This window comes from Pleurodeles waltl, chromosome 6 (assembly GCF_031143425.1).
Source record: "Pleurodeles waltl isolate 20211129_DDA chromosome 6, aPleWal1.hap1.20221129, whole genome shotgun sequence".
NCBI classification, from domain to species: Eukaryota; Metazoa; Chordata; class Amphibia; order Caudata; family Salamandridae; genus Pleurodeles; species Pleurodeles waltl.
In genome coordinates this window covers 161599704-161671792 of record NC_090445.1, presented here as the reverse complement: position 1 = coordinate 161671792, position 72089 = coordinate 161599704, and positions in this window count along the sequence as shown.

Sequence of the window (72089 nt, the reverse complement as noted above, 5' to 3'; positions counted from 1 at the left end):
ATACTTCAAAATCACAGAGGATCATCTCAATCCCAGGATGTGGACCCATGGCACATCACGAAAAGGAGTTTTACATGCTACAATCAGGGAAATTGCATTTATGTGATTCTGCAGCCGTGGCATTTTCTGCATAGTTATAGACTTGCTGCATTTTCCTCATAACTCATCATCTGCTGTGTAATCTGCAGATTACCTTTTTTTTCTAGATCAATGTTACTAAAAACATGGCAACGTAGTGGAAAACCCTTTGCAAAAGTTGACTGGTCACCTTCCTGTTGCTTACTGGTGTGTTTAGTAGTCAAACTTGATCTTAAGAGTTGAAACCTTTTGCCCAAATTGTGTTAACGTGTGTAAAAAAAAAGACAAAATAATGACGTAATAGTCACAAAATGTCCTGCATGATTTGCCTTTTCTTGCCACGTAATGTGGTCCTCCCCTGCTGCATAATTCCAGTGGTCCTGGCTAGGTTGATGCCAGAGAATGCTCGTAGATTGCTCTGTGACCTAAACATGGCCCAAGAGGTCTATCACTCATCATTTCCGTGTTCTGAATTTCTACCTTGTACAAATTCAGCCCCTTCTAGCAAGCCTAGAAAATGTGACAGGGTAGTTACGTGGCATCGCCGATGAGCCTCCACCCTACTAAGCTCTCAGACCTCAGCAGTAACTTTTCCTTAGTAACCTAGCAAGATCACACAGGTAGGAGCGCACAACCGCGTGAATATGACCAGAACAAGGAGTACGAGGGAGAAGAGGCACACGCCCCACCTGCTTGTGTCCAAAATAAACAACTTGATTCAAAACACAAGGATGGCCTTGAAGAGAATGCAGCCTGTCGCAAGCTCCTCTGTGCCCACGTATATGTGATTCACGGAAGCCACGGGAAGAGATGGGCCAGCACCGAGCAGCTCGCAGCTGCCAGTCAGTGTCACATTTGCTATTCCGGCTCTGGCTCCCGAAGAGTTTAGCCTGGTTTAATCCAAACCTGGAAGACAACATGCTGGCAATTTAAATTGCTGGGGCGGGTTTGGTCCTCCTCCAATTATATGCAAATTCATATGTCACAGGGGATCCAGCTGCATCTCGTTGCCAAAGGCAACATGCACCAAACACTGCTAAATTATAGAAAATGCAACATATACAGCACCAAGCTGGGTGGTCAGGTTATGTGTTTTACAACGCAGTGAATCACAGGCCAGATTATGCTGTGCTTTTTTCCTTTTTTCTTTTTCAGGAATCTTTTTATTGTCATTTCAATTATACCATAACAGTTTGATTCTATTGTAATATTGACACAGTAGACAAGTACAGCTGTTATACATTGCACAGACTTGTGAGTCTTTCCAACAATGATTAGTAGATATACAACGATCACAAAGAGGACAATGAGTTATTTATCCGAATTCGTACATCGCAGCGTAATATCAATGAAATCTATCTAAACCTGCATATAAGCATTTCACATGTAAATTAGATGGACTTCTGGGTCGAAACACAGGGCATCAGTCATCTTATCGCTCCTTTGCCTGTCCGTTTAACTGTACAGGCAATTACGCATTTGTATATAAATGCTAATCCTGGAATAATAATGAATAAAGAACAGTAACAGTCTTAAACAATGGAGTACCTTATCTTTAAATATGCGATGGTAGTATTGCTGTGCCTACACGCGTGTGGAATTCCCTCAATGTTGTGGGGGTGCATTTGTGTGCTTTGAGCCGTGTTTGAAATCCTGGTGCTTAGTGTCTTCCTTGTCCCAATTTAATTGTTTGGCATTAGAGGGCAAACGTGTCAGCAACCCTTTCATGGTGCCACCAGTGTTCAATAGTCGCTAGGCCACCTTAAATGCTAGGCTATCCCCGCCAGGTCGGGATCAGTTTCTGGGGTTTGTAAGAGTGACAACATTGCTTCCCAGCTACCTGAAAGAGGGTATTTGCGCAGACCCAGTACATCCTCCCGCCTCAGCGCCACTCCCTCGGCTCCCGCCCAGGTCAAAAATGATTGTTTCCAGGCCGATACAGTTGACGCCTCGGCAGCCCTCCATCTGCGGGTTATCAGCCTTTTGGCTGTTATAAATCCCAGATCCAAGAATCAGGCGATAGCTCTGTGACGCGGTCCTATAGGAAATAAACCCAGCACGCAGGTGTAAGGAAATGCCTCCTTGGCATGGTTACCCCCTGACTTTTTGCCTTTGCTGATGCCAAGTTATGATTTGAAAGTGTGCTGAGGCCTGCTAACCAGGCCCCAGCACCAGTGTTCTTTCCCTAACCTGTACCTTTGTTTCCACAATTGGCTCACTCTGGCATCCAGGTAAGTCCCTTGTAACTGGTACCCCTGGTACCAAGGGCCCTGATGCCAGGGAAGGTCTCTAAGGGCTGCAGCATGTCTTATGCCACCCTGGAGTCCCCTCACTCAGCACAGATACACTGCTTGCCAGCTTGTGTGTGCTGGTGGGGAGAAAACGACTAAGTCGACATGGCACTTCCCTCAGGGTGCCATGCCAACCTCACACTGCCTATGGCATAGATAAGTCACCCCTCTAGCAGGCCTTACAGCCCTAAGGCAGGGTGCACTATACCATAGGTGAGGGCATAGGTGCATGAGCACTATGCCCCTACAGTGTCTAAGCAAAACCTTAGACATTGTAAGTGCAGGGTAGCCATAAGAGTATATGGTCTGGGAGTCTGTCAAAAATGAACTCCACAGCTCCATAATGGCTACACTGAAAACTGGGAAGTTTGGTATCAAACTTCTCAGCACAATAAATGCACACTGATGCCAGTGTACATTTTATTGTGAAATACACCCCAGAGGGCATCTTAGAGATGCCCCCTGAAAACATACCCGACTTCCAGTGTGGGCTGACTAGTTTTACCAGCCTGCCACACACCAGACATGTTGCTGGCCACATGGGGAGGGTGCCTTTGTCACTCTGTGGCTAGTAACAAAGCCTGTACTGGGTGGAGGTGCTTCTCACCTCCCCCTGCAGGAACTGTAACACCGGGCGTGAGCCTCAAAGGCTCACCCCCTTTGTTACAGCGCCCCAGGGCACTCCAGCTAGTGGAGATGCCCGCCCCCTCCGGCCACGGCCCCACTTTTGGCGGCAAGGCCGGAGGAGATAATGAGAAAAACAAGGAGGAGTCACTGGCCAGTCAGGACAGCCCCTAAGGTGTCCTGAGCTGAGGTGACTCTGACTTTTAGAAATCCTCCATCTTGCAGATGGAGGATTCCCCCAATAGGATTAGAGATGTGCCCCCCTCCTCTCAGGGAGGAGGCACAAAGAGGGTGTAGACACCCTCAGGGCTAGTAGCCATTGGCTCCTAACACCCAGACCTAAACACCCCCCTAAATTGAGTATTTAGGGGCTCCCAGAACCTAGCAAGATAGATTCCTGCAACCTAAGACGAAGAAGGACTGCTGACCTGAAAGCCCTGCAGAGAAGACGGAGACACCAACTGCTTTGGCCCCAGCCCTACTGGCCTGTCTCCCCACTTCAAGCAAAACTGCAACAGTGACACGTCCCCCAGGGTCCAGCGCCCTTTGAAGCCTCAGAGGACTACCCTGCATCTAAAAGGACCAAGAACTCCAGAGGACAGCGGCCCTGTTCCAAAGAAACTGCAACTTTGCAACAAAGAAGCAACTTTTAAAGACCACAAGTTTCCCGCCGGAAGCGTGAGACTTTGCACTCTGCACCGACGCCCCCGGCTCGACTTGCGGAGAAACAACACTACAGGGAGAACTCCCCGGCGACTGCGACCCTGTGAGTAGCCAGAGTTGACCCCCCGAACCCCCCCAGCGACGCCTGCAGATGGAATCCAGAGGCTCCCCCTGACCGCGACTGCCTGCTTCTAAGAACCCAACGCCTGGTAAAGACACTGCACCCGCAGCCCCCAGGACCTGAAGGATCCGACCTCCAGTGCAGAAGCGACCCCCAGGTGGCCCTCTTCCTTGCCCAGGTGGTGGCTACCCCGAGGAACCCCTCCCTTGCCTGCCTGCATCGTTGAAGATACCTCCGGGTCTCCCATTGAAACCTATTGCGAACCCCACGCCTGTTTGCACACTGCGCCCCCGTGCCGCTGAGGGTGTACTTTCTGTGCTGACTTGTGTCCCCCCCGGTGCCTTACAAAACCCCCCTGGTCTGCCCTCCGAAGTCCCAGGTACTTACCTGCTGGCAGACTGGAACCGGGGCACCCCCTTCTCCATTGAAGTCTATGCTTTTTGGGCACCACTTTGACCTCTGCACCTGACCGGCCCTGAGCTGCTGGTGTGGTAACTTTGGGGTTGCCCTGAACCCCCAATGGTGGGCTACCTTGGACCCAACTTTGAACCCTGTAGGTGGTTTACTTACCTGCAAAACTAACAAACACTTACCTCCCCCAGGAACTGTTGAAAATTGCACTGTGTCTAGTTTTAAAATAGCTTATTGCCATTTTTGGGAAAACTGTACATGCTATTTTGCTAATTCAAAGTTCCTAAAGTACCTAAGTGAAATACCTTTCATTTGAAGTATTACTTGTAAATCTTGAACCTGTGGTTCTTAAAATAAACTAAGAAAATATATTTTTCTATATAAAAACCTATTGGCCTGGAATTGTCTTTGAGTGTGTGTTCCTCATTTATTGCCTGTGGGTGTACAACAAATGCTTAACACTACCCTCTGATAAGCCTACTGCTCGACCACACTACCACAAAATAGAGCATTGGAATGATCTCTTTTTGCCACTATCTTACCTCTAAGGGGAACCCTTGGACTCTGTGCATGCTATTTCTTACTTTGAAATAGTACATACAGAGCCAACTTCCTACAGCAGGTCTCCCATGTGGGTGGTAGTGTGCACTCTGTGCATGCTGATAAACAAGCGACTACAGCTCCCCAATAGTTGGGCAAGGAAGGGCAGGACCATAGCATGTGTAAGATATCTGCATCTAACTGCTTACAAAGGGGACAGGCTTCATCACAGCGAAGGAAGTATCTGTTAATACGAGCTGGCGTAAGGTATGCCCTATGAATAATGTAGAATTGTATGATTCTAAATCTGGCATTGCGGGGAATAGTGGTGTGGCTGGAGAGGACAGACCTCCATTGCAGATCCGTGAAGGATGTGTCCGACTCTCTCTCCCAGGCAGTACGCAGTGTACCATGCTCCTGCATCAGGTGAGTTCGGAGTGCTTCAGTGAACCACCTGATCAGATGTCTGCCCCGTCCCATAACCTGTATATATTGTATTAATAAATGAGTTGGGGGGTAGTCGTTAGGTCTCTCCACCTGCTCGATTAAGATCGCAGTAGTGAATTATACAGCAGAAACTGTCCCACCCGGAGGCCCGCGTCAGCGACCAGGGTGGAAAACATAATCAATTTACCATCACTGTACAGATCACCCAGTGTGTGCAGATCTGCAGCGTGCGAAGCCCGGAGCTCAGCCTCGGACATGGCCCCAGAGCCACAAGGTGTGCCCAATATCGCCAAGGCCGGGGCCAACAGGACTATCCCCTTCGTGACCTGCAGGGACCTGCGGTAACAGCGGTGGGCCACCTTGAGCAGGAGCTCCTCCGGGGGCGCCGAGAGCGTGAGTGGGTGGAACAGGTGAGTCAATCGCATAAGAGACCAGGGCCCTGTGGTAGTTGCTGTGTCGGGGAGATATAGTCCCGCCAACCATCTGGACACCCACTGGAGCTGGGAGGCCAAGTAATAATGCTCCAGGTTGGTTGATGAAAGACCGCCGTGCTCTAAAGGCAAATAAAGTTTCTTAAGCGCAACTCTGCAGCGCCCATTATTCCAGATGAATTTGCGTAGTTGAGGTTCCAGTTCCCTAAAGAAACTGACCGGTATGTAGTATGGCAGGTTGGAGAAATAGTATAATAGTCGTGGTAACACAATCATCTTCAAGAGGGCAATTCTACCTGCTAAAGAGAGCGGCAGCGTTTGCCAAAAGGACATCTGGGATCTAATAGACTTCACCGCCTTACCAAGATTTCCGTCAAACAAATCCTCTTTTTGGTGATAGATGCGAATGCCTAAATATCGGAATGTATGTGGCTGCCAGGGAACCTCCACACCAGAGAGGTGCAACCTTGGGTTGGGGAGTTTGGGGTCAAAGGGAAAGAAGCATGACTTTGCCCAGTTAACCCGTAATCCGGAGAGCGTGGCAAAGTGTTGCAGTATTGTCCCGACTGCTGAGGGGACATGCGTGATATACCTGAAATACAGTAAGAGGTCATCCGCATACAATGATATTGTGTGAAGGCCGTCTCCCAGCGCAACGCTCCAGTGGCGACCTCGGCCACGTAGCACCGCCGCCAGGGGCTCCACGGCAAGGGCAAACAGCAAGGGAGAGAGGGGGCAGCCATGTCTCGTGCTCCTGCGCACCTCAACTGGTTCCGAGATATTCCCACCCGTCCTGGCCCGGACCTTGGGGTCAGTGTATAGCAGCCTAACCATACGGAGGAAGCGAGGTCTCAGGCCAAACCGTCACACGATTTAAAAATATATGGCCATTCCAAGGAATCAAAGGCCTTTTCCAGGTCAAGGACCAGGCATCCTGCCAACAGCCAGTCCTGTTTCGAATAGTGCATGACCCGGAACAGCCGCCTAATATGAGAGGTATCGCATGCAGGCACAAATCCGGTCTGGTCGGCATGTACAAGGTCCGGCACCATGGGCGCCAACCGCATCGCCAATGTCTTGGCCAGTACTTGATAATCTGTGTTAAGCATTGCTAATGGTCGATAGGAGCCAAGCTCCAGTGGGCCTTTGCCCGCTTTGGGGAGTGACACCAATAGTGTCTCGTTCTGCGATGCCGACAGAGATCCTCTCTGCACTGACTCCTCATATATGCAGAGGAGATGAGGTGCAAGAATAGAGTAAAAGGTCTTATAAAAATCGTCTGGAAGACCATCTGGGCCAGGAGTTTTGCCTGCAGATAGATCATGTATACTAGCCTGGATTTCGGAGAGCTCTAAAGGTTCCTCCAGTGTGTCCAGCTGGGCCTCGGTCAGGTGGGGCAGTGTAATTGATGAGAAGAATTCTGCACAGGTCTGCCAACTCGACAAGACAGCCGAGCTATAGAAGGCCCTATAGTGCTGTGTAAGCGCGGAGTGTATCTCTGAGGGTGTATGGAGCACGGTTCCAGACGCCGAGCGAATCTCCACAATCAGGCCATGGTCTCGTTCGGGTCTGGTCAGCAAGGATAAGAGTTTGCCCGATTTGTCAGCAGAGGTATGGGTGCGCGCCGAATGGGCGGCATAATTTAAACAGCGTAACTGCTCTAAAAGAGATAGATGCTCAGCCCGAGCTGATGACAGGCATGCCATCTCCGTAGGACTTCGGGTAATTTCCTGTTCAGGCAGCAGTAAGGTCCGATCTACCCGAGTGAGCTCACCCTCCACAAAGCGTTGCAGACTCCACTGCGTTCCCATACAGTGACCTCTAGTAAAAACTTTGAAGGTATCCCATTCCACCAGACCGGAAGACGCAGTACCCCTGTTATGTGCGAAGTATTCAGGAATTGACCCACCCAATGATGCGTTAAATGCCGCGTCTTCCAGAAGCTCGGGTCGGAGCCTCCAGACAGGGATAGTAGGGGGAGAGGTATCCCAGCCTAGCTGTACAAGTTGTGGATTGTGATCTCAGTGTGTGCGGCCTAAATAATCAGTATCCAGTACTGCAGAATATAAATTATGAGTGCACAGTATTCTGTTGAGGCGCACGTGGAGGGAATGAGGGGTGGAGTAATATGAGTAGATTCTGTCAGTGGGGTTGCGGTGACGCCATATGTCTAGCAGGTGCCAGTCTTGAGTCCAAGTGTTTAACGCACGTGCGGCAGTCATGGTGGGTGCCGTGGGCAATGGGGGAAAGGATCGGTCCAAATCGGGGTCCAGTATACTGTTAAAGTCACCCCCCAGTAGCCAGGGGTAGTCGCTCCACCCCGATAATCGGTTGGATAAGGATTGGAGGAAGGAGGCCTGATCTAGATTCGGTGCATAAATGGAACCTAATACCAAAGCCCGGCCTGCAAGTCGTCCCCGCACCAGTGCATAGCACTCCTGATCATCAATTATTTGATCTTCTGCTAGAAAGGGAATGCCCGACCTAATCCAAACCAGAGTGCCCCTAGCATAAGTGGAGTGACCTGTCGCAAATAACTGACCTCTCCATCGTCGCTGCAAACGAGATACCTCTGGGAGCACCAAATGGGTCTCTTGTAAGAAGGCTATATGTACGGAGTGTCTTTTAAGGTAGGAGAATATAGAGTACCGTCGCTTTGGCATATGTATGCCGCACACATTCCATGTGAGAGCAGTATAGGCATTCATGTTGGTTTTTGGTAGCGAGAGCAACAAACTAACTGTGTGTCCTGTGTAGGAAGGGTCATGTGTGAGGTATTGGGGTTCCAACACTGCATCAGGCTAATAAGGTATGGCCTCCATATCAACACTAACAAACAAAATACCATCAGAGCAGAGAGACAACCGGTATCTGCCCAAACCAAATAACCCGTAAGGTCAACAAAACAACTATGTATAATAAGTCTCCACTAGTAGGAGAGTGGGGTAGCCCAAGTGACTTGAAGGTGAGCGTGCGGCGAGTCACGTACTTAGGTATGTGTGGGTAATTAAGTGAGGGTGGGGCCAATGGAAATTGGTACCTGTGGACAGCAGGAGCACAAGGGTGGTTTATGCGCCCCATTGGGAGAGTCTCCCGTAGTTTCCCAGATGTCGCCCCAGCCTATCAATTCAGCGGTGCATGACATGTCTGTAAGCAAGATATGCGGAGATCGCCAAAGAAACATGGGATTATGAAGTACACACTTGTAAGGCTGCCAGTAGGTCAAAATTGGTGCGGGTGGGTGTTAGAAAAGTTTGTCTGCTGTACGAGGGGTCACCACCATGCGCGCCGACGAGCTCGTCTCGGAAAGGTGGTCTGGTGTAGCGAGTTCTTCGCTAACGGGCAGTGAAATTTCAGTTTCTGGATCCGAGGCTGCAGAGGAAGTGGTAATGGCCGCTGCCGACTGCAGCGCATCGCAACATTCCTGGATGATTTGCTCCAAATTAGGAACATGTTTTGCCCTCTCTGGGGTAGTGCCATGAGCTCTGCGGCTGCGTCTCGTGTGGATGCATCTACCCGTGGTGCCGGCGGATTCCCCTCCAGGCCTCGACCACTAATACGGCCTGTAGACTCCAACCATTCCCACGCCGCTTCTGGCGTAGTGAAAAATTGGGATTTGCTCTCAGTAATTATGCGGAGCTTTGCCGGAAATAAAAGGGAGTACTCAAGGTTCAGTGCCCGGAGCTTACGTTTTAAGGGTAGGTAGAAGGCACGGTCTCTCTGCACAGCCAACGTGTAGTCAGGGAACAGCATGACCTGGGTGTTATCCACTCGAGGCGGGGGAGATGACCTGACTGATCGGAGAACAATATCCCTGTCCGCGTAATGGAGCAAGCAAAGTATGAAGGGACGAGGGCCGCTCCCTGGTGGTCGTGGCCTAACAGGGATCCAATGTGCACGCTCCACAGAGAAGAAAGGTGTCAGGGTTCCCTTCGGTACAAGCCCCCGGAGCCAAGCCTCGGAGTAGGCAACTGCGTCACAGCCCTCTTGAAGGCCAATGACCCGTATGTTGTTCCTTCGGGTGCGGCCCTCTGCGTCCTCAACACAAAACTCCAATTCGCCTATGCGGGCCAGTGCGTCTCCCATTGTAGTCTCCAGTCAGGATGCCATGGGCGCCAGTTCGTCAATTCGTGCCTTAAGCATGCCTGTCTTTTCCGCTAATTTGCGGGGATCCGCATGTAAGAAGAGAAGGTCACTAGTCATCTCGTCAATTTTGCCCTCCAGGGAGGTGCGGGCCCGCTCCAGCGAGTCACCTATCCACTCCACCACCGCCAGCACAGCATCTAGTTTTTGACTATCTTGAGTTGCGGCCTCCTGCATGTTCTCAGCACCAGTTCCAGAGCGGAGGCGGCCAGTCCCCGCCATATCTACAGTGTGTAAGGATATCAGCAATATTTTAGATCGTTGCTCAGCTTCACAAGATATGCCCCAAAAATTATTGTCCAGAGAGACCCACTAGCACACCACGCAGGCCCAGCGGATTTAACAGCACTGGTTGTCCCGGCCTGTCTCACATCCATGCAATAGGGCAAGCCTACTTAGGCATACGTTTGTCCCACTCCGTCAAATTGGATAATGTAACTTGTCCTCCCCTCGTATTGTCAAGTTGGGACGTGTTGTCCACTCCCTAGACCATAAAACTATGACAGGTGGCCTAAAGAACAGGGATGAGGCCCCCCTAGATTCCTCCACCAGCAGGGTACAGCGTTGTTGTAGCAATGGAGGTGTGGCTGGGCCCGCTTGCATGCGCTTCAGGAAAGTCGTTGCACAGCAGCACCAGCGACCCAAACACATGAATCCATGCCGTCTCTCCAGGTACTCGGTCCTCAGGGCTGTGAAAGGGGTCCCATGGACGTGCGTGCCGATAGCCTCGGGGCGCCTGCGGCATGCAGGAGCAGGCCCACCTCACTCCCACAGCTTCCGCAGCGCCGCAGCAGGGTCCCGCACTTCCCCCGGTCACTGGGCGCGCAGGCGCATCAGCGGGTACAGCAACCCACTCGGTGTGGGCTCCGCTCCGGCGCCAGCGTCGTTCCGAGCCCTGCCGCGGCCACAGGTCAGACGTGATGGCAGCGCTCACAACCGGCGCATCCCGTCCTCCACGCTTCCGTTGTACTGGTTGCTGCCTGCGGCCGTATATGCTCCGCCGCGATTTTCCACCTCGTATGCGGCATCGTATTGCCGCAATCAGGACCCATAGAGCCTTGGGAGGTTTAGCGCGGAGGAGTGCCCGCTGTTTAGTGGTCACTGGCCCCCACATGTATGTTTCGGCGCCAGATAAACCGGAGTCGGGACGCGGAGCTCGATCAGCTCGCGTCCGCCATCTTGGCCGGCTAGCCACGCCCCACAGATTATGCTGTGTTGTTGTGAATGGAGCTGTACTCCTCCATGAAATGACAGCCATGGCACAAGGCTGGGCTCTCCAAGGAACCCTAGGTGGCAGCTCTAACTCACGCCTCCATCATCACAGGGCATTCCCCCTACGCTCTGCACTCGAGTGTGCAGTTTATGGAGCCAATACTGCACACTTAAGAGCTCTGCTCAAGCACCGCAATCCTTTACTGCCCTGAAAAGTTTATTTTGCCTCCTCTGGGTACACACGTGCCTCTGGAGCGAAAGTCTTTCATATCTAGCAATGCAAGATAAGCGACACGCGGTCGAATAATGCTGAATTGAATTAAAGGGGAAATAGGGCCGTTTTGTTTTAATACGCTGCCATCACCTTAGCAACCACACTAGGGCAATTTCTACCAGTTCTAAGATGCCGTAAAATTTAAAGTGAAATTTCCACCGTTGCTATGTCCAACATTTTACTTCACGATAACCTCACAGCAGGACAAGTAGCGCCAGTATCAAAAAGGGTGATTTCAGCGAAAACAATAACATACAAGCATTTTTGCCTTGCATTTCAATATAACTATATTGATGTTAGCAGAGCAGCCTGAGAAGATTTATGACCCCAATAAAGATAAGCAATACCCTCTGTGTGATGTTGTGAGTGCTGGCAGGGATGGGCCCTGGCGAGAGAGCTACGAGGACAGCACTGGAATAAAGCCAAAACAAATGTCAGGGACATTGGAGGAGGTGGGAGAAACGGATGCTGCAATAAAACGCAGGCAACTACCAGCCTAAAACACCCACAGTGAAAGGGAGCATCAAAGAAATGGGGAAAAAAAAGTCCATCACAGCAACAGATAAAGAAACCAAAGTGGAAGGATACAGTAGTAGGTCACTGGTTTTAAACAGAAAAAGGAGGGAGAAAAAGGCAAAACTGACCACAAGCAAGCAAGAATTTTTAGAGGACACTGCAACCAACGAATGAAATCACTTCCTTCCACAGAATAAGTATACTTAAGTATACACCAGGTTGAATGCTAACGCTTGACCTAAAAAGTACCTCTGATGGCTTTCAGGCACGGACAGGAAGCAGTACTTGGTCCATGTTCCATGACATGAACACACATGAAGCTCCAAGAGGAAGCTGAAAGCAAGGAGGAGGCACTGTCCAATAATAAGCATGGAAACAAGAGCAACGTGGAAGCCAACCAATGGTAAGTTAAGGTAAGTAAAAGGAGGGATCTAAACATCTTTTAAGATTTTTTTTTCATTGCATGAGATTTCGCAAGCACAGCACAAGTGCTGTGCAGGCAAAATCTAAAAAGGACTTAGGGGGTTATTCTAACTTTGGAGGAGTGTTAATCCGTCCCAAAAGTGACGGTAAAGTGACGGATATACCACCAGCCGTATTACGAGTTCCATAGGATATAATGGACTCGTAATACGGCTGGTGGTAAATCCGTCACTTTTCCGTCACTTTTGGGACGGATTAACACCTCCTCCAAAGTTAGAATAACCCCCTTAATCTTGCAACAGGAAAAAGAGAGAAGGGAATCATGGAAAAAGAGGAAGGCCACGAGAAAGAAAAAGTGCACCCAGGGCACGACGGAGGACCTGGTTCCCAAACGGATCATGAAAGAAACTGCTGTGGTGCCCAAAGGACCTTCAGGAGACGAGACAGATGCGAGTGAGGATACCTGCTATGAAGATTGGTGGATGCCACCAACGGAGAAGCTGAGAGAGGGGATTTGTTTGTTTTGTTTTAAATCCTTTTGTTGTTTTCTTTGTTGTGCCTTCCGAGGGACCGTCGGTGGTTGCCACAACGCTTAAACCTAGAGGAGAAAAGAAGACAAATCATTAATCAAAGAAAGATAGAAAAAGAGGAAAACCTCCAGCTATCAGCTATTAACATGGACATTCAAGAAGCTGATTTTATAATACTTAAGTTGTAACAAAATTTAAATGACTCACCATTGCATAATACATAATTAAAAAGCCTCCTAGACTTAATATCTGAACTGGTATCTCACAGTAGTGCTGATAGTGGAATGGATGAAAACACTTCTTGAGGTGGAACGTAGAGTACCTAAGGGTATATAATGCACCAAAGGCGGATGGAGGGTGCATAAGAAGGATGTGAGAGTAAGAGTGTGGTGTAGAAAAGAATATGAGAGAAGGCATGTTACTGTGTGCGAATAGTGGAGGATACAAGAACCGACTGGGGGAGGACGTCTGTGAAGGAATAATAGCACCTGAGGGGCAGTGGATGATACCTGGAGAATGGAAGAGAGAATATTTTTATAGATGTGGTGGATAGAGATTACTGAGTAACAGTAGAGGGAAGGGGGCCTGAGATGGATAGAAAAGAGAGCACAAGGGCTAGGAAGAAGAGAATGTAACTGCGTGGAATGAAGGAGAGAACTTATATAAAGTTTATGAAAGAGAAACTACATAGGAAGTCAGAAGAATCAGATCTGAACTTAAATGTGGGAGATTTCTGACCATTGTAAAAATTGGGTTATTTATGTCATTACCAGTAAAATATAGATCTAATTTCTTCTGTTAAAGTGTCACACATATGAAATACAAATCTCACACATAAATACATGGTAAGCATAGTAATGTCACACATGAGCAAAACTTGCCAGTCCTATAGGTCTCTGAAGACACTCATGACATGAAGCCACTGGGTAGCCATGGGACTACTTGATCCGCAGGTGTAAGGCTCTGCCCCTCGTGTACAGTACAAAACCTGCATGTGCACCATTCATCAACCCTACTGTTGAAGCTGTACAGGTGAATCCCAACATATGAGGTTCGTAGGTTGGGAACTTCAGTGTTCCTGACCTACGAAAAACGTATTTTGCAATAATTCAGACCATCTTTTCTTGTGAAACAGCTAAATGGCTTAATTCAATTGGAATAGAGTTTCAAGGACATCACGTCATGGTTGCATGTTTATATTTCAAAATATTCACTCAATTTTCCTATTTTAACCATTTTATTCATCATTTTGGAATTAACACTAAACAGTGTTGAGCCTTCCACAATTGAGCAATGAAATTATACTATATCGCCATACATACTGTGGTGTAAACAAATAATATACAACTGCTGAGACTAACATTAGGAATGAAAATTCAAATGTATTATGATTAGATTAAACAAGAATCAAGCAGAAGAGAGTAGCCAAAACAAGAATATATTTACTCCTCGTTTGCAAACACATACCACCCGAAATTAAACCCTGCAAGTTTTTTTTACTTTTATATATGGTTGACTTCCCATGCTTCAGAAAGAGGGCTGTATAAACAGAGTTGAACTTTTGGGTTCACATTGCCAAGCATAAAATACTCAGGTAACGTGGAAATAAGCCCGACCCTTTTCATTATGGTTTTATTATTAGTATATCATGGGACATATGGCTTTCGAGCAGAGCTTACGCTCTCAATGGACAAAAGTAATCCATGCATGGGGATGCAACAGGACATCCTGTGTGCTAGATTCCCCTCCCTTCCTGGTTATTTATGGATAATTACTGGGTAACAGAGGGAGCGCTCTTCTCTTCTATTATGAGTATGTGTACTCCATGGCCATAACGTCTTGGGCAGTAGCATTGTCCCCACTGCCTGCACTGTGCTACTTGGGACCCTGGGGTAGGGGAGAGGATATTAGTGCCCGCCTAGGTTTCGAAGGCAGTGACATGCTAAACCTAGGAAAGGGCTTCTGTAGGGATATCCGATAGACCACCCTAACGAAGATACCAGCTTGTAGCTGGAATCCTGTGCTCGTTGACATGGCCATGCCAAATCTGTAGCTTTTGAGAGGGGAATGTTTTGACTTTTGGTTTTCGCCACTTCTGGGTGAGGAATAGAACTGTTTCGGGAGGATTTTCTGAGAGGTGGCAATACCCAGAGCAAGAATCAATCTAGCCCTCCAACAACATACTGTGAAGAAAAAGAAGACATGAATTGTATGGCTTAATATTTATTACCTAATCTGAGCATAGTATTTAAAACTACATGATTCCTATGTTTATGAAGACCCTCAGGAGGTAGACACAAGCCAGTGCGGCATTTAGAGGATCTGAATGTGAAGACCTCCGATGCATCCACTGCATTACTGTTGTAGAGCTGGTTCATTGTGTTGGCCTCTTTGTATTCATATGGCTGCCATCTCTGTGCCTGGATCCTCAAGATCCTTGGGATGACCCTCTACAGCAGACCGCTTTGCATCTGGAAGTTAGCGTTCAGGTGAATTCTCTGTTTGGGTGACTGATTTAGAGTCTGCGGATGCCAGGAGAGAGGTGTGCCAGATCCGAGTTCACATTGTGTTCACTTTACTCCCCAGGTGGGTCGTTGTCTATTTCGAGATTGGCCCCTCTTTTGTCTTGGTGACATGTCCACATGTGCAGCGTGTGGTCTCAATTTTTTGCACTGTGTTTACAGTTACTGGGTGTGGTAATCCACACCTGCACTCTCTTTAGTACAGTATGTGAACTGGAGGTGTTCTTGGTCGGTAACAGCATAGAGAGCGGCGCAGCAGAGTAAAGTGGCCAGTACAGGAGCTAAGCTCCAAAAATAGATGTAAAGTAGAATTTATGAACCTGAAACACTCGCTGTAGGCTTGTGAAGCACTATTTCTTAAAGGGAGGCGTTTAAATGTTGCATCGATTTTCAGGAACTAATGACTTTGAAAAGTCACATATAAGTAATGGTGATGTAATTGACCATACACTGGGGGTCATTCTGACCCCGGCGGTCTAAGTCCGCCGGGGCCAGGTTCGGCGGGAGCACCGCCGACAGGCCGGCGGTGCCCCGCAGGGCATTCTGACCGCGGCGGTTCGGCCGCGGTCAGAAGAGGCAAACCGGCGGTCTCCCGCCGGTTTACCGCTGCCCTTAGAATCTCCCATGGTGGCGCAGCTTGCTGCGCCGCCATGGGGGATTCTGACACCCCCTACCGCCATCCTGTTCCTGGCGGTTCGCCCGCCAGGAACAGGATGGCAGTAGGGGGTGCCGTGGGGCCCCTGGGGGCCCCTGCCGTGCCCATGCCAATGGCATGGGCACGGCAGGGGCCCCCGTAAGAGGGCCCCGCAAAGTATTTCAGTGTCTGCTAAGCAGACACTGAAATACGCGACGGGTGCAACTGCACCCGTCGCACCCCTGCAACTCCGCCGGCTCAATTCTGAGCCGGCGTCCTCGTTGCAGGGGCATTTCCTCTGGGCCGGCGGGCGCTCTTTTGGAGAGCGCCCGCCGGCCCAGAGGAAATGTCTAAATGGCCGCCGCGGTCTTTTGACCGCGGTGCGGTCATTCAGCAGCGGTACCTTGGCGGACGGCCTCCGCCGTCCGCCAGGGTCATAATCAGGCCCATTGTCTGGTAGGGTGATAAGAGGTATACTGTGTGGGTCAGTCTGCACCTGTCTGCGCCTAAACCTCAGTGCGATTTTCTCTTGCTAAAACAGAAAGAGAATCTTGTTTTTTGAAAATATGGTTGTCCTGCCTCAAACCAGCACCACCGGAGAATTAAGTGCGCCGTAACACGCAGATCAGGACATCTTTTCTTTCATACCTTTCAAATTGCGTGGGCAGCCACCATCTGCTAAGCCTTTTGTCTCAGAAACCGAAGGAATAAGAGCAAAACGGTAAGCGGAGAGAACAGAAATGCTGCTAATTTAAACAAAATGCACTCGTGTCTATTCAAGGGCTTGTCTTTTGTGAAAACCGAAGAAAATATATGAATGCGAAGTGTTGTTTGCAGTGTGAGAAGTCCTGAGGGAATTCTGAGCATATCGAAACTAAGCAAATTGTTGAAACTTTAATTGCCGTCTTAAGTTACAGAAAGGAGAGATTGGTATCTGTGCAAGTTCAACAGTTAAAACAACAGACACGTAGGTGCAAAAGCGGCTTCAGCTTTTCTCTATTCTTTGATGGTTTAAAAGGGAACCCCGACAAACACACATGGTAATGAGAATCCTTTGCTGTTGTCCAAAGGGGTGGTCGTGTGTGCACAGGATTTAAATTGAAAAGTGAAGTACATTAGTGGGATCTACAAGCAAAATAGAGTTGTTTTATGCACAATGGAGGAAAGAGAAGCTATACGAACTGCAACAGCTGCAGAGATTTTTAATGAGGCGACAAGTAGCTCAAACTTGAATGGCAAAAGTAGTGGAGTGGCGCAGAATCATGGTGGTGTGAAGATGAAATTACGTGAATGGGAGAAACTATCACGCAAAGAGATTAATAAATGGTGGGAACTTTTTACCCTGAAGAAATATGTTGAAGTGAACAGAATCCCAAGAGGCCTGCGAATTGGTATCATGCCCAGTCACCAAGATGCAAGCAGTGCACTGTTGGAAGAATGGGGTGCACATATCTTGGATTCATCAAAGGGATTAGTTTTGATATTAATCAAACATGTGGAAATAGCATTGAATAAAATTCAGATTGAATTGAAGGCTTTAGAACAAGAAATTGCGGGCATAAAATTAACTGAAGAAGAAAGTAAAATCAGGAGTGAAATGGCTTCAAAAATTCAACAACATGAGGAGACTGTGAAAACACGCAAACAAACTAAATTTCAAAGGGACAAAAGTGACTATGAAGAGGGGAGAATTTTCACCTTTGCAAGGAGATTTCAATATGCAAAGTTGAAGGAACAAATAGATGTATCCCAATTTGAAAAATCGGATAAATCAAGTAATGAATCAAGGTCAACTGATAATGAATCCAGTGAAGGAGAATCAACCTCAATAAATACACAGGGAGTAAAATTAACTTTGTTAAACGAGATGCGCCTCGCCCTCCAACAACAATCCAAAGATCAGCAAGTCAAAACAAGAGGGAGAGGAAGAGGACGAGGCGCAAAAGGAATAAACCCACACGAAGGGGACAAAGAGGGAAGACAAAGAAAAACCAGGGCTCAAACAGCGGCAACTTTCAAGAGCTAAATATTATTAATCTTTCCACCAGAGAAATGTCCCAATCGGAGGAATCTGTCCTAAAAAAGGGGCTACAATTCTGTCCCTCTACAGATTTGGATTTAGTACAAACACGCATAGACTTTTATAAGTATATACGCAAAATCAAACTTGCCAAAACCTTTGCGGAAACTAAAATGAAAGAGAAAAATGATCCACCAACACAGGAGTATGACCTTACTGTGGGAGATAAAGAGACGTTGATGACTCTGGTGAATTTAGATCTGGGAAACAAACCATTGGAAGTTACTGAAATAGTTAAACCCCTTGGGGCGGGCCTGACAGATAAAAGACCACCTTCCAAGTTTTACCCAGCACTACCAGCAGGGAATAAAATAGATTTATTTGCGGAGATGGTCATTCATGATCTTTATAAAAAGAATTGGAATAAGAAAGAGGAGAACTTAACTATACCAGAGAAACAGGCGTTGCACAGACTTCAGATGGAAACAATGGTTGAAATCAAACCTGCGGACAAAGGTGGAAACATTGTAATACAAAATAAACAGGATTATGTGAAAGAAGCGATGTGGCAATTGTCGGATAAAACCTGTTATGCACTTGCTACTGGGAACCCAGTAATAAAACTGAAGGAGGAGATAAATTCGTGTATCTTAAGGTGGGAAGATCAAGGCCTCATTGATCAAGTAGAGGCAAAATATTTGTTAGTGGAACATCCTGTAACTCCAACAATATACTTCCTCCCTAAAATTCATAAAAATTTGCAACATCCACCAGGTAGACCTATAATATCAGCCATCTCTATTAGAACCTATGTCAGAATACATAGATTTATTTCTAGCACCCTTGGCAAGAAATTTGAACTCCTATTTACGTGATACAGGAGACTTACTGTTACAATTGGAAGGGATACCTTGGCAGGACACCTATAAATTAGTAACAATGGATGTAGTTTCGCTGTACACGAACATTGAACATCAAATAGGAATCCAGGCATGCAAATTCTTTCTCAACCAAAGGAATATAAGTTTTTATCAACACAATGAGATGCTTCTGGAAATGATTAACATTTGTCTAACAAATAATTATTTTTTGTTTAACCAACAACTGTATCTGCAAATTAAGGGCACGGCAATGGGTTTTTCTTTTTCTCCCAATTTTGCGAATCTGACGATGGGATGGTTTGAACAACGAATAGCTTGGGCAGAAGAAAACGAGATTTACCAACAAAAAGTAGTGACTTGGTTGAGGTTTATTGATGACCTTTTTCTTATCTGGGATGGTACTGAGTCAGAATTTGATGAATACTTTAAGATCTTGAACTCTAATGTAGCCAAACTTAATTTCACCTACGACATCAGTGCAACACGTGTGACATTTCTAGATACAGAAATTTATGTTAAAGAGGGGACAATTCAGACTTCATTGCACAGGAAAATAACAGCTACGAACTCCATATTACATGCTAACAGTTTTCACCCACCACGAACAAAGTGGAACATTCCCTATGGTGAATTTCTACGAATAAAGAAAATCTGCTCAGAGCCGGAAGAGTGTGAGAAGCACTTGAAATTAGCGGAGGAGAGATTCCTGGCAAGACAATATCCGAAAAAGTGTTTAGCTCTGGCACAGAAACGTGTGAAACAATCATCAAGAGAACAACTAATTCATGGAGGAAACCAAGCCATTAAACATGCCAAACAACAACAGCTGAGGTTCATAACAACATACTCACAGAGTGCTACACAAGTTCGTAAAATCTTGGAAAACCATTGGGCAATTTTACAAATGGACCCAATAGTGGGGGAAATCATGGGACAATACCCATTAATGACTTTCAGAAGAACAGCAAACTTAAGGGATAAATTATCGCACAGCCATTTCCAAACTACAAAAGCAAACTGGTTACAGAAAACTGGCTTTTGGAAGTGCAGCAGTTGTAAGGCATGTAAAATTGGGGTGAATAAGAAAGAGTACTCAACAAATACTGGCATGGAGAGAGTGATACGTAAGCACTTGAACTGTAAAAGTCGATTCACAGTATATGTGATTGAATGTCCTTGTGGGTTGAAATATGTTGGCAGTACCATATGTGAGACTAAAAAGCGAATTTTAGAACATATTCGAGCAACTATCAATATAGATATGAGCTATGCAACAGCGAGACATATGGAACAGAAACATGATAGCAAGTGGGAACTCATGACATTCTATGTAATTGATCAGGTACTAAAATCAGAACGCGGTGGTGACAGAGAAAAGAAATTGCGTCAACTAGAATCCAGACATATACTTGATATCCGATCTCTCACCCCGCTAGGTTTAAACCAGGATGAGGAGTTATTTGTACACCTATAAGAGTTGTCATAGCTCATAAGATGTTGCCATTCATTTATTTTATGTTATTTCCACCAATTGATAAGATGCTTTCTTTCCCGTTGTCATTTGTCAGATAGACATACAATTTTGGTGCTATCAATATAAATTGACTGAAGGAATAATACCCAAACATTAATTTTCTTCCATCAGAGGTGCAGGATTTAGCGAGGGCCTTGTTTAAAAGAAACTTTGGGGATTGTGCTATTGTAGGTAACATGCAATACATGAATATGAATCCAATGTGAATATAAATAAAAAACTAATGAGGGCCCCTATATTTTGTTAACACACCTCAGAAATTTTTTTGAAGTCTCCATTAGTCGCTGAAACAAGATTTTATGACATATATTTAAAAATAATTTGATTTAATGAAATGCTATAAACTACATATACCAGAATGCAATGTGGAACTCAGTGAAAAACACCTTGGATTGTAGTCAAAACACTGTTACAATTTGGTAAATATGTATATAGAAAAACATTTAATTTTTCTTTGTTAAAGTATATATATTTAGTGATGTTATGGAGTAACTCTTGATAAGTGGTGTAACTTGAGTATTTTTTCTGTTACTTTGGAGTACTTTATTTTAAGCGCCGAAATTAGCACACAGGAAACACCTGTGAACAAGGTCTGGTGAGACCGAAACGCGTCAGGGGATTCCTGTTTGTTTGTTTATGATCTCACTAATGTATTAAAAGTTAAGGTATTTTTGGCACAACGACAGAGTGCGGTTTTCTCTTGCTAAAACAGAAAGAGAATCTTGTTTTTTGAAAATATGGTTGTCCTGCCTCAAACCAGCACCACCGGAGAATTAAGTGCGCCGTAACACGCAGATCAGGACATCTTTTCTTTCATACATACATATATATATATATATATATATATATATATATAAACACCAACAAATGCTCGAACGCGGGCTCCAGGCGGCCCGCGAGGGGTGGCACGTCGTACCGGCAGAGCAAGCCGGTTAACCAATAATCCAAATCCAAACAAAGTTCAATAGATAACGCGCTCTCAGGAATCCAAGGAATCACCAATATTTATAAAACACAACGCGTTTCAGCTGTCTAGAAGCCTTGGTCACGTGCAAAATACATCCAATCCACACTGTTTAAGTAGTATGACAACAAAAACATAAAAATGGGACTGCTGTAACAAAACCAAATCTACAATTAAATAAACAAAATCTCCACAACATAAATTCATAATACATATTCTTATTCCTACACCACACCTTATTAATACTAATGCAATGAACCAATTTATCATTCCGTATAACAAAATGTAATTCGAAGAACGGAACAGAAATAATAGAAATAGAAATAGGACTAGGATACAAAAATGGCTTCTTTAAATGATGAATAAAATAATATAATACTATAATTCACTTTTGCCATCTTTCCTAAGCCACTGTCTCCATTATCCAAACTTATCTAATCCTCTCTTCCTTCTCCTTATTACCAAGTAAAAAATAGTGCAGGAATTGTATAAATAGATATAAATATAAATATAACTATACAATTCTTATCAAAAGTTCATTCAATTATCCCAAAATTAACCAAAAAATAAAATTAAAATAACAAGATTTTTTTAGTAACATTTTTTGTTAACCTTTTTTAAGAACACCACTATTATATCTACACACTCTAAGGAAACACTGTATATACAAAAAGATATACAAAAAGATTCTTATCTCAATGTCCACCACCCTGTAAATCACGTGTGAGGAAGGATAGGCTGATTTTTAAGAATCCAACTATGATCCATCCAGCCTCATTTCCTCTGTAAAGACATAATCAAATTAAAATAAATGTATTACAAAAATTATGATTCTTATTTTCAAAATACAGACACTAGGGCCCGTATTTATACTTTTTGATGCTAAACTGCGCTAACGCAGTTTAGCGTCAAAAAGTTTAGCGCCGGCTAACGCCATTCTGAAGCGCCATGCGGGCGCCGTATTTATTGAATGGCGTTAGCCGGCGCTAGCAGACCGGCGCTGCCTGGTGTGCGTGGAAAAAAACCACGTACACCAGGCAGCGCCGGCGTTGGGGAAAATGGCGTTAGGGCGTCTTAAAATGGTGCAAGTCAGGTTGACGCAAAAAAATCGCCTCCACCCGATTTGCGCCATTTTTAACGACGCCCAGACGCCATTTACATGACTCATGTCTTAGTAAAGACAGGAGTCATGCCCCCTTGCCCAATGGCCATGCCCAGGGGACTTATGTCCCCTGGGCATGGTCATTGGGCATTGAGGCATGTAGGGGGGCACAAATCAGGCCCCCCTATGCCAAAAAAAAATAAAAAAAATTATACTTACCTGAACTTACCTGAATGTCCCTGTGATGGGTCCCTCCATCCTTGGGTGTCCTCCTGGGGTGGGCAAGGGTGGCAGGGGGGGTCCCTGGGGGCATGGGAGGGCAGCTGTGGGCTCATTTTGAGCCCACAGGTCCCTTAACGCCTGCCCTGACCCAGGCGTTAAAAAGAGGCGCAAATGCAGGGTTTTTTGCCCCGCCCACTCCCGGGCGTGATTTTTGCCCGGGAGTATAAATACGACGCATTTGTGTCGCAGTCATTTTTTGGGACGGGAACGCCTACCTTGCATCTCATTAACGCAAGGAAGGCGTTCACGCAAAAAAATGACGCTCTTTCCTCATACTTTGGCGCTAGACGCGTCTAACGCCAAAGTATAAATATGGCGTTAGTTTTGCGCCGAATTTGCGTCGAAAAAAACGACGCAAATTTGGCGCAAACGGAGTATAAATATGCCCCTAGATTTCAGTTATAAAAACTCTATATACATTCTCTAGATAGCACAACATCCTGTTGTATCTCAACATTTAATTCTCAAATAGATGCGTGTTAAGTTCCTCCCCAGTATTTAGACCCTTCAGTATCTTAGTTTCCAAGTCCAGAATGTATTTGGATTCTTTCTTACGTAGGATCAATTCTCTATTGCCACCCCTATGATGTGGTGACATATGTTCAATACCAAAGTAAGTCAATAAAGAGTTATCAGAATTGTGTTTGTCCTCAAAGTGAATTACAAGAAAATTTTCTACAGCTGGACGAACAGTCACTATTAAATCTTCAATGGATTGCAGTACTTCCTATGTCATTTATGTGATACGCTGTAAATGTTTTCGAATATATGTGGGGAGTACCTTACGTTCACTCCGAATTAGAATTGGGGAGCATGTTAGGGCTCTCAAAAACTGTGATGTTAGATTTCCTATTGTGGCACATATACTTTCGTGTAATTCACAAGCAGCTCACAAAAGTTTTGAATTTTTGGGATTTGAACATGTCCCCAGGGATCCAAGGGGTGGTAATCGTGAATTATCCTTACGTAGAAAAGAGGCACTATCAATAATGAGATTGATGGCTGTTGAGATGGGTCTCAACTCAGACACAGAGTTGGAATACTTTTTTGGGGAATGAATAGTCCTTGTGGTGTAATTTTCGATAAGAACTCATTCATTATGTAATTATATTTGTTTGTGCCAAATAGATAACATTTGCATATGTAATAACTTTGTCATGACTGGTAGTGACTTTTTTGTTCCATGTGGGACTTGAATGGACAACCAAAATTCTCAAATAGACATTTATGTAGATTTTTACATGGCTTAAGGTGTTACTTTGGACATCATCGTTACTCCATTTCTATCGCCTCTTGGTCACTTTCGCATTTACTATATATATCTGGATTATTTACCTATTCTTTTCCTTTCCTCTCTTTGCTTATTTCTCTTTCAGTATTGATATCACAATGGTTCTTGTATAACCCCTTTGTGATTGTGTTTATGACACTATGTGCTCTGAAGTGGTAAATTATGGCTTGGAATATCGGGTGTTTTAACTGTTGGGATTCAAGTTTTTGAAGACTTCTCTCAATAAACTACGCGGACTTGATCACATATTCAAACTGTTTTGACTTTGATTGTTACATTAGTTAAACATGTTTAAAGAGTATGTGTGTAATTTATTGTTTTGACATAGTAGCGATAAATATTTCCTAAAGAACTATACATATCTAGAATATACACATAATCAGCTAAAAAATATTTATCAACACAGGCATATGAGGCCCACAGCTGTTTGAATATGGTGGTTATGAAGGAAAGAGACACCTCTTGAGTAGTCTTCTGAAGACAAGATAGTTATCTGTGGCTCTTATAGTTGGGGGTAATGAATTCCATAGTTTGGCTGCTTGAATGGAGAAGGATGTATCACCTATAGACTTGTTCTTGTATGGTGGTGTTCTAAGGCGGGGTGCCAATCTTGAGCAGAGGTTTCTTTGTTGAATGTATTTTTTTATTTTGTTTCTGAGAAAAAGTGGTCCTGTTCCATGTATAGCTTTGTGGGTGATACAAAGCAGCTTGAAGGTGCATCTTCTGGCAACGGGTAACCAACGTAGTGCTCTCAAGCCAGGGGAGATGTGGGCTTGTGGCTTTACATGTAATAGTAGCCTGGCAGCACAGTTCTGAATATGTTGTAGTTTTTTAATAATAGATAGAGATGATCCATGGTAGAGGCCATTGGCATAATTCAGTTTGGATAGTACAAGCGAGATAGTAGCTTGCAGCTTGTGTGGAAATCCGAGGTGGGGGAAGATGCATTGTAGAGTCTTCAAGGTGATGAAGCTTGTTCGCGCTAATTTGTCCACTTGGGCATTCATTGTTGACTTGGAGTCCATGGAGATTTCAGGTGTTTAACTTCTTTGGAAAATTGAGGAGGTGGTCCGAGATCGTCAAGCCAGGTGCACAGTGGGTCATAATTTTTCCAGTTACCACATATGAGTATTTCTGTTTTTGGTGGCATTTGGTTCCAAGTCATCCACTGATCAACAGCTCTGAGGCAACTGAAGATTTGTTAGTTTTCAATGTTTTTGGGGCATTCTAATTTAAGCAGTATTTGCGTGTCATCTGCATAGTTGTAGCATGTGAGTTGAAAATCATTGATCAGTTCTGGTAATGATATCATGTAGATGTTGAAAAGCAAAGGTGAGATGATTGATCCTTGGGACCCCTGCTTTTGTTAGGTAGGGTGTGGACGAGAAGGGGGGAAAATAGATGATATTAGTTCTTTTTTGAAGGTAGGATGTAATCTAGTCGAGAGCAGTCCCTTCTATGCCGGCTTTGTGGAGTCTTTGAATTAGGGTGTCATGGTCAACCGTACCAAGAGAAGTAGTGCAGCAACTCCATTGCGGTCAACTGTGTTTTTAAGATCATCCCAGATTGCAATGTATGCCGATTCAGTGCCTCTTCTTGAGTGGAATCCAGTTTGATAGTCTGAAAGTATAGAATTGTCTTCAATGAATTGTGACATCTGGGTGAATGCTGCTCTTCCTATCAGTTTTCCCAGGAAAGGTCCATTTCTGATTGGTCTGTAGTTGTGGGGGTCCTGCGGGTCTAGGTTTGTTTTCTTTAATAATGGTCGTATGTATGCCTTTTTCAGGACTTGTGACATTGTGCTTTTAATGTAGTGCTCGACGGGTTACTTACTAGAAGTTACTATAAATCCCAGAAGGATGAGAGGCTCAGTAAGCTTTTTTGAGAGCTCAGCGTGTACATGTTTCTTGCACATACACATCTTAACAGTGAGTGCTTTACACACTGAGCAGCCATTCTTGCTACGTATGCCTCTCCTTCTTTCATCATTGAAGCACAGTCTTATATACAGGGGCGAGGGAAGATTCAGTTGTTTACAGGCCTACCAGAAGGCATAAGGTGGGCCCGTTAAGCCCCACAGGAACCTTAAAGAGACTGAACGGAGCATGGAGGCAATATTGTGTGCTGGGTGTCCCACATTCCTTTCATCCCGCCCTCACTCAATAAATCAGCCATGTGACAACTTACAGAGTGAAAACAGCCAGTGGCTTATGAAATTGTTTATATGTCTACAAATTACCTAGTCTACAAGGAGCAGAATAACCTCAGTCAGTCTCTGATCCAGCCCCAGGACTCTCTGAGATGTCCAGAGACAGATAACTGCCCCAAGCCCTCATGTCCATGCCTCACCCTTAGCGCTATCCCTTCACATATTAGTATGTCAGTTAATTGTATTTGCCATTTTCCTGACTCCTAACCTCAGTGCTTAATTTGTAAAAAAAAAAAAAAAAAAGTGTCAGACTATTCCAGGCCAATCAAGGCTATAAGAAAGTTGTGGGAGCTGGTATTACTCAATTTTAATGTATGTTGAATTATTAAACCATGTGGTGGGCTATCATCAGTACCAGTGTTGAGATTTAAGTACTGTCACCGAGCACCGAATACCACAGCTCAAATTAAGCACTGCCTAACCTGACGTTTTTGTTTTCTTTTGCCTCCTCACAGCAGCACACACACCCAGCAGCAGCACAGGCCCAGGGATACTGCACCTGCTGTGGCGACTCTCCCCTGCACAGATCTTGAACTTGCCTGGGCCCACCGCATGCCAGCTCTGAGCTGAGGCAACAAGTCAAAGACAGAGAAAACTTTCGAACAGAATGAATTGTAATACATTGATATTTTGAAATGCAAGCACTCTCATTAGTAAAATGGTGGTACTAAGCCTGCCTTTCCAGGTAAACTGTTTGCATTTCAGTCTTAAATGCATGGATTTTCTTAAGCAAAAATCAATCCACCACCTGGGTTCACTGGGAAGTTTGGGAACAAATAACTAGCTAAAGGGAGTGTTTTCACCCTTCATCCCCCGCCAGCGATAGCCCAGTGCTATTGGAGTCTAGCCCCTTGTTACCCCCAAGTCGACCAGGATGTGCCTCCCTAGCCCTAGGTCTGGCTCTTCGGACATGTCTCTCCAGACGGGTCCCCGACAGATCACAGATGTCAAAAGCCGTGATATCTGTGACTCCCAGAGCATTTGAAATCCATGGCAAGCCTCGAAAACTGTGGCCGTTTTTCTTTTAATTTTTGTGTCCAAGAAGTGAATGGCTCTTATGCTTTATCGTAAAGTTTTGTCAGTGAAACGATTTAAAAGATTGCATAGTTTTGCAATAGCAGACTACTAACTTTGGGATGTTTTGTAGATCCTAGGCCCGTATTTATACTTTTTGACGCTAAACTGCGCTAACGCAGTTTAGCGTCAAAAAGTTTTGCGCCGGCTAACGCCATTCTGAAGCACCATGCGGGCGCCGTATTTATTGAATGGCGTTAGCCGGCGCAAGCAGACCGACGCTGCCTGGTGTGCGTGGAAAAAAACCACGTACACCAGGCAGCACCGGCGTTGGGAAAAATGGCGCTAGGGCGTCTTAAAAATGGTGCAAGTCAGGTTGACGCAAAAAATCGCCTCCTCCCGATTTGCGCCATTTTTAACGACGCCCAGACGCCATTTACATGACTCCTGTATTAGTAAAGACAGGAGTCATGCCCCCTTGCCCAATGGCCATGCCCAGGGGACTTATGTCCCCTGGGCATGGTCATTGGGCATTGAGGCATGTAGGGGGGCACAAATCAGGCCCCCCATGCCAAAATAAATTATAAAAAAAAAAAAAATTATACTTACCTGAACTTACCTGAATGTCCCTGGGGTGGGTCCCTCCAGCCTTGGGTGTCCTCCTGGGGTGGGCAAGGGTGGCAGGGGGGGTCCCTGGAGGCATGGGAGGGCAGCTGTGGGCTCATTTTGAGCCCACAGGTCCCTTAACGCCTGCCCTGACCCAGGCACTAAAATCCGGCGCAAATGCGGGGTTTTTTGGCCCTCCTACTCCCGGGCGTGATTTTTGCCCGGGAGTATAAATACGACGCATTTGCGGCGCAGTCATTTTTTTAGACGGGAACGCCTACCTTGCATGTCATTAACGCAAGGAAGGCGTTCACGCAAAAAAAATGACGCTCTTTCCTCATACTTTGGCGCTAGACGCGTCTAACGCCAAAGTATAAATATGGCGTTAGTTTTGCGCCGAATTTGCGTCGAAAAAAACGACGCTAATTCGGCGCAAACGGAGTATAAATATGCCCCCTAGTGTCTTGAATCTGCTGTTGTACAACCAAAGATGAAGCTTTTAAACTTGTTTTTCAATTCTGTATTAAAATGGCATTACTAGCTTGGCATTATTGGGACATTCATCAAATATTGACAGGGGCATAGGTTTGGGGGGATGTAAAGGTGTTACACCCTCCTAATAAATGTATTTTCTGGTAAATAATTGGGTGATTTCAGTCCGGTATGGTGAAGTGCCTGTCGGATTTTTCACATCCACACAGACAAAAACGTGCACGCACTCTCTCCCTTTCTCTGTTTTGAAAGTGTTCAAAAATGTTTGTTATTTTACAAAATATTGTGTTGCCTCTCACTTAGTACCCCACCAAGCCGCATGCCTCTCCCTTTCCACTGACCCTTGCGCCCCACGTATACCCCCTGCTTGTGGTATAAAATATTTTAACATTAAATGGCAGTGTGATTGTTTGAAAAATGTAATCTTGCACCCCCCACAATCTTACTGACCAAGCTACGCCCCTGAATATGGAAGGATATTATGTCTACCAAACTTTTTTTCCCGCCTCATTTAGAAGCGCTGAAAGTGCTGTGATTCTGGTATCAGAGCACTGCCCGCTCTATTGTTTGAAATTTTTTCTCGAGGGACAACCTCTGGCTCATATGATTTGGGTCCATCCTTTTTTTAATAATGTATAATTTAGTGCCATTGTGCTCTGGACTCTTTCCTGTATTGATCAAGAGATATTAGGAGTATCCGGTCAGAAGGCTATCGTTTGGTATGCGCCTTAGTCTAGGCTTAATCGCTGTCCTCTTACATCAACAACAGAAATTGATAAAGAAAGAGTATAGACGCAATAAACCAATTCCCAATAGTCGAGTGTACTGTGAGCAGGGGAATTCGAGGGGGTGTTTGAGATGAAGCCTGGACATCCAACCTCAAACATGGTCATTTCTGGAGATGATCATCAGACCCCGAGCTCTGGCTGTAGTCATCTTGCCTTTACCACTTTTTGCATCCCTAAGTAGCAGCACTCCTTCATACCCCACCCATCTGAGCAGCTCCCTTCTCCATCACCAAAACTAGGCCCCACCACAGCTTTCCACCTCATGGTCACCTGTGGTTTGGCCAACACCAATGCCGAGTTAATGAATCTACTCTTCACCTTTTTCTTCTTAAGTCCGGGACACATTCTCAGTACATAAATCTGAGGTCTTGTGGAAATCTTTCTGTCCATGGCTACTGTAATGTAACTCCTGTCAGCGATGCTCCAAATCTGGAGAGGACCAGACCATGTAATAGAGATCTAATCCTTTGTCGCTATATTTGGGGCATTTCACCTGAGCCCCCAGATAGTAACTATTCATTTTATTAGGAAGAATGTATGCCATGTGTATGCGGTAAAAGTGAATCAGCTTAAATCAGGGGTTCCAATACTCGAGAGGAGTTTTTCCCATTGCTCCTTTCTATGCATATCCTCTGTCCATGTCTCTCTCTCAGCCCATCTATTGTAACCTTAGATTGACTAAGAATTGGACAGTACAGCAGGATGAGTTTTTTGTATTCACCATTGATGGTGTACTTCAGCTTCATACTTTGACGTGTGACCCAATCACTATTATCTGCTTCCATGTCTATTTCAGCGCGGCTTTCAGTGTAGGAGGGAATACCCCTGGGTTAAATCAAATCTGCCCTCAGTCCCCTGAACTCCAACAGTGCACCCCCTCTGTAAAGGTCCTGTATTGTCTCTATACTCCTACACCGCTAGGTTTTTATACCTTCCCAGGAGTGCCCAAAGTATCAGGCCTGTATGCGCTTAATTGGGGTGTCCGGTGTATAACGCACCTTTGTATGGGCCTTCTGAAGACTTCTAGCTCGCCAGTGTCTCAGTTGCCTTATCCCTATGCAGCCACAGCCCCTTTTTTAGACCACAACATGGTCTTAATCAACTCTAACAGCTTGGGCTCATGTCCAGGTTCTCCATCAGCCCCAGTAATCCTTTATGCTACCCATCTTAGCATCCACTGCAGTTGTGCAGCAAGGTAATAAGCTTCCGTATCTGGGCCAGCTATACCCCTTCTTGCGTTGAGAGCTGGAGCTTGGCAGAGCCCCTCTGTGCCTACCAGTCCTCATATCAAAGTACGTTGGGGAACGACACAATCTATGCAATGGTGATTCTCCCTGCTATTCATATACGTAGTGTACTCTAACACTCCACATTGCTTTTCAGTTTCATGTTTCCATCTGGAAAATCTTTCGGCACTGCACAGCTGCATTATAGAGTTGCATTCCCAAATATTTAATAGTTATAGGTTCCCATTTAAGCCTTTCCAGTACAGCTTGGGCTACTCCTTCCTAGTGGCGTGCAAAATTCATGTAATTTGCTTCTGAGTAATTAGGTGAAATTTCTGCAACATTATGCGTAATTACAGGTCAACGGCTCTACCTCTAGTGCAGAAAGGACACCTCTCCCTCATCCCCATCTCTACTGCATATGAGATTGAGCCGATAGCCCCAGTCTGAACACAGGCAGTAAATTCTGTATCAAGTAGTTACACCCATTCCCTAAATCCTCCTCCTAACCCCATTCTGTCTAAAATTCCATACATCTTAAGGTATCGTAATAATTGTATATGTCTTTCGACAATATCAAATTCTTTTGGCACCTGTACACAGGGTGGGCTAGAACGTCTGGCCAGGTTGGAGTTCCTCCTGGGGATAAATCCAATCTCGTCAATGTGAATGAGCACCTGCATAAGTGGCATCAGCCGGGCTACTACTACCCTACTTAGGCCCTCATTACAACCCTGGCGGTAAATCCCGCTTACCGCCGTGCAGAAGACTGTCAACATACCTGCTGCGGACGTGGAATTCTGCTACAGGTATTACGACCCCCAGCCTGGAATCCGCCACAATACAGACACCCACACAAGTCCGCCACACCAAAGGTCAGTGATAAACTGGCGATAACAAAACCGACACCGTCACGCCAACAAGAATACGCCCACACTATCACGACCCACGAATCAATGCGGCAGTCTTTCAACCGCGGTAATCCATTGGCGGTACACACCACCGCGCTCAAAATACACACACATATACAAAACACAACCACATTGGACAATTCGAAATACACACACCTGATACACATACACACACCACACCCACACACCCAATCCAATATAAAGCACACACCCACATTACCCACAAACCCTTACTACCAGAAATGTGAAAGCAGGCCAGAGAGAGACACTACCTAAAACAACACCAGCATCCACAGACACACAACACCATCACTTACACAACATCCACGCACCTCAAACAACACACACCAACACACCCCCTCACACATCACAACAGACTGAGGTATCACAATGTGTTATTTGCAGAAATGTTATTAATCCGCAATGTGCCGGTATCTGTCTATATTCCCGGCCTAGATAGGTGTGACGTAGTTAACATCCATCCCATGTGGCCTCCTGAAATGGCGGCTGCCTGACCTGTAAGGTGGGACAAGGGGATATGAGGTAACTGCGCTGGCGTTCTACACCGTCGTGGTGGGCGGTCAAAGACCGCTGCATAATTCTGCATTGGTTAACATTGGGCCCTATGGGTCCCAGGAGCCAATGACGATGTATGCCGGCGGTGACGGTACGCACCGCCGCGCACGTGACTGCCATTTTCTGTCTGTTCACTTACTTGATACCTGACCTTCAACAGGAGAGGACCTACACTGCAAGTACTGCTGTGACCTGTGTCTGGAAGCGACGATGGCTACAATGTCTGGGGAAAGGGCCCCTGCCTTCACTTCGGAGGAGTTGGAGAAACTAGTGGATGGGCTCCTCCCCCAGTACACGCAACTGTACGGTCCTCCAGACAAACAGGTGAGTACACTGTGAGCATGCTGCATGGGCAATGCCTGTTTTGAGTGGTGTGGATGGAAGATACATGGGGGGAGGGCTGAGGCCTGCATGTGCGGATGGGGAGTTTATGTGCGTCAGGGCAAGGGTGGTAACTGGGGGGCAATGAGTATGACGGTCCGGACGGGTAAGTAATTTCCTTTCCCCCGTACCATTCCTCTAGGTCTGCGCCCACCAGAAGAAGGGTATTTGGCGTGCCATCGCTAAGGACGTTCAGACCCTGGAGGTCTACCACAGACGGAGCACCCACTGCTGGAAAAGATGGAAGGACCTGCGCCGCTGGAGCAGGAAGACGGCGGAGGCCCAGCTGGGAATGGCCTCCCAACGTGGGAGGGGTGCCCGTCTCACCATGACCCCCCTGATGTTCCGGATCGTGGCGGTGGCGTATCCGGAGTTGGATGGGCGCTTGAGGGCATCACAGCAGCCACAAGGGGGTGAGTACACTCTCATTCAGCTGACTGTGCACGCATTACTAGGTGTCTGGGTGGGGGAGGTGGGCAGTGGGTTCCCCTAGGCCAGGGCGAACTTGGTAGGCAAGGTCCCTTGTGAGGCAGGCCATGTGGCACCCGAAACCCACCAGTGGTAATAGCCATCAACACCTAGTCAGGCTCCTGTGACTTCCAGGTGTGCAGCAATTGGTCTTAGGCCTCGTACCCCATGGTCAGCTGAAATTTCTAGGAGCTGTCAGTGCATGGCGTAGTGCAGAGGGCTGCTCCCTGTGTGTTGTGTCCATCAACGGTAGTGGTGTTGCATGCACTGGACATGTCTTTCTTCTGTCTTTCCCCCCCCCCTTTTTGTGGTCTCCCTGTTCTTGTGTGCAATAGCATTGTCAGGCGGAGGAGCACTGGCACCGGAGCAGGAGGGAGCTGCAACCCACTTGGCCCTGGAGGGCGAAACAATAGAGTCTGAATCCACCAGTGGGACGGAGGGCGAGGGGAACTCCACGGCGGGGACAGGAGCAGACAGCAGTGACAGCGACTCCTCCTCTGATGGGAGCTCCCTTGCGGTGGCGGGCACCTCTGTGCCCACTGCATCAACAGGTACCGCCGCAACCCCCCTCCCAGCACCGCCCTCCCAGCAGCCCCTCAGCGTGTGTCCCATGCCCGCTCACCCAGGAGGGTGGGCATCTCCTTCGCCCCAGGCACCTTAGGCTATTGACCTCCTGAGATCCCTCACTGTTGGGCAATCTACCATTGTGAATGCCATCCAGGGTGTAGAGAGGCCTTTGCAACAAACAAATGCATAGCTGGAGGGCATTCATTCTGGGCAGGCAGCCCAACAGAGAGCATTTCAGGCTCTGGCCTCAGCACTGATGGCAGCCATTGTCCCTGTGTCCAGCCTCCCCCCTCCAACTTCCTCCACCCAGACCCAATCCCCTGTACCTCAGCCTATCCCAAGCACACCATCAGACCAACATGCACACTCATCAACACACAAGAGTGGCTCAGGCAAACATAAGCACCACACATCCCAAAGGCACTCACACAAGCACCATCCCCATGAAGACACAGCAACATCCACTGCCTCCACTGTGTCCCCCTCCTCCACGTCCTCCTCCTCCCTCCCTGTCTCGTCTCCACTCACACCTGCATGCACTACATCCTCAGCCACTGCATCCATCACCAGCACGTCCATCACCACACACCGCTCACGTGCATTCACCACCCCCACTACCATTCACACATCCCCAGTGTCCTCGCCCAGTGTGTCAGCGAGCCCTCCTCCCAAAGTACACAAACGCAGGCATACACCCACCCACCAGCCATCCACCTCACAACAGCCTCCGGCCCATGCACCTTCACCCAAATTCAGCAGACGTACACCTCCTACAACCACTACCTCTACCTCCACTCCCAAACCCCCTCCATCTTCCCGGCCCAGTGTGTCTAAAAAACTTTTCCTGGCAAACCTTGACCTCTTCCCTTCACCGCCCCCGTCCTTCCCCTAGGGCCAGGCTTTCCAGGTCCCAGCCCAGCACCGCATCCACCAAATCCCCAGGCACAGTGGTGCCAGCAACTGCAGGGTCATCAAGTGTGCCACCCATCAGGGCTGCCAGTGTGCCACGTAGCGAGGGCAAGGACAGTCTGCCACCTGCCAAGGTGAAAAAGGTGCCCACATCCCGGAGGGAGAAGCCGAAAGTACCAGCCACCAAGGGCTCAGCAAAAAACAAAGGGGATAGTGGCAAGACAACTGCGGCACCATAAAAGCTGGGGAAGAGCCAAAAGCTGAAGAGCAGGTCAGGAGGGGGCATGGTAGCACCAACTGCGGGACCAGTGTCACACTTTCTGTCCACGACCACGCCAACCTGTACGGTGGCGAACACCGCTAGCTGCCCCGCCACCACAACCTCCACCTGCACCACCACCTGCACCGCCACCGGCACGTCTACAGCCTCAACGACAGTCCCCAGCCTCTTCCCCAGTGGGCAGCCATCCGAGGCTGCAGGAGACGTCCTGCTGTGTCCCTCAGCAGGTGCTGAGCCATGCACCGTCGCCAGCACCGCCCCGCAACAGTCCCCAGCCTCTTCCCCAGTGGGCAGCCGTCCGAGGCTGCAGGAGACGTCCTGCTGTGACCCTCAGCAGGTGCTGAGTTATGCACCGCTGCCAGCACCACCGCCAGCACCGCCACAACAGACACCGCCGCAAGCACTGCCACCAGCCCCGCGGCATCCTCGGACACAGGCACCACCGGTGAAATGGCTACCATCCCCAGTGGTAAGTCGTCTGAGGCTGGAGGAGAGTTCCTGGACCCTGGGCAGCTTCCATGAGGCATTTCTTCCATCACTGTTTGCACCTGCAAGTGGAAGGCGCAGCCGCAGCAGTGTGGGGTATGTCGCTGCCTCCATGGCGTATCATGCTACCTGAACCTCGCAAATTGCACACCCAGGTGAGGGAATTGTACCGGCCACACTGCACATGGAGCACAAAGTCCCTCCAGAACCAGTGGAGAAAGGCATCTACTACCTCAGTCCTTGGCAGTATGAAGCACTCTGGGCACAAAGCCCCCTCCAGAACCAGTGGAGTATCGCATCCACTACCTCAGTCCTTGGCAGAATGAAGCACTCTGGGCACAAAGCCCCCTCCAGAACCAGTGGAGAAAGGCATCCACTACCTCAGTCCTTGGCAGGATGAAGCACTCTGGGCATAAAGCCCCCTCAAGAACCAGTGGAGAAAGGCATCCACTTGAGAGACTGTGGCTTTGCACTCCCCAGGATAAAGCAGTGGGCAAACCACCCACTTGAGAGACTTTAGAGACTGTGGCTTTGCACTCCCCAGGATAAAGCAGTGGGCAAACCACCCACTGGAGAGACTTGAGAGACTGTGGCTTTGCACTCCCCAGGATAAAGCAGTGGGCAAACTGCCCACTTAAGAGACGTAAGAGACTGTGGCTTTGCACTCCCCAGGATAAAGCAGTGGGCAAAACACCCACTTGAGAGACTTGAGAGACTGTGGCTTTGCACTCCCCAGGATAAAGCAGTGGGCAAAACACCCACTTGAGAGACTGTGGCTTTGCACTCCCCATGATATATCAACGGGCATGGAGCCCCATCGTGCAGCAGTGACATTGTGCGTTCATCAGGCATTGTGCGTTCATCAGGCCCCCCCTCCCTCCCCCTGAGGTGCCCGTTTATTTTCGATCTGATGCCCCAGCAGTGTTCTCTCCGTTTCCAGTCAGGTATCATGTGTGGGCCTCGCCCATGCATTTTGGGCCCAGTGGTCCACGGACAATGATTAGTACACTATCTGGACTTGTGTAGTTGGTGTACATATTTGTATATACTGAATTTTGACTTTTGACTAATGGATTTTTCATGATTATAATCGTTACAATCATTTCCTTTTGTCCTTGTGTTCTTCCAGGGGGTGGGGGGTGTATATGTAATGTGCATGTATTTGTGTGTATGTTGTGTGTGAGGGTGGGGGTGTTGCATGTGTGTGTCACTCTCTTTCCTCCCCCCCCCTCCCCGGTGTTGTAGGTGCAGTACTCACCGTGGTTGCCGCCGCTGCCATTCGTACTCCTGGTAGAAGAGGAGGTAAACCAACATGGGTAACACATGAAGTTCTGGCACCAGGGCGTCCTCGTTCCTCGTTGGGTGTCGAGAGGTGAGTGTTTTCCCTTCTGTGTACTGTTTCCGCCATGCTTTTGATAGCGTTGGTTCCGCCCCAGAAAAGATGGCAGATAGGCCTCTTGTAATACAGTGGGCGGTACTTTGTCTCCCGCCTGTCTGTTGGCGGTGTCCTCCAGGCTGTTTGTTTCTACCGCCGTGGCAGTCGGAGCGGTCGCAATCTAATTTTTTTTTTCGCCGGCCTGTTGCCGGTATTACCGCCGCTTTAACACCGAACGCCAGAGTTGTAATGAGGGCCTTAATGTGCTAAATCCTCACACTATTAAACATTTGCACTAGTGGGGCCAGCTAGCCAATAGATGTTGAGTAAAAAATCAACCGGCATGCCACAGGAGTATGGTGTTTCCCCCTGTAGCCATCTCCTTCACTGTGGCCTCAACTTCAGTATCTGAGTTGACATCCCCAGGCACCTAAGCCTCATATGGAAAAATGAAGGAAAATCCAACTTTTTCTGAAACCTGTGTAATAGCCCAATGGTATTTCAAGAATTCTTCCTTTACTGCAATTGGTGAACGCACTCAGTTCCTAGATCTGTATGTGTTCTCAGAATTACAGTGCCTTTCGAATTAGGGTTAGCAATAGGGTTCTGTGAAATTCCTTTGCTTTAGCTTAATTACACAGAATTGTGTTGAAATCACACATAATTATGCATAATTATGCAAAATGGCTTCTCATGTCCTGCCAGGTACTGATGCAAAAACGTGAAAATGTTTTCCCACATTGTAGAACAGACAATTGCACCCTGGGTCATCCGACTTTGCAAATGGCAAGTAAAAAAGGTATGCAATTGGCTTACCTTTTTGGTCAGTCAGAAGCTGAATTTTATATTCTAGCAGGCCTGCAGCTATTCAATGCATGTGCATGTGTATAGAAAAATCATTCAAGCCTCTCTTAAAAACCAAATTATTCAAATGTACTCAGATTTGCCTTCTGACGAAACCCCTTACTGTTCAAGGGTCACAATCTAAGAACATAAGAGATGGTTCACACCCATCTGATGGGACTTCAACTTCACTGGCTTATGCTGTCTGCTAGTGCTGCATACTGGAAGTTCTTCTGGCCCTCAGAAGTGACCCGGAGGAGACTCATAGTACTATGCAAAAACTCAGAATATATCAAAATATCGGTGGATATCTGTGAATGATGAGTATTTTTCACAGAGGGGTACTTAGTGACATCTAACAAGCAAGAAAGACAAGCTGCATATGATGTTACTCCAAACCAGTAGGTGAAAAACATCCCTGTTATTCACAGTAACACATCTATAATTTAATGTTTTTATGGCCACTACATGTAATCTACCTCTGCTGACAGAAGCCTTGCAAAAGTAGAGGAGTCATGAAAAAGACACTCACAACATGCCCCAAAATCTGGCATCTGCCTCTTATTAAATCTCTATTCTGCCACCCACACCACCCTCTGGTCATTTCTTCCTTGTACCACCCAAATTTAAAAAAAAGGTACTCGCCTCCGATATCATCTTCTGCATTACCCTTAATATCACAAATACTTTTTAAAAAATGACCTGGCCTCCTGCTGCCCCCCCCCCCACCCTAGTAATAGGCCTCAAGAAAACGACAGAGGGCCTACTTTGGTCAACACATGACTTAGAAAACAAATGTGCAGAAGTGTATATTATACGAGAGAAGTACAGGCCCCGATTTGGATACAATGGTCAAGTGGGGATGCAGGGACAGAAAAGAGAATGAGGAGAGAGGCCAGGTGCAGGGTAAAAGCAGTCACAATCCGACCTCGCATACCACAGATAATTTAGAAGAACATATACACAGGGGAGAGTCTGAGCCACTTTCTGATACCAGGGTTAGGAGAAGGGGTAAATCATGACAGACTGAAAGGGAGACACAGCACTAGATGTTTGTGTTTCAAGGCTGGCATGGAGTGGGAGACAGACCGTAAAACTTCAAAGTCTGGTAGACGTGTAAGGAGGACATATTGATAAAGTTCAAAGGGTAGGATTGAAGGACATTGTGTATGTAAGAAGAGATATATGTGTATTATATCTGTTATAGCTGCATGTTTGTAACAAGCAGTCAAATAGCTATAAAAGAATTACAGTCTTTGTTAATTGTGAATGTCCGGAAGGAGGTGGAACTTAGGCCCATATTTATACTTTTTTAGCGCCGCATTTGCGTAATTTTTTGACGCAAAAGCAGTGCATACTTCCAAAATACAATTGTATTTTGTACGTTTGCACCGATTTTGTATAAAAAAAACAACGCAAATGCAACGCAAAAAAAGTATAAATATGGGCCTTAGTCGTCCACCAAGACTATGAAAACTGCTGTTTGTAAGAGCTAAGTTGAGTGTGGCTTCTGTTACAGAACTGTGCTGTACTCCCGGCCGTATTTTATTTACTTATAAATATACTCAATTATTATTATAATGTGTCACTTCTTTATTTCTGACAAAAACTCGACTACACTAGGCTCTAAGGGAGCCTGTCAGCCCACCCTACACAGACCCACGCTGACATGGCATATGGCCATAAATGCAGAGTGCACTTGCCTACTTGTCACACAAGATGAGGGGGAGCCAAACTTTGCATCCCACTGTAATGTCACAACCATGAATTACTAGATTTCTCTCTGGTTATTCACGATAGAGGCTTCCAATGGACAGCGTGCAAAACTCATAATATAGCTGGGTAACAGTAAATTACAGGGAAGTTTTTTAATGAGGGCTCTGAGTGACAACAAATAGACAACGAGATAATAATTTGCTTTAAACACACTCATCTGCAGATTGCGTCTTCAAATTCTCATATATAAAGATCAAGTTATGATCATTTATTATAATTTGGAAATAGAAAGATGAGTTTTGCATATATGTCTCTGACCAGAAGAGGTCGCAAGAACCCAAGGAACGTATTAAAGTAGTGCTGTTCAGGACAAGATGAATCTCATTTCTTACGTTGCAGAAATATCGCAAGCGATTACCATTGCACATTATAAGTCACCGTATGTTTAAGGCAGTAGTGCCACAGGGGTAGTTAATCACGGGATCAGGAAATCCTATAAGAAAAACAGACTGAAAGACAAGGAACAGTTGCTTAACTTTATTCTCTGTTAAAGCTAGAGGCTTCAAAGGGCTATTTAATTTGCATTATTTTTGTGCCCACCACGGTCACACTGCCTAATTGTATTCAAAGAAACGTATTTTCCATATGTTCGCATGGAAATGGCTGCAGAATGAACATTGGTCGTGTGGTACGAAAAAGCAGGCAGGGTGAGAAGATGGTGATCCAGTTCACATGAGTTTTATTTTTAATTGCTGTGAACATTCTGCTGATATCCAGAGGCAAAAGGGAAGCTGAACTTGGACTTCCAAAGCTTGCATTTGGAACCCATATGGCCTCTCATTCATATTCTGAGAATGCTTGCAGAGAGGTGTGCATGAAGAGAAGTACAGGAGATAGGAAAGTTACACACCTGTAACATCAACCGCCATCATGGGAATTACCAAAGGCAGAAGCCAACAGGGAACTATTGAAAAATGAGTTATACAATTTTAAATTGTAACATTTTTAAATTAGTTTCTTTGATCAACAGTGTATGGTCCTGTTGTGTAAAATGGTATTGATTTTTTCCAAGACCAACCATTTGAGGTAATTCTCAGTGTTCCCTAGATAATGTCTGGACATTTCCATTGCACTCCTATTGCACCTGAGGGTACTGAGATGTTCGTTAATTCTGCAGAAAATTTTGTATGTGGTCATTCCTATGTTTTGTATAACACGAGGGCACGTGACGAGGTACATGGCATTCTCTTTATTGCACTCAATGAAGTTGTAGGAATGTTGTTTGAATGAATGAGATATCAAACCCTAAGTATATAAGGAAACCTGGTCCTGACCAATGCTATAAACCTCCCCTGGGGCCACCAGGCAGAAACATGTCGACCAGAACGAAGCAGGGGCAGATAACGCCTGCCCATCAATCACTTTACTTTTAAGTATCCGCTAGGTACTTACCATAGTAAAGGGACACCTGAGACGCCTAGGTGATATTTACTTATTTGTGCCGGATCCTATCTCCTTAATGTCCTCCACCAAGTGCTTTCTATCCAAATATGAAGCCCAGTCGCCATTATAATTAATCTTGGTAAAACAGTAGGCCCGATGAGGAAGCATGACACCTGGGTAGGTGAGTCATGTATCTCCACAATTGTTTGAATTGCCTGTATGATATCTTTTTCTGGACATGACATTATGTACCAACACCTGGATAGTTTCCTAGGATTGCTTTCTAAATAATAATTACCACAATACGCTTCCAACCACCTCCCCTCCACACACACACACTACTCACTGGCACTTTATATTCTGTTCTTTCTGGAGAAGGAAAAGTCATTATTACAGGAGGAAGGATGGGGTACCACATTCACAGGTAAGTAATGTGTGTTTCTCCAGCTTGGTAGCTTACAATCCTTTGACTTTTTCATGCAGTTGAAGGGTTGTGCTCACCCTGGCAGTCAGTGTGGCAGTCTGAAATCTGACAACAATGCCTGAAGAGATCTGGTTCACTAGTTTTACATTTGCCTCAATTATGGAAATCAAAGGCAAAGAATTTTCCTAAGTTAAGCTGTGCCTATAATGGGGTGAGCACTTGGTTGACCAATGAAGGCCCATGATTTACTTTGCACCTGGGAGTACCAGGGAAAACTCCTGGGGAGAGGAGCAAGGAATTGATTAAACACCTTACTCAGTCAGATGGTGTTTGGATGATACTGAAAACCAAGGCTAACCCAGAAAACCAGCTGGAGCCTTGCGCCTTTCTTACTTTCAACTACTTACAGGGGTATAGCTTTCAGTGGTGCAGCAGGGACAGAGGCGCCGGGGCCCAGATCCCTGGGGGGCCCAATGAACCATGCTAATTGATTATTTTACTACCCCAAAAGCAGTCAACGGGGGGGGTGGGGGGGTGGTTGCTTGCACCAGGGCCCATCCTTGCAACACTACTGACTCCTTACTGCCCCTTCCCCCATGGGGACGCTCAGAGGCCCCAGTGCTCAAAGGCACATTCTCCAGGTTCTCCTGTGCTTATCATGCCTGGCTGTGTTTTCTTTCAGTTGGAAAAAAAATGCTTTGGGGACCTATTTATTAGCCGGAAAAATACAGCCGAACGCTTTTTCTCATGGGACCGATGGCCTGTTCTGAAAACAAAAAAAAACATTTCAGTAGCCTTTTCTCATAATTAGATTTTCTTGCTGGAGGTAGAAGACAGTGCACTGTGTTGTTCTCCGGTATAAATAGCGCAGACAGGCCCTGGTATTTAGCAATGGCGTCCAGACGTCTTACAGGAGGTATTGGGTTACATAATGTTACGTGGGTTGCAAAATATGTGTAATAACACGAGCAGAGCTAGAGACTGCTGAAGGGGCCGAGCAAGTGCTGTTCACCGTCCTGCAAAAGGTGCAGGAAGGAATGAAAACCCAGCAGGTTCTTGGGAGTGGCGACCGTGAATAGGTCTTTGTTTAACCTTTCCACCCATACATTAATGTTCTTCGTCCTATAGCTGGGCAGAGAAACCTTGGGATAAAGTAGCTCTTGCTGACAGATATGAATTATGTTTCTCTGAGCTTTTCTGATCTGTTTCCTTTGAAGGAGAAGAGTCTTTACCTGCGCAGTGGTCGCTGGTGAGGCTTGGTCAACCCTAACGCACCCACCTGAATGGTGGCACATGGCGGCTGCTCAGTACATGGTGAACCACCGCGTCAACAGAGGGACTCAATGTGCTGTTATGTGCATTGGTCTGGTGACTCAGTGGACCACTGTACCTTCTCCAGAGGTATGGTGACCCAGTCGATTAATGCATCTACTCCATGGTCACAGGGTAAAATCCTGGCACGTCCGCTCAGCCTTTCATCAATCTTCAAGAGATTAAATAAATATCATTCAGATGGGTGGAAATTAGTACTGGTTATCTGTCAATAGCACCAAGAGACCTCTTTGGTGTGAACACTGCACTCTACAATTGCACTTTCAAACCCAACTGGTACGGCCAAGAATGGGCTCAAGCTGGGTGCAGCGTTCGGATGTCTAGTAATTATGGAATATTTTCTGCAGACAAGCACAGATATACTGCTTTCTTTTCAGTTGCCTCTTGTATCCACAAGTCTCACTTTTGTTTCGCTTACTGCAGTCTTTTAAATTCTTCCTATTCCTGAAGCCAGGTTTTCACATCAGTAAACACAGAAACATGCATTTGTAGGATAGTGAAGAGGTTAACCAGTAGTTCATGCCTTATTCACTTATTTCACCGATTAGTTCCACTTTTAAGCTAGTTGTCCTCTGTGGCACTGATGTGCTGTTCTAGCTCTTGCAAAGGCTTGAAAGGCACTTGACATCACCTGCCATCTGTGGACTATCGGTAGCGCTGCACTCCATCAATATTAATGTTTTTATGTGCACTGAACTGCGGTGCTTTTACTTTTGGACAACTTTTTTGCATGTATTTCTACGATTCACTTGACACACATGGGCTTTCTTTTACCTGATGGAGACGATCTCCTCTGCATGACGGGTCTTCCGATTCACGCAGTGGATCCTGTTGGCCTTATCTTTTTTTCTCTTCTCTATTTTCCCACCACCTCTCATTTCGTTCTTTCTTCCACCATTTTTATATACCGTATACACACTCACCTAGTGCCTTTTAAGCTCATTATGTCCATGTTATGTATTGTACCCACACCATTACATTTTGGCCTTCAATTTCTAATGTACAGCCTTGAAAAAGTCCTTTAGGACGAAACACGTGTTGGCTGTTCTGTGTACTTCTATATTCACCAGAAATAAAGATCATTTGTTGGAAGAAGAAGAAGAAAGGTCATAATTTTTTGCTTCCTGCTTCCTACTGGTAAGGCAAGTAGTCATTTTCATTAGGTTCATCATTCCCTGTGCATTCATGACAATACTGGGTTTGTTACTGTTGCTTAAGTGTTGTCTTTAGCACAATTGGAACATTGTTCTTTCCTAGGATAAGAACACATTTTCCGAAGAAGTAGGCAAAGTGATTAACGGATCCGTGGCCAGGCACTTGGGTGATGCAAGCATGCTGTGGTGGTCCCACTTTAAAAAAAAAACATTGTTGGATCTTAAGAAGCTGAAAAATTACTATCAGGCCTCACTCCAACCATTATTTTTTAAAATCACTGAGACGTTTGTTAATAAGCAGCTTTCAAGCTTTTTAGAGAGTCACAACTTACTCCACATAACGCAATCAGGCTTTCTCCCCTCACACAGTACTGAGTCAGCCTTGTTGCTGGCGACAGAATCGATCCGTCAGATTTTGGACACAGGTGATTGTGCACACTGCTACTGTTGGATCTCAGTGCCACTTTTGGCACTGTGTCCCATAACATCCTAATTGAGAGACTCCAGAACTGTGGAGTAGGCAATAAAGCGTTGAACTGGGTTGCCTCTTTTTTCCGGTGGTGTAACTTTCAGGTATCACACAAACCGTACCAGTCAAAAGTGCTCCCACTGAAACAAGAAGAACCGCTGGGCTCGTCTTTAAGTCCAACATTGTTCAATGTGTACATGCGACTGTTTGCGGAGGTCATCAAACGCTATGGGTTTACCATCATCTCATATGCGGATGACAGGCAGCGTATCATCACGCTGTCACAGAACTCATCCAACATGGCTTTGTCCTTGTGCCTCTGCCTTGCAGAGGTTGCCAGGTGAATCGACTGGGACTGTTTTAAGCTCAATGCTGGAAAGACCAAGGTTCTGACCTTGGACAATCATTTAAACATCTGGCCCACTGCATGGTGGTCCAAGGATTTGGGTCCACTACCAGATCCAAAACCCAAGGTTAAGAACCTCGTATTTTGTTTGACAGAAAACTGTCTTTAGACGACCAAGTTACTGCAGTGTCAGGAAAATGCTTTGGAATTCTCAAGCGGTTGAGAAAAATGTTGTGCCTTCTGCCAGAGCCAGCAGGGAAAACAGTAGTTCAAGCTGTAATTGTCTTGAGGCTTTATTACTGCAATGTGTTGTATATTGGAGTCACACAGGGAAGGATTAAGAGACTCCAAAGAGCGCAGGATTCTTCTGTGCCTCTCTGACTGAACCTTCCAAAGCGTGCGTCGATGTGGCCGCACTTCAGAAGCTGCGCTAGTTTCCAGGGAGGCTGAGGTCGTCATTTAAAGCCTTGTGTGATGTCACAAGGAGTTTGCTAATAAAGGCCCGCAGAGCCTTCAATCTTTGGCTAGACCATCTGCGACAAACCAGCGAGAAAGGTAAGGTTGTCAGGGAGATGCTGGCGTCTATTCCCAAGGTAAAGATAGCACACTTAGGGGGTGCTCCTTTAGTTTCTTGGCACCGAAGTTGTGGAATGTTTTGCCACTGGCGGTGCCTCAGATTCAGTCAGGGTTGCTTTAAAAAAAAAAACTCAAACTTGGTTCTTCAGTGTGGGATCTAGGAGAGTTTAATTGCTGCTTTTATGGCTGCAGATACCTGTACCTAGGGCTAGGACACCTCGTTCGAGTTAGCTATGCACTTTAGAAAATGTATTGTTATTAGTATTATTAGAGTAGTGGTCAAATCTCAGCAGTCGATGTCAGTGTGTACCCCACTAATGCACTTCAGTGTCTGAGCACTGTAATGCTGGTAACAGAGCCATAGGTGTGTCACGAAAGTGAACCCTCTGACCCAGGATGCATATGTCAGTGAATAGGCATCCTTCAGTCTGAAGGGAGTACGTCAGTGCATTTTAACACAACATGAAAAATTGCCAACCTTTTAACTGATGATTGCTTATTTTTCCCTAGACATGTGTCTTTCAATTCATTTAAGAGCCCTCAAATGAGGTTAAGATTTATTTGGAGAACATTACAACCAGGAAAGGTCAGCACATCTGCAACAGGCACATCCAAGATGTCACTACATGTCTGTAATCAATGTATCCCAGAAGGCACGGATGAATTTCGTTATGAGCACTTCAGAAGTGTTTGTTAGACTGCATTATATACACAGTGTAAGGAATACGGGCATACAACAAATGGCAGACCTCCATGCCAGCATTTACATTCAACGAATGCTGGGATTTTTTTTTCAATTGCTTTGAAAAATTTAAACTTGCCAATCAGTGATAATGAAGAGAGCATGCCCTGGTCTGTTAGTCTGCTCTCTTCTCCCCCACAAGCATGCACCCCCAAAGTGGAGCTGGTTCATGAGGCAGCTTTCATGTTAAAAATGTGTTTCCTTCTGGTTTAGGGAGCTGCGGTTGGAAACCATTGATACTTTCCAATGTGATTGGGTGGGAGACATGAAGATGTTTCTTTCACGCCTCCTCTTACAGAAGAAATATGAAGGGCATTTTGCAAGTTGGAAAGTCACTTTTGACTTGGAGTGTACCCTCTAGAAATTGTAGCTTGCATTTTTGTTGCAAACTAAAAAGGCTTGATACATCGAGCCCTTCCAATCTACCAGATAATCCCTTGTAAATCAGGAACAAGGGCTTGAATTTGCTTCTGGCCGTTACTGGTAACCGGTGTAATATCATCTCTTCTCGACACCTTAGCAACAGCTCTGGCTGTAGAATTCTGAAACACCTGATTTTCTAGTGTAACATGTTAGTGGCTTACTAACTGAAGGCTTGGCACCTAACTAGCACTGCCGGGGTCTACTAGTTCTTGACAGATGGCTCATTGTGACTTCACAAACCAGGGACCGCGTGGTATCTTCTCCTGTCGCCGCAGACATGGCGCTCTTGCTGACAATGTCTGTTCTCACTCCAGAGGGGGACACATGAGCCACTTGGATTCTCCTGCCTGTGAGGAACCTCGCTTGGAATTTAAAAGAAGCCGGATGCCTGTCTATGACTTCAACAGAACATACTTTTGCTGGACTTAGACAGACGCAGCAGCCCCCCGCCCAGAGCACTGACCTCACTGCATTGCACTGCAGCAGGTGCTCCCTTTTTCGGGCTCTGTGGTCACCAAGGCTTCTCCTTCGGTCTTGACATGAAGAGCTCACAGTGAAAATCAGTTTCATTTCTGAGGTGAGTCTCCAGGTTAACCTAGAAGGATATTGTACATATCTTAAATAAACAACGCCAAAACCTTTGTCCATTGCAGAATATCATATTTTAAAGTCGATCTACTGTTTTCTTTTTAAGGTCTAGCCTAGAGTCGCTTTAGCTCACCCAAATCATGTATGTGTGTATATGTGTGTTTGTGCATCTATCTGTGTGTGTGCATAGAGGGGCTTTCAGGCAGCCCTATTCACTTATTGGTTTATTCAATTATCCGTAAGATTTTGCTCCCACCCATCACAGGCTATAGCATGAGACAGTGGGTCTGCCCACTTCAGATACTGGCTCGCTTTATTGTGAGTGACAGCAAGATGGCTTTTTTCTCCTGCACATACACACATCCACATAAAAAGTAGTTCCCTTAAATTACTGGTGTTGGTATTTTCTATTGTTTTTTTACTCCCAGGATGCTCCTTTGAGAGTTCCAGCGGCGCTATACAAATCATTCCCCTAAAACTGCTAGAAATATTTTAACAACAAGGACAACACGAAAATAAAATTGAAGTAAAGTAACAGATGTTAACATAGAGCATTGCCTAGACCTGAACATTGTGTCGTGGTATATCCTGATACATTGATAAACCATTTCTTAGCTTTCCCAAAACCATGGCCTTGCCAATTTGGTGAAACTGTTGGTAGTGAGGATCAAGGATGTTTTGTGGATCAGGAGTGTAACAAATACCTTTAAATCACTGGATTGTCAAAAAGTGTGGAGCTCTTGTTTACAAGGGAAGCACCCAGAGAGTCTTGATATTTCATAGTAAAATTGCATTAGGAAGGCCTCAGAAAGATCTACAAAAAGGGGCAGTGTATTTTATGCAGAGCCACATACACCATTTACAGTGCCACACTACTGCCTCCAGTCTTGTAAGCAGACTGCTGTCCACTAATAGAGCTATCAACGAGTGCACAATACAGCTAGACAGATCATAACCTAAAATAATGTGTTGCAAGAAGGTTTTCTGTATACCAGCATCCTGTGGAACATTGTCACCTTTATTTGCGACGGTCTCCTGCTGTCGGGTAGAGAAATGAAAAACATCTTGTTCTACCATTTCTTCCACTGCCGCTGTCAAACCCACCTTTCCACCACACAGTACTACGAATATATGTATGTACTTAGTGTTTTTTGCCTGAACATGCATTATTACTCAAGCTTATGAAAGGCATCAGTCAACTACATGTGATCTGCATGCTTTGGTATGCATTCTTGTCCTATGTAAACCACTTCACTACCCTCTGGCTTTGGGTCAGTGCCACAAAAATACTCTCAATACTATAACCTGAAATCAAAACACCTGGATGAGTGTGGCCAGCGTGGCCAGCGTGGCCAGTGTGGCCAGTGGTGTTTGCTCTCAGATTGTGGATGTACTCAGGGTCCATGTATGCCGGCACCTGTGCTCTGGTGAACGGCGCCCCAATCACACGAAGTAGGTAAGCCTTCACACCCTGCAACACCATTTAGTGGACTTACCTCATTTTACCACAACAAACTAATGATTTTTTGCTTCTAGTCCCACTCACTTACCAGCAACCTTAATTCTTCAAAGAACAATCCCTGAACAGGTTCATCAGGTATAAGCTAATTTTTCTCTGCCCTTTCCTTCTCTTCCTCAGTTGTCTGCTCCATAATACACCCCTCTTTAGTAGAGTACATCTACCACATTTGAGGCAATCACACTCTCACACCTATTCAGTTTCAGAAAATATTTCATAGTGCACAGTAATACTTTTCATCCACGTTTCGTCTCTGCAAGTTCTACATATACTTAGTCCTAAGTATGTACTTCATTTCATCCTGCACAAGCCCTGCCCCCCTCCAGTTCATCCCCTCCCTTCCTCAAAGTGGCTAAACACACTTCTTATAAACATAATCATGCTCCTTTCAGATTGTCCACACCAGCCCCTGCCCTAAGGAGACCTCAAAAGGGTAAGAGGTTGAAACATGTCGATACAACGCATCAAGAGAAACAGGATTGCTAAGGACAACAACATGGAAATTCCTACAGCCACACAATCTGCACAAATCGGCAAAATGTCCTGGGAGCTAGCAGTGCCCCCATCCTTGATTCTGAACATTAAAAGTGGGATTTCAGATTATCTGAAACTGATTTTACTAACTTCCTGCATGTGTCTTCATCAAATTTTGGCCTGGTGATCAATCACACTTCAAAACAATTGCCTTTGGACCATAACTGTCTGATCTTTAATTAGTACCATGTGAACTATAAGATACCTTTAGAAGGTTTTTGCGTTTTTTCACTCACTTTGGTGGTTTATTCGACTTTTTAGTTTGGAGCACCATAGACCATTTAATCCATATGATTGCACAGTTGTGTTTTTTATACATGAATTGTATAGTGAATGGGCTCCCTTGCGTGTACAAAATGTAACAAGAGATAATTGAACAAGGAATCAGAACACAATTGGGATTTTTGTCACTATATGCAATAGATTTGTGTGTTTTGTTTACATAACATTGTGAAATCAATAGCGAGACAGGCTCTTCTTTCTTTACACATATTCATTATCCCCTGGGTTCTAGTCAACCCATGCCAAAGTTCAAGTGATGCTGTCACATTGTCTCTGTCTCTCTGCCTTAGCCTCTTTGTCTCTCTGGTCCAGTGTGTGTGTCTCCAAGCCCCAGTGTCCAGGTTTACTGTTTCATGTAAATTCTCATGTTATGCTGTCCCAGTGTCCAGTATTCATATCGGCGAACTAGGTTAGGAAACTCTGGGTAGGTCACTGTCTCTAAGTTGAGAGATGCACTTTCTCACAGCACATCTACAGCACCCACAACAATTTATTGTATGTTCTCAAGCAACACTTTGGGGCACGGGATTAGCTCATCTGCCACTTTTGATTATACCCGATGAGCTGAAATCTACCATCAATTAATGTTTTTCTCTCACTTTAAAGCTCATCAGGAAACACAGTTTTAGCAGGTACAAAGGAGTACCCAGTATAAGTCAAACTCTCACACCGCAAACTTAGAGTGGCGCATAAATTATGCAAACCAGGTTAGGGAACTATGGGTAGTTTCTTCTTTTTAGGCGCAGACCTTCTCGCAGAGCAGAACCACAACACCAGGGACACTTTAAATCTGCCCACTGCAGTTATCTGTTTCTCTAGCATTTTTTGCAAGGTTGGGATTAGAGCAGATGCCGAGCTAGAAAACAAATGAACCATTTTTTCCATTTTCCAGCAAAGCCTTTCAGCCCAGCATTAGCTACAGCGGTAAAAATGCCGGTTTGGAAATCTACAAATGTGTGGTTTCTATTCCAGGGAGTATTTGCATCTCCCTGTTCTAGTGCCAGTTATGCACTGTCCTAAAGTCCGAGCCTCACTGCCCCAACGTGATGTCTTTTGAAAGGGTTACCATATTTTTATCTGGAAATCCGCTGTACCAGAGGTCATTTTGTGAAAACATAGCATGCTTGTGGATTATGTGTCCCTCCTCCATCCCTTCGGGGACATACCTGATCCGCTCTCTTCTTACAATAGGATTTTCTGCCCCCTCAGTTATTGCTGTTAGGGATGAACAGAAAAACAAAATACCTGGCGTGGTCCCTAAAATAGCAAGCATATTTCCATTTATTTTTTGCAGTGTAAATAAAGGCACTTAAAAGTTTCCTGCTTTCTTTGGCGGTGCTCCGCTCTATTCCTGAACAATGGGCGGGGGATCTGGGTTAGGAGAGATCGCTGGAATGGAAAAGGGAAAACAGAAAATCTCTGCCGCGCGCCATGTCTGGAGGAGGATGGTTGGGTGACAACAATGGTGTATTATGTGTTGTGTCCTCTGAGGGTGGATGAACCTGTTCAAAATCTGGAGCATGCTATCAAGCATGGCTCTGTCATTGGCAGAGAATTAATCTCTTGGAAAATGGGGACATTTCTTGTAAAACCTGCGCCTCCCGCGTTGACAGGGTCTGGCCAGAGATTCTCCCTCATCTGTTATGTGGGGGAGGTCAGTTCAGAGAGAGTGACTTGTTCTTTTCGGCATCATCCATTAGGGGCCACAGAAATGACCACCCTTATGATGTTTCTTAGCACCCCTTTAGGCTGCTCGTGTTTTAACCAACTTCACATTGTTTTTTAATGGAATGCAAGTTCCCGTTTTCAATCAGGGCTTATTAAAAATATGTATTCCCCATTTCTAGGATCAATATTAGTATGGGCCCCATGACATGGGAAGCAAACACCCACAACCGCTATGGTTGAGGTCCAGTATCCCCTGCTTGTCCCCCAGCCTCCCTAAAAGAGCCTGGCAATAATACATTGTTCAACATGTGGACAGCATGCATCGAGAGTTTGGTCATATCCATCCATCCAAACACTTATCCATTAATTTATCTATTCATGCACCATCCACTCAGATATGTCCATACATCCAACCACCCATCCACCCACCAAGCTCCATTGCATTCACCTATCCATCCACTGATTCATGCACTCACCAAGATCGAATTATGTACCCAGATCCATCAAAGAGCCTTTGTGTCACCCGATCTATCTATCTGTCTGAGCACTCATCATCTACCTACCCACCAAGATCCATCCATCCATCCTCCGGACCAATGTCCCCATCCTTCCAGCCATTTGCCCATTCACCCTCTCCATTCACCCCCCTCTCCAAGTATCCATTAATCCATCCACCCATTAATCAATTCATTCATCCATTCACCTCTAGAGTGTTACTGGTGTTGCAGGGTGCTCTATACTGGAGCTGCTCTCCTCCTAAACTTGGAAACTACCCAGAGTTCTCTCATCTCTTTTGCTAAATGTATGCGCCACTGTATGCCTGAAAGGGTATTGTTTTGGCTTGCGCTCTGGGCTACTTGCATTTCCAATCTCAAATTAATGTTGCATATTTTCGAAATATTAAGGGCTACCTGCGGATTCCATGTTTGACTGACTCTGTCCCAGGCCTAGGAGTCTGACAGATGGACTTGATTGATGCTTCTTCGTAAAGGGGCTATCTGATGAATGATGTCACAGTAGGTCTCAAAACCCAGGCAGACCTCAAACTGTGGAAGCTTCTGGAATGCATATATTTGGTGTTGGTTAGTGAAGCAGGAATGGGTACTTGGTTTACACAGCAAAAAGGTGGCCACATGACAGGGCGCCTTGCCTGGGGCCATTAACTTATTGCAGGCTACCACCAGTTAGGAGCACTGAGTAACAGCAAGAGTCGTGGGACAAAAATAAAACTGCGTGGGCCCACCCTGAGCATGGAACTACTAAAGCCCCCTCTTGGATAAATGTGCACAAGATCTTGGGTACTTGTGAGAAGCCGGGCCCCAGAAAGGTAACCCTAGCATCCACTCACACTGGGCCACGCCAGAGAGTGAAGGTCCATGAAAGGAGATTTTGCACCCACCTAAGGGAAAAATAATAGGCCGCACCATGGATGGGCCTTGACCGACACACACCCACGTTCCCAAGCCTGTTTTAGCGCTAGTGACTTTGCCATAAGCCCGCCAACAATTTGACAGGAATGTGCCTCGCGTGTCCTCACGCCCTATTTTTCGGTCCTGGTTTCTATGATCCCGTCAGGCACGCAGGGGCCGGGCCGGGCCGGCTGGGCCTCCGAAGACAGTGATAATGACTGCCACATTCTGCGCATGCCCGGGGCATTAACACCGGTGCCGGATTTCTGCACTGTAATTGAGCGGCTGTTAATGTTCATTGGAGAATTAAAAGGGTTCGAGGAGCCTGGAGGCGAGCTTTACTTTAATCTCGTCTGACGTGGTTGACGACGGCAAAAGGCAAACTCTTTTTCATTTTTTGTGTGCAAGTTTACAGAGCTTAATATGGACATACCTGAGGACTTTTGCTTGTTAATTCGTTTTACTCAAGTGATGGTCTTGTTCATAAAAACAACCTGGACACGAAAGAAGGCATCCAGTGTACAGAAAAGAACACAACTTTACTGCGGGATACTGACTGTCGGCCTGCAAGCCTTCCTATATTATATTATTGTCTCCTCTGGCATGTCACGTGATGCTATGTTGTGCTGTCAGCAATTGTATAGCACATTCTTATAATTCTGTGGTTTTCTGCGCTTTGGGAAATTGGGTGTAGTCGTGTTGGGTGATGAAGAGGATTTGTTGGTAGATGAAGAGGAGATTGGACAATATGATGTATTATTTCATGATGGTGAACTATGAGTTGTGGTAGGTAAGAACCTTTCCATTTGATTGATACCATGTGATTGGACTTTCAGTCATTGTCCGGCCTGGATTTTTGAGAAACATCTTTTGAAAGTTATCTAGCAAAGGAACTGTTTTGAGCCACTGGAACCTGTCTCCAGGAGCTGGTGTGAAGGAGCTGACACACAGCAGCAGGGGAGGACCAAATTACGTGACAGGGTTGACGAAATTATCTGTCAAGAAAAGGCAAATTATGAGGCATACTACGGCACATTTTTTGATGGTGCTAATTGATTATTTTGTCATTTTTACACATGGTATTGCTGTCTGGGCAAAGATCTCACTTCAATGGTACCTGTTAAACAACTAAATACATAAATAAAAACTAAAAGAGGGCCAGTTAAACTTTGCAAAGGGCTTTTGAATGCGCACAAACACATCGCAATGTTTTCAGTAACTTTTTATTTGCTTGAGGAGAAACAAAATTGTTTTTTTGTTCAAATCTGCAGATTCTGAAGCAGATGATGGATTATGTGGCAAATGCGGCAAATCAACGTCAGTGCGAAAAAAGACACAGCTGCAGAATTGCATATTTCCAGTGGCTTGCGTATAGTCCCGTCTCACTAGGTTGGGGCACCAGTTGATCTTCAGCAGGTCATTCAGCTCCTCAGCTGCAAATATGGAATGTCTAGGCTCTGCCTTGAGTGGCACAGGATATAACCACTCCCACACGTAATTTCACCTCTGGGGGAATGCTTTGTGTGCTCTTGGTGAGCAACGTCTGAGTGCACAGGAAGACACTTAATGCAATCAATCAATCAATCAAAAGATTTATAAAGCGCGCTATGTACCCGTTAGAGAATGTAGCGCAGAGGTCAGAGCGACCACCTCAGAAGCTAGCGACTTGGTGTCGGCACAAGGTCCTGTGATTCTGGGCAAATCACTTAATCTCCCCATGCCCATAGACAGCGCCTTGAGACCCTCACAGGTGATAAGCTGCGCTATGTAAATCCGCATTACATTACTGTCACCCCAGACGTACAATATTCAGCCCTCTCAGCACAGAAGGTGAAAGAAGTGACAACAACTAGATGAGGTGGTTAGCAGCAGGAGGGTCTGCTCTGCCGCTGAGTGCCGCCCCTTGTTTCCAAAATGGGATTTCTCGGAAAAACCGAACTACATATCATAAGATTTTCCTGTTGTTGCTGCTGACTACGGCTCACATGTTTTTGCTTAACTCTGCCTTGAGCTTGTACCCTTGGCTCAGTCCTGGAGAGAGTTTTCTAACTGGCTGAGGCTTTTCAGGTCGTGTTTGGATGCCAGGTAAACGCATTGTCCATGCACTGATTCTATGGCCACATCTCCCCGGGTGCAATACTTACTGCCCGATCGACTAGGAGATTCCCGCCTGCCGGGAGCAGTTACCATCAGTACGATCTGGCATTCCTGTAGCTCAACAGCCATGGTGTCAAAGGTTCTGATGACAGAGCCATCTAAGGCTTCACAACAGTGGCGTAACAAAGACCCCCACAGCACTAGTGGTGTGGGGAAGCCCCTGAGCTCCCGGGATCCCCCTCAGCAGAGTACCCTGGCCTGAGATCTCCTGACTGAGTCCGGAGGTGGGGGACCTCCATGTACTTTGCAGAGGCCCCCCCTCAAGTTTCTTTACACCACTGGTTCACAATCAGAAACCCAGTATTTCTCACCCCTGAATAGGGCGGGGAACTACGATTATAGCAGACAGGAGCCTTGCAATGTTTTTTGGCAGAGAAGCCCCGAATGCAACTAACACTGAGTGACCCTCAGACCCATTGTCTGCTCACACACAATGAGTGCAAAGTTTCTGTCTTAAATAGTGTAGCGTTCGCAGCAAGCAACAGAAATTGTGCATTTAAATTACAACAAGCATTGGCAAAGCAAAAGTTCTCGCCTATGTGAGTGCTATTGACTTTGCCATTGTCTTTTAGCCATGTACAATGTGCAGCATGGTTGAAAGGGGAAATAAAGCGCTCTGACGTGGCCAGCACTGACCATAGGGGGCAGTGATACTTTTTCTTAGTGTGGGATTATTCTCTGCCATCACAAAGAAAAAAACATTTTCAGGAAAAATGATGATAACACCATGTTAGCAAACGTAAACCAGAACATTAATAACCAACAAATAAGTGTGACAGTGTAAAAACACAAAATATTTGACAACAGTCTTAAAAAAAACAGAGTATGTTTGTAGCTTCATAATCAGTCAGGTGGTGAAAATGTATGTTTATGGGATACCTGTTTTATAATTTAGAGGATGTTTTATTCATCATGTGAGACCTATAAATAGCATGTTTTAGGCCAGGACATCACACCTTATATCCTACTGTGCACTTCGCTGTCTACTGTTTTATGCAAATCATTACTTAATAAAAATGAAAGGCTTTTCTCTGTCCTTTTTATAGTGTACGAAGGGGCATATTTACAAGCCCCTAGCGCCACCTTGCACTGGCCTGATACCAGGGAAACGTAGCAATGGATGTCGTAATGATGGGTGCTGGTGAATCTGCGGGACTGGCCGTTTGGCACATGGAGCACTGTCTGACGGTCTGTTCTACCAAGATGTTGAAGCCTGGAAATCACACCTTGCACCGCAACCAGGATTTTGTCTTCACAACGACTTGATGTGCAGCTTGAGCTAGATCAACCACGCACTGTTGAAGCTTCCTCAGGATTCCTAGATGAGATCCTCACAGCAGGCACTACTCCAGTGACACGACTAACTCATCACGGGCATGCCCTAAGGATGTAAGGGTCTGTCCTGCTTCAATTGTTGGTCGAGACAGATTGAGGGTCACTTGGTCCCAGTTGCCGGACGATACAGCTGCCATCGCCAACAAGAGACACTCATCTCCTTGCATTTCTTCAATGATATCGGAGAGGGATATGGATAAAGGTTTTGACCTTTCAACCACCATCTTCAGGTATTCTTCTACCTCCTCTGCTTCTGATTCTTTCCCTCTGGTTGCGGGTCTGGCATGCCGAGAGAGGTGGTGTGCTGGGTTCTGAGTTCCTAGCCAGTGAGCCATGGAGAAGCAGTATTCCTGAAATAGGAGGATCCATTTTTCAATCCTTGGAGGTGGTTTGGAGGAGGATCTGCTGAAAAGAGGACTGAGGGGTTTATGATCTGTACGGACGGTGAATGGGTGTCTGTAGAAATGGATATGCTGACACCCCCAGTGAATTGTGATGGCCTTCTTCTCGATATGGGAGTATCGCTGTTCTGTTTCAGTTACAGCTCAGCTGGCATATGCAATGAGGGCCCATTCACTGTTGCTTTGCTTCTGCGATAGTACCGCTCCAAGGCCAAAGGGGGTTGCATCCACCGACAATTCTAGTTCAAGGTGTGGATTGAAGTACGCAAGTGTCGTATTCTCTGACAATACATCTTTGGTTGCTTGGAATGATTTGCCTTGTGAGGAACCCCATTCACAGACAGCGTTGGATTTGGTCAGCACTTGGAGTTGGACTGTGAGAGAGGTGAGATTGGAAATGAAACGCCCACAGTATGTTACCATGCCTAGAAAACTCCTCACTCTGGTGTGTGCAGGAGCAGAGCGAATGTCTTGGACTTTAACAAGGTCGGGCATGAATCCGTGTTCTGAGAATTTGTAGCTAAAGAAACTGACTTCCTTTTGGAGGAATGCACACTTTTCCTTATGGAGGGTGAGTCCACTCTCAGAGAGGCACTGAAAGATTGCTCAGAGCCGCTCAACATGTTCATCTAGACTTGGAGCATGTATTAAAATGTCCCAGCTGTCATCTAGGGTGCCAGGAAGTCCTGCCAGCACTCCTCAGATCCTATCTTGGAACACCTCTGCAGCACTTGATGATCCGAAAGTGAGGCGCTTGTATTGTCTGGGGCCCACGTGAGTGGAGAATGTGGTGATGGATCTTGATTCTGGTGCCAGCATCAGTTTGTGGTATCTCGCCACCATTTCGCTTTGTCATCCACAGTGGGTATCCGGTGCCTCTCTTGCTGAATCGCCATGTTAGGGACCCGCATGTCCACACAGATACTGACATCACCCGGTTGCTTGGGCTTGCCCGCCACCAGTATTGGGAACACCCACCATGTGGGGTCCTCTACTTTTTCCACGATGTTTGCCTCTTCCAGCTTCTTTAGCTCAGCTTCAACCTTAAGGTGAAGGTGAAAAGCAACCCGGCGATGAAGTAGGGCAACCAGTTGTATTGATTCATTGATGTGGAGGTGTACCATTCAATTGTTCAGACACCGAATCCCTTTCAACAGTGGTGTGAACTCTTTTACAAGAGAATCGATGGCTGATAGGTGTACATTAAAGGAGAACATGACCAACTGAAAGTGTTCAGCTGTTTTGTAGCTCAGGAGCATCCCTGACCCTCCTGGGTGACATATACTTTAGTTCTGGTTGCAAGGTCATTGTGTGTGATGGTGGTAGTGAACACCCCTGCTAGCGGCAACAGCATCAAGGATCTGAAGGCGTAGACTTGAGTTGTGGTGGGACACAGTGCCGGTGGACATTGAATGGTCTGGAAGAGTGACTGCGCCATGATGTTGATAGAGGCACCTGTGTCTATCAGTGCAGGGATGGGGTATCCAGCTACTGGGATCTTTGGAATGCAATGTCCCATATGTGCTTCTGGTTGCATGGCATGGATGACATGTACTGCGTCTTCGACATCATCGTCATGCATGTCCTCTTCTTCATCCTGCCCATCAGATGCCTCTACCACGTACATGGATTTGGACTTCTGTGACAGTTTGCTGGTTGTGGATTTACAGACCTTGGTGAAATAATTTCGTTTGTTGCCTGCTGAGCATCTTTTGCTGTGTGCTGGGCAGGCATTTTGGTGTGGATAAGAGCCACCACACCAGTGACAGGTTTTAGGAGTCGTGGATCTGTGGGTTTGCTGGTGACTGCATTAAAGGACTTTGTTTTCAATAGCCTTTGAAGAGTGGCCTCCATGTGAACCGCTCGTGCTTTAGAGAGTTCTGTGCAGCGGCCTAGCGTCTGTATGTTGGCTATCGACATGCCAAGCACTTGGAGAATCTTCACCCTCAGCTTGACAGAGGAACAACCGTGTATGATCTGTGCTCTGATTTCATCCTCTGCATGAGGCAGTGTGCACATGCTTGCAAATCTCTGAGACGCGCATAGAAGGTATCAACTGACTCCTGGGTTGTCGTCTGGCTTGTGGTAGTAGGAAAATCTTGTAGTCTGGAATAGCGAGCAGTTTGAAGTAGGCCATGAGTGTTTGTTTTAGAGTAGTGAAGGTGAAAGGTGGTCCTGTTTCAGTAACTCATTTTGCAATCTTGTGTATTGCCACACCCCCCAAGTTAAACAACATGGGGCGTTTCCTATCTTTTTTAAGTGCAACCACCCCAAAAATACGTTTCTAAACAGTCTAACCAGTCATTCCATTTGGCCGCTTGAGAGGATGGGGGACAATCGCACACAAAGGTTCAAGAGGAGGAATAGAGGACATCTCAGTTCCGTGTTTGGTGGTCATACCCAGCAATGCTAGGCGCGCTCACCGAATGAAAGGTTGTCTGGGCAGGCGCATTGTTGCGAAGGCAGAGTACGCACTGCATACATGTTTCCTCTCCCTATGAGGATGTGTTTCTCGCCCTCCTGATGTAGTAGAATTGGGTGCTGGTAGCAGAGAGTCACGCATATGGGGCAGAGAAAATGGTGTGCCACAAATCCTATGGTGAGGCTGGAGAAATGGTACTAGCCTTCACAACATAGTTTGATGTTGTCACAATCACCAATTTTCTCTATTAACATTGAGATGTGGGTGCATATAGGAGTGCATCATTGGGTACTTTTTTCTACTGTGGCCTGAGTCTCTCATGCAGGCTGGTGTGTGTTTATTGGAATCATGGTCTTGAAAACGATTGTGACAGTATGGCTGGGTATCTGGTGGAAGGATGTACCCCTTGGCAGGTGCTGTGAGCCAGGATCAGAGCGTAGAGTGCTCTCATGCCTTGTTGGAGCATGTGGGCATGGCCAAAGCAGTCAGCAACGTTCTTTCGGTGGCCTGAGGTTCCATGATGCCGCAGGGTGTGAGCGGCGGTGTGGGCAGGGAAGATACACATGGCCTGAACCTCCTGGTAGTCGAGCGAAAGCCGACAAAGATCATGACTGTGAAAGCGGGGGGGGGCGGAGCCGAACACCGTGGAAGATGGCGGCTCTTTCGTAGAGCCGAGCAGTACGAGGATGGGAAACCGAGCCAAACGTTGATTTTTCTGCATCACGATCGTTGGAAATTAGAAAATATCTCATCATGGAAACCTGCTGGATTCCACTGGAGCTGAAACCCGCGATTCATTCGCTCTACAACCCTTTGAAATCGACGTAAACAAAAGCAACCCGGATGCCGTAGAGTTTGGCGACACTCCCTTGCAATCGGACGGAACGAAGACGGGGACTCAAATCTAGTCTATTTCTCCATTGTCATGTTTTTCAAAGAACAAAACATATTTCCGTTGGAAGCCTACAAGAAATTATTTGTTCCATAATTCAAAATCTCCTTCCTTCGCAACTCCTTTAAACATGATGTGACTGTGGGCAGAGCAGAGATCCGTGGAGTTTGATGACTATCCCTTAGCACCAAGTGAAACTGAATGGGGAACCGAATCTCCATTTACATATCCGACGTTGCGGCTTCCACGGAACAAGGTCATATTAAGTCGGGATCCTGCCGGCAGCTACCAGACCAATAATCCACAATCCATTTAACCTACAGCTCCTTTCTTAAACGAAAAAGCACAAAAAGGAGACAAAAGGGGAAAAACTAAAAAGAAGTAAATGCCCATAAAAACGATGTAAATAAAACGGGGCAATGAAGTTGAAATGGTGGTCAATACTTCATATTTAATCTTGTCAAGTTATAAATCGGCTACTTACATGCCTGCACATCAAGTAAGATCGCTTTTCATTTAATTATATCGTAAAGATGGAAAATGTTACAAAACATATGTGAAGAACTTTCACAGCGTATGTTATTGTGCCATAATGCGACGTGGGATTTCACGGGAAAAGTAGGCATATGACTGATTGCTATTTGCATATTTCGTCTACATATGTTAAACATTGACCCCACTTCACGGTGTTCAATAATCTTGCACATTATATCAAGACCTGCTTAATGTGGTCTGCTCCTAAACTATTTTAAAACGCCGTTTTGAGTGACCTTACTATTCTACCTCACTGCATACCTCTAGGAACAAATATTTTTTCAAAAAATTTGAATGCTCAATATTAGAGCACACCGTAATAATTAAGACAAGAATGACTGTGACATGTTCGTCATAACAATAGCATTCTACAAGTCTCTGACTTTATAAGACTGAGGTAACTGATGCACGTAAAATGAGAGATAGATTCTGAACATTTTATTTTCTCTTCATTAAAATAGTTCTACAACTGGCTTTTTGTATAGGCTCTATATTGGTAATACCACTTTTCTAATTGTTGTAAATGAAATCCTGAAAGATAATTGATGTCTACTACGCCAGACCCTCAAGTTGTGTGCCAACTGTCATACAGTGCAGCTTTGCAACTCACGCCAGTCGTCATCAATCCCCACCACGTAATGGCTGAATCTATTGACTCATCTTCAACAGCTATGAATACTATCCTAAAATAACTTTTAGCCATAAAATCTTCCATTATCGCGTTGGAAAACACAGTGTCTGCTAATACTACGGAAGTCCAGGGCCTGAGGGGTGAAGTTGTCAAGATCCAATCTTGTATGCAATCCATGGACATTCGAATTACAGACATTGAAACCTGCATTAATAAAACGCCTGATACTAGCCAAGATGTTTGGTATTTACAGCAAAAAATGGTCGATTTAGAGGATCGGAGTAGAAGGAATAATCTCAGAATTATAGGTCTTCTGGAACAAATAGAGAAAGACAATATTCTAGACTTTTTGACCACTTTTCTCGCAACCCTAACGAACACCACTTTTGATCTGCCATTAGAATTTCAGAGGGCTCATCATGTGCGCTCTCGTGACACAACTCAATCCACGAGACCTAGACATATCTTAGCTTGTTGTTTACATCACCAACAGGCCCGTCAAATTATTATGGCTGCTAAAAAACATGGTCCATATGAATATGAATCCACTCAGGTAATAATCACAGCAGACTTCTCCTCATCTACAAATATCAAAAGGAAACAATTTTTAAATCTACGTCATAGATTAAAGAAAAGAGACATTAGATATGGTCTTTTGGACCCAGCTACAATGATTGTGACTTTTCAAGGGAAAACCAAAGAATACTCAGATCCCCATGACTTGGAATCTTTTTTGAATGACTTAGATGATAAAGATTCTGAGATGGAACATAAGACCTCCTCCCCTTCAGCAAGTAGAGACTCCTCATCTTCTGTTCCTCCAGAGGACGTAAATCAGGGTGAATGGGAGACTGTTCATCGACAATGGACCCACGGTGGTAAATTTAAAACATGGAAGAAATATCACCCAAGAGATAAATCTAGATCTCCTTTAAAAACCTGAGTAAAATTGATATATCAATCATATATGTTATTGCTTTACTTATGATGTAGGATACTTCATATACTATATTTGCAACTGCTTTATTTTTCCTCTTCTCTATTTCCTCTTCGTGGCTTCTGGCTTCTGTTCCCAGATAAAAGTTTAGTTGTTAAGTGTACAAAATTGTCTTAGCACTTGTGTTGGACAATCTATTTGATATTTGTCATTTTTTGAAAAGTAATACTTTCCTATTATCACATTGTCATAAATATCACATTGGTTTAAGAGCTCGAATAACATATACTTAAGTATTACCGTATTTGAAATTTTCCAATCTGCAAGTTTTCCTACTTTTCTATTTTTATTCTTTTTCATTCTCTTTCTTATTCATCTTTTTGAATTCTTTTTTTCTTTCTATGTCTTTTAACAAGTTAAAACCTTTAAGTGTTATATCTTTAAATGTTAAAGGTTTGACACATTTTATTAAGAGAAAGAAGATAATTAGCTTTCTTGGACAACAAAAACCAGATACAAGAAACACACCTTAATGAATCAGAAAGTGAAAAACTACAGAGAGACTGGATTGGTCAAGTTATACATGCTAGCATAATGCAAACTAATTCTACTAATGTTGACACACCTATTAGGAAATGGGGAGTAGCTATTCTTTTTCATAAAAATTTGCCATACAAAATTATTCAAACGTGGTTGGATGTTGAAGGCCTTTGTTAAAGTTCATATTAGAAATACTTACATGATCATAGGCTCGATCTATGCACCCACTGATTCCAAAACAATATTTATCTCAAAGATTAATAGATTAATATCTTCCTTTGGCTCCACAAAAGTTCTGATTGGCGGTGATTGGAATGTTACTATAGACCCCTTCATTGATAGATCTGGTAAGCCAGATACTCATCATTCAACTGATCGATACATCTTAAAAGATCTTATAGATGATTTTGCATTGCAAGAACCATGGCATTTGTTACACCCAGATGATAGAGATTATACTTTTACATCTTGTGCACACTCAATTAGTTCCAGAATAGATTACTTTCTAACCTCACCTGCAATGATAAAATCCATACCACATGCAGGAATTATCCCTTGTAGTCTTTCTGATCATGATTTAATAGATTTACATATCAATATCGGATTAACGCAGCCTCCTATAGCTACCTGGAGATTTAATACTTCCTTGTATAAAACGCCATAAGCTAAATTGAATCTATGCCACCACGTTGATCAATTCCTTACAGAGAATAGAGATTCCGTTACAGATGCTAGCGTATTATGGGGGGCAGGTAAGGCAGTCATTAGAGGACTGCTTATGAGAGATTCCTTCCTTCTTAAAAAACAATTGAACGATGAGAGGAACTCATTGGAAAAAGAAGTTCTATCAATCTCAAAAGATTATAATAAATCTGAATCACCAGAATTTTTTTTTTTTAAACTACTATCAGTTACATTTAGGCTTAATAATTTGTATACCTCCCAGGCCGAAAAATGTTTATTTCTAATTCGACAACGTCATTATGAGAGGGGGGAGAAAGCGGGACGCCTTTTGGCCTATCAATTACGCCAGCAGGAATCATCCAGAACGATAGCTGCTATTAGGAACTCTTCAAATGATTTATTTACTTTACCCACAGACATTATTACACAATTCCAAACCTATTACGAAACACTTTACACGTTATTGAATTGTGAAGATACAAAGGTAAAAGATGACTTTTTTACTAATTTGAAGATCCCAAGATTAACTCAAGAACAGAAACTAAGATTAGAAGGACATATAACGACGGAGGAGATTGCAAAAGCCATTGATTGTTTGGCTACAAACAAGGCCCCTGGAGAAGATGGTTTCCCCATTGAATTTTATAAAATTACAAAAGACCATATTATTCCAATATTACAATCTTTCTTTAATGAAGCCTTAGAAAAGGGTCAATTTCCCCCAGAATTTTTAAGAGCACGTATTGCTGTGATTCTTAAACCTGATAAGGATCCCTTGGAATGCTCTAGCTATAGACCTATATCCTTAATAAATTCTTATATTAAAATTCTGGCTAAAATACTAGCGACGAGGTTAAATTCAGTCATTCTGACGCTCATCCACCCTTCTCAAGTAGGTTTTGTTCCATCTCGGTCCTCTTCCAACCACCTCCGAACAATATTACACCTATTATGGCAACAAATGAAATCTCTAGACGCTGAAAAGGCATTTGATAGAGTAGAATGGGGATATGTATTCCGAACTATGAATAGAATGGGTATTGGTACAGATTTTATCACTTTGACAAAGGGAATGTATTATTCTCCTACTGCTGCGATTACTTGCAATGGTTTTACTTCCCCCTATTTTAATATCCTGCGCGGGACTCGACAAGGATGTCCTCTTTCCCCTTTCTTATTCCTTATTCCACTAGAACCTTTGGCCATTGCAATAAGGCAAAATGTTAATATAAAAGGCATTGTTACTTCATCAGGAGAGGTTAAAGCTTTCTATTATGCTGACGATATTTTACTTACACTATCTAATCTGCACTCCTCAGTTACAACTCTGATTAATCTATTAGATCAATTTTCAACATTTTCTGGATATAAGATTAATTGGTCTAAGTGTGAAGCCTTACCAATGAATAACAATACCACTTCAACCGTATTAAGTGATTTCTCCTTTAAATGGAAATCATCTCATTTGAAATATCTTGGGATTCTACTTAATACAGGATTGAAAAATATCATGATGGACAATTTGAACCCCATTATAGAAACATTTAAAAGAGACTTTATTAGATGGTCTCAACTGAGTCTCTTGTTATGGGGTAGAGTACAGATTATTAAAATGAATACAGTCCCGAAATTTAATTATGTTTTCATCATGTTATCATTACCTATTACGTCTACCTTTTTCAAAAATACAACGTCTTTGATAACTCGTTTTATTTGGGAGGGAAAAAACCCTCGTATTAGTAGTTCAAAATTACATACCTCTTCCTTAAAAGGAGGTCTTAGACTTCCACATACCTATTGGATAGCACAACAATTATCGCACTCAACTTCTATGATATCCATGAATGATACCACACCCATATGGGTAAAACTTGAACAATTTCTTTCGAAGACTACTACCCCCATGGCTATTTATTACACTAAATGCCCAAAATTCTCGCAATCCTCCAATCCAATCGTTTATTCCTCCCAAATAGCCTGGCAAAAAGCACATAAAATTATAAACTGTAACACTCGTATACACTTAAATGTCCCATTGTGGAATCATTCGGCAATTATGTATAAAGGTAGAGAACTTAATTGGTGTGCTTGGAAACATCGCAAAATTAATATTCTATCTGATTTATATACACAAAATAATTCTTTTAAATCATTTTCACAATTACAAGAAACGTATAAACTCCAGTTATCACAATTTAATAATTATGTATTACTGACGTCAATTCTAAATTCTATAACAAATTTGATTACAGACTCTATGTTACATTCGTCCATCGTTCGGCATATACATATGTGATGAAATTTCAAAGGCATGGTATCTGGCTTATACTCTATATTAATTGACAAACTTTTTTCAGATAATACATCAAGAGACTTAAAATTATGGTGGTCTATGAGACTTAATATTACTTACTCAGATAAGGAATGGTCTAAAGTTATGGAAAATCATAATCAAGGACTTTGCGATGGGCGATTGAAATTTAATTACTTCAAAATTTTACATAGATGGCATTGGTCACCATCCAAGCTCTACTCTGCTAAACTCAGTACTAATTCCGATTGCTGGAGATGCCATCAACCCAATTGTGATATTGTACATATCTTATGGGAATGTTCTGACATACAACAATTTTGGATACAAATATCACAATATTTGAGGAAAATTGTTCCCAATATTCCTTCTCAATCTCTGCACTTATTTCTATTACATGATCTATATGGTCTAGGTACGTTCTCTTCACAGTTATTCAGATGGCTCTCTACAGCGATTAGTGTAGCTAAAGTTAACATATTACGTTTTTGGAAATCGAATGTTATACCATCTGTCCAATCCTGGTTAAAAGATATGTTTAAAATTGCTCAATTCGAAAGAATGATACATAAACTAAATGATAGTTTACAACAATTTGACCACATATGGAATGTATTCTTAAATATCTGACCCTTTTTTCTTTTCTTCCCCTCTTTAATCTTCTTGATGTACAATAAGATTTTTTTTTTTTCTCTTACCCTTAATATATTCCTTCATTGTCGATATATATTCTTCCTGGTTTAATTGCTTGTCATCTCTTTCTTATTTTTTTTTTCCTTATTTCTGATTGTGTGATAAGTTTATATATTATAATTCAATCAGTATATGTGTATGTGAAATTGCTATTTGTAAGTTACATTTGCAAACTCAGCAGTTCTGGATCTTGGAAAATAACATACATTTGGTAAATCGGACTTTACTTGTAAGATTGGTTTATCCACAAAGTTGAAAATCAGTCAGTAGGAGTTCTGAGCAGACATATAAGGCCGTCGGCCATAAATGATGCCATGGACATCAATAAGGCATAACTATGAGAAGTAACTGCTATCCCTGTCTTGCACTTAATGAGCCCTGGGCAGTGTTTAATTCGTAAAAAAAAAAAAAAAAAAAAAAAAACATCACCGATTGCCCCTGTCAGGGCTGCCAAAGATAGCACAAGCATGCCTGCCTAACAATCGCACTTCTGAAAATGTGTGACAACTCGGACTATTCCAGGCCCTCAAAAGCTATGAGAATGGTTCTGGTGACAGGTATTAGTAATTTTCAATGCATGTTGAATTAATAAACAACTGTTATTGTGCTTATCTCTAAATAAGTCAAAACAGCACCACCATTTGGCAGACTGTCAGAAGTGCCAGTATTGTGGGGACGTAGACAAGCAAGTTGGACGATTAGACGCTCCTCTTGCAGCTCCCGCTGGCGACTAGGGAATCCTGTGACAATCCCCAGCCATCCTAAGGGGCAGGTTTAAGAGCCCCTAGCGCCTCCTTGCCCCACATTAGCATCATTTTGTTTAAGGCTAATGTGGCCCAATGAGGAGTAAATCGCAGCACCAAATTTACAAAGTGGCGCAAAGCATGCATTGTGCCACTTTGTAACCCTTTGCGCTACATTATGCCTGTGCCAGGCATAATGCATGCAATGGGGCGTTCCCCCACATGCGCACTGAGCTGTCTCCAACCCCAGCAGGCACAGGCTTCCAGTCTCCTATGGAGCGCAAAGCCAGGGCGATTACGCCAATCCTGACCCTGCTCTCATACCGTTAGCAGAATAAGAGCAGCACTAGGATTGGCCGCATGGCAGGCTGGGAGCCTGTGTTTGCAGTGAGTGGAGCCAACAGCGATCCGGCGGTTGTCAGGTAAGTTTTTTTTTTAATTTCTATTTTTGTTGTCTTTTTGTTTCGTGCTCCCTCTCCCGCCACTTTGCCCCGACAGCTGCAGCCACTGTGAGCCGCGCCATCTTTGAGCTGTAGACTGTTCTGGCCCTGGGAGATAAGGAGTCCCCGCGCAACATCGCTGGGAGTGGCGCCGCTTATTTCGGGGATGATCCCTGTGGCGGTGAGTGCCTGTCAGGGGCTAAAGGAAATCGAGGGCCCTCTGTGGAAAGTTGCAGAGCCTGTGGGTGAAGCCAGCGGCCTGATTTAGGTGGGCTTGCTAGGACCACCAGCCTGCGTCGCTATGGAGCCCGGATGCACCCGCCCCGTACAGCTCTTGTCAGTGATGAGATAGCAGAGCAAGCCCTGACCCCCATGGCAGTGGCCTCACAGCCTGAGGGGCAGCATTTGGTGAAAGACCAAGAGTTCTGGGGGTCTGGGAGTACTGGAGTTATATGACAAAAGGCCCAGATGAACAGGCTGGTGGGGTGGTGGGCTTGACTTTATCTCCAGTGGATCTGCTACTTGCAATATAGAGCTCCCAAGATGAGGTGAGTCACAAAATGTACTCCATTGCAATTGTCATCAGCCTACTGAGAACAGACTTAAGGAAGGTGTGAGAAGGTAGCCTCTTTCTAGCCTTGTTACCCCCACTTTTGGCCTGTTTGTGAGTGTATGTCAGGGTGTTTTCACTGTCTCACTGGGATCCTGCTAGCCAGGGCCCAGTGCTCATGGTGAAAACCCTATGTTTTCAGTATGTTTGTTATGTGTCACTGGGACCCTGCTAGCCAGGACCCCAGTGCTCATAAGTTTGTGGCCTATATGTATGTGTTCCCTGTGTGATGCCTAACTGTCTCACTGAGGCTCTGCTAACCAGAACCTCAGTGGTTATGCTCTCTCTGTACAAATTGTCACTAACAGGCTAGTGACCAATTTCACCAATTTACATTGGCATACTGGAACACCCTTATAATTCCCTAGTATATGGTACTGAGGTACCCAGGGTATTGGGGTTCCAGGAGATCCCTATGGGCTGCAGCATTTCTTTTGCCACCCATAGGGAGCTCTGACAATTCTTACACAGGCCTGCCACTGCAGCCTGAGTGAAATAACGTCCACGTTGTTTCACAGCCATTTACCACTGCACTTAAGTAGCTTATAAGTCACCTATATGTCTAACCTTTACCTGGTAAAGGTTGGGTGCTAAGTTACTTAGTGTGTGGGCACCCTGGCACTAGCCAAGGTGCCCCCACATTGTTCAGGGCAAATTCCCCGGACCTTGTGAGTGCGGGGACACCATTACACGCGTGCACTATACATATGTCACTACATATGTATAGCGTCACAATGGTAACTCCGAACATGGCCATGTAACATGTCTAAGATCATGGAATTGTCACCCCAATGCCATTCTGGCATTGGGGAGACAATTCCATGATCCCCTGAGTCTCTAGCTCAGACCCGGGTACTGCCAAACTACCTTTCCCGGGGTTTCACTGCAGCTGCTGCTGCTGCCAACCCCTCAGACAGGTTTCTGCCCTCCTGGGGTCCAGCCAGGCTTGGCCCAGGAAGGCAGAACAAAGGACTTCCTCAGAGAGAGGGTGTTACACCCTCTCCCTTTGGAAAAAGGTGTCAGGGCTGGGGAGGAGTAGCCTCCCCCAGCCTCTGGAAATGCTTTGATGGGCACAGATGGTGCCCATCTCTGCATAAGCCAGTCTACACCGGTTCAGGGATCCCCCAGCCCTGCTCTGGCGCGAAACTGGACAAAGGAAAGGGGAGTGACCACTCCCCTGACCTGCACCTCCCCTGGGAGGTGCCCAGGGCTCCTCCAGTGTGCTCCAGACCTCTGCCATCTTGGAAACAGAGGTGCTGCTGGCACACTGGACTGCTCTGAGTGGCCAGGGCCAGCAGGTGACGTCAGAGACTCCTTCTGATAGGCTCCTCCAGGTGTTGCTAGCCTATCCTCTCTCCTAAGTAGCCAAACCTCCTTTTCTGGCTATTTAGGGTCTTTGCTTTGGGGAATTCTTTAGATAACGAATGCAAGAGCTCATCAGAGTTCCTCTGCATCTCTCTCTTCACCTTCTGCCAAGGAATCGACTGCTGACCGCGCTGGAAGCCTGCAAAACTGCAACAAAGTAGCAAAGACGACTACTGCGACCTTGTAACGCTGATCCTGCCGCCTTCTCTACTGTTTTCCTGGTGGTGCATGCTGTGGGGTTAGTCTGCCTCCTCTCTGCACTAGAAGCTCTGAAGAAATCTCCTGTGGGTCGACGGAATCTTCCCCCTGCAACCGCAGGCACCAAAGAACTGCATCACTGGTCCTCTGGGTCTCCTCTCAGCACGACGAGCGAGGTCCCTTGAACTGAGCAACTCTGTCCAAGTGACTCCCACAGTCCAGTGACTCTTCAGTCCAAGTTTGGTGGAGGTAAGTCCTTGCCTCCCCACGCTAGACTGCATTGCTGGGTACCGCGTGATTTGCAGCTGCTCCGGCTCCTGTGCACTCTTCCAGGATTTCCTTTGTGCACAGCCAAGCCTGGGTCCCCGGCACTCTAACCTGCAGTGCACGACCTCCTGAGTTGTCCTCCGGCGTCGTGGAACCTTCCTTTGTGACTTCGAGTGAGCTCCGGTTCACTCCAGTTCGTAGTGCCTGTTCCGGCACTTCTGCAGGTGCTGCTTGCTTCTGAGTGGGCTCTTTGTCTTGCTGGACGCCCCCTCTGTCTCCTCACGCAATTGGCGACATCCTGGTCCCTCCTGGGCCACAGCAGCATCCAAAAACCCTAACCGTGACCCTTGCAGCTAGCAAGGCTTGTTTGCGGTCTTTCTGCACGAAAACACCTCTGCAAGCTTCTTCACGACGTGGGACATCCATCCTCCAAAGGGGAAGTTTCTAGCCCTCTTTGTTCTTGCAGAATCCACAGCTTCTACCATCCGGTGGCAGCTTCTTTGCACCCCCAGCTGGCATTTCCTGGGCATCTGCCCACTCCCGACTTGATCGTGACTCTTGGACTTGGTCCCCTTGTTCCACAGGTACTCTTGTCTGGAAATCCATTGTTGTTGCATTGCATTGCTGGTGTTGGTCTTTCTTGCGGAATTCCCCTATCACGACTTCTGTGCTCTCTGGGGAACTTAGGTGCACTTTGCACCCACTTTTCAGGGTCTTGGGTTGGGCTATTTTTCTAACCCTCACTGTTTTCTTACAGTCCCAGCGACCCTCTACAAGGTCACATAGGTTTGGGGTCCATTCGTGGTTCGCATTCCACTTCGCATTCCACTTCTAGAGTATATGGTTTGTGTTGCCCCTATCCCTATGTGCTCCCATTGCATTCTATTGTGACTATACATTGTTTGCACTGTTTTCTATTGCTATTACTGCATATTTTGGTATTGTGTACATATATCTTGTGTATATTTGCTATCCTCATACTGAGGATACTCACTGAGATACTTTGGCATATTGCCATAAAAATAAAGTACCTTTATTTTTAGTATATCTGTGTATTGTGTTTTCTTATGATATTGTGCATATGACACTAGTGGTACTGTAGGAGCTTCACTCGTCTCCTAGTTCAGCCTAAGCTGCTCTGCTAAGCTACCTTTTCTATCAGCCTAAGCTGCTAGACACCCCTCTACACTAATAAGGGATACCTGGACCTGGTGCAACGTGTAAGTACCCCTTGTTACCCACTACATATAGCAACTACAGAGCACCATGTTAATTTCTTACAGCATGAAGTCTATTTCCTCAGTGATCCAGTCATGAACCTACAAAGACTGACAGCTTGCCTAGACAAATGGATAGAAAACTCAGAAGGGCGTTTTCACAGAAATAACCTAAGATTTGTGGGGTTCCCAGAGAGGACGGAGAGACAATCATCAGAACTGTTCCTGGGGAAGTGGATATCCACTGTCCTCCCTAAGAGACTTTCTACATTTTTCACCATTGAAAGGGCACCTAGGGCTCCAGCCCCCCACCAAAATGCCATAATCACCTGTCCATTCAACTTTCATAATCAAGATGCCATCCTAAAATGCACTTGGATACGGGGCCACAGATGTTTGAAGGCCATCCTATCTCCATATTCCCCGACTACACACATAGAGTGCAGGAGCAACGGAAGACTTTTCTATCTGTCAAGAACAGACTGAGAGACCTCAATATGAAATACAGTTCGATGTTCCCAGTGAAACTTTGTGTCCTGAATGAGGGGAAGGTCTTGTTCTTTTTCACTCCTTTGTAAGCCTGTGACTGGTTGTACTCCCTGGCATGCACCTCTAGCCAGGATACGGGACAGAAGGGCTGGTCTATGCCGTGCACACTATGTCATTCAGAATATCTCCAGAGATGGAAAGCACAATGAAAGAGCCTGGAGGATGGTAAACAAATGGAAAAGATAGTGTTCTGCCCAGACGGTAACCTTCAGGCCACTGATGTCCAGACTCAAGGGATGAGTCTCTGAAACACAAGACAGTTATAGTTCGGACCAGGTGTGATCCCTACATTGCACTCGATTAACTATAAGTATCGGCATGCCCCACAGGGATTGTGCCCAACTGAGACACTGAATGCTTTCCTGATGACGCTGGGGGCACAGCCAATCGAACTTTATCTATGACCTGAGGACTGAGGTGGGATCGAACCTATTGGTAGTTGTAAGATATAAAGAAAACAGGGGGTTGACAGTTTTGGATATGCCATGTTTACTTATACTGTATCCTAACAATTGCCAGCGGGAGGGACCACAAGGTGAGAGGTGAGTAGACACATATAGGGAGTTTGAATGCCTTGGCCTTGCACCTTCCCAAAAGACCTGGCCTCTAGCGAAGCACAAAGTTGTTTTTTTTTAACTTGAACTCTTTTCATCTTGATACAGAGTTGGGGAAATGGGGCAGCGAAATCCGGCTCCCGACTGGCCACTGTGTTGATCAAGCATGACTGTGAGGCCCTTCTGATCGAGATGGTGAGAGCGATTGATGATGACTACGAATGGCTGACCATGTAAGTAAACTCTTGACATTGAATTTTAGAGGTGTAGCCCAATTTGAGAAAAACAGACCAGTGTAGGCAGATACGTAATATTGTATGGGGCCCGGGATGGACGGGAGATATGTTATGTGAATATGTATGTGCCAAATAATGCCAGTCCGGACTTCTATGTCGGAGTTGCAGAGGCAACGTTGACGTACCTAGATACAGACATATTGGCAGAAGACTGTAGTTGTATCCTAGATGGGACATGGACCACCCAGGGAGCACACTAAGACTCACATGACCTGACGGGGGCATTACGAGATACAATGCAAGGGTTACGCCTTCATGACACATGGAAGGATAGACACCCGACAGAGAAAGTGTTCTCCTGTTACACCCCCATAGCGAAGACTTATCATTGGCTAGACTAACTGTCTGGTCCCCAGTGAGATATTATAAAGGGTATTAGAGATTTCTTACTTAGCCTACTGTTTGTCAGACCACTCCCCAGTCCTGATGAGCTTCAGAAGGGAGCGCAGATGACCGACGATCTGGCAGTGGTGACTGCATGTGGAGTCAGTGACGGACCTCCCGTTTGCAGCGATGGTTAATGAATCACTTACATACTATTTTGCTAAGAATTGGGGTTCGGCGAGCAGCAGGACTTTGGACTGGGAAGCAATGAAGATAGTCCTACAGGGGTCTGTATTAAA